This window comes from Canis lupus, chromosome X, assembly GCF_011100685.1.
Source record: "Canis lupus familiaris isolate Mischka breed German Shepherd chromosome X, alternate assembly UU_Cfam_GSD_1.0, whole genome shotgun sequence".
Classification (NCBI taxonomy): Eukaryota; Metazoa; Chordata; class Mammalia; order Carnivora; family Canidae; genus Canis; species Canis lupus.
Window position 1 is genome coordinate 118,725,508 of NC_049260.1, and position 72,089 is coordinate 118,797,596.

General features: G+C 47.8%; 1 long non-coding RNA gene across 1 annotated transcript; it reads left to right on the plus strand.

The window, feature by feature from the left end:
• Positions 1–7,376: 7,376 nt before the first annotated feature.
• On the plus strand, positions 7,377–55,326 carry LOC119878091. The gene is made up of 3 exons (XR_005386498.1): positions 7,377–7,957; positions 53,724–53,817; positions 53,979–55,326. It is a non-coding gene; the product is annotated as an uncharacterized LOC119878091 (long non-coding RNA).
• Positions 55,327–72,089: the final 16,763 nt, after the last annotated feature.

Genomic DNA, 72,089 nt, shown 5'->3' on the forward strand with positions numbered 1-72,089 from the left:
CCCTCCTATTGCTGTTGTAACAGATCACCACAAAGTTAGTGGTACAGCACAAATTCATTAATGGAACAACACAAATGTTGGAAGTCAGAAGCCCCAGAAGAGTCTCACTGGGCTAAAATCAAGCCATCAGCCGGGCTGTGATGCTTTGGGAAGTCTCCACGGAGAAATGTGTTTTCATGACTTTTCCAGCACCCAGAGGGTGACCACCATCTTTGGCTCAGAGACCCTTCCTCCATCTTCAACGCCAGCAATGGGCAGTTGAGTCTCTCACATGACCGTCTCCTTCCACATTTGGAGCATTGTATTTACATTGGGTCTACCTGGATTATCTTGAACAATCTCCCTATCTTCAGGTCAGGCAATTGGTAATTTCAATTCCATCTTCTGCGTTAATTCCACTTTGATGTGTAACTTAACATATTCCAGCTGTGAGCATTAGGATGCGGACATCTCTGGAAGGCCAGTGTTCTGCTTATATCTATGGCCTTGACATTTCTGAGGAGTACTGGTCCAGTTGTAGTAGAATGTCCCTCTGAGTGTGTCTGATGCCTTCTCACGAGAAGGCTGGCCTTTGGCATTATCAGGAAGGACAGCACCGACAGCAAGAGCCCTTCTCATTGCAAGTAAAGTATCTCCGATACCTCAAGATGCAGGAACAGTATGTGCAAAGGCAAGGAGCGCACCTGCATTCTGGAAATGGGGAGAAATCCTAGTGGTTGGAGTGTTTTGGGTTTGAAAGTAACCTTGCAAACCATCTTAGTTACCCTCCTTTCTTTTTTTTTTTTTTATTTTTTTTATTTTTTTTAGTTACCCTCCTTTCTACCTTCGCTAGGGAAGTCTTTTTATGGTCATATGTGAACATGGGTGTGCCCTCTGGAATCAATGGGCATGCGCTGTGTGAACTGGCTATCTGTAAAACCTTCTGTGGCCCAACCCAAACCCCAGGACACGTGAGTCCTTGACTGTAGCAACTTATAGATCGAAGCCAACAAGAAGGAAGAGCAGAGCATAAGGGTGAAGGCCATAGCTGCCTGCTGGCAGGAGAGAGTGTGCAGTCAGCCATAGTTGTTTGGAATCCTACTACGCTGACTTCTGCCAGAATACCAGGAGCACAAACCAGGGACTGGGGCTAGGGGTCTCCAGAGTCCCCGGTAAACTCAGTGGCTTACCTTGTCCATGAGCCAATAAGTAGAGCATGGACGGGAGCATTCAAACTTTGCCTGTTTGGATAGTTGTGGGGGTTAGAGATGCCAAGGGGGTTTAGGGACGAGAGGCTCCAAGGACCAGGACCTTGGAGCTGGCAGTTCTTTATTCATTCTCAACATGAGTAGTAAACATGTACCATGTGCCAGGCGCTGCTCAAAGCTCTAAGAATACAGCATTGAACAGATTCGTTGCCTCTGTAGTGCTCATAGCCTAGCATGTGTAGCGGTGTACACTGAAGTGAATCATGAAATGAAGTGAAAGGTGAAGTAGGCTGAGTAGTTTTCAATGCTATGGAAACAAATCGAATCCACAGAGCTGAATGCAGAGTGTTGGGGATGGGGTGGGAGGAGGGGTTGCAATTTAGGATTGGGTATTCATAGAAGGACTCATGGAAAAGGTGACATTGAGGGCGAGACCTGAGGATGTCCCAAGAGGACCACTAGCAGCGTGGCAAAAGCAAATGCCCGGGGAAGAACAACGGCATGCAGTAGCTCAGGGCCCTGCAACAGAGAGCAGGAGGCAGAGGTCTAGAGAGGCTAGTCTGGAGGGCCTGATCCTCCGAGCCTAGAGCAGCCTTGCGCCAAGATCAGTGGCACGGGTACAGTGAACTGGCTTGTCAGATCCAGGATTTTATCCTAGCTTTCTGACTTGACCTAGGGGATAGGGAGCAAATGCAGATCTAAGCATCCAGGGGCCATTCTCCCAGGATAAAGGGAAAGGCAGGCACCATTGGCTTGGAATAGGCAAGGCTGCTGGGCAGTGTTGTGGCATCACTGTGGTAGGCAGGGAAATGGTGCCTTTCTTGAGCAGACTGGATGCAAAACAAAGCAAACACGTTCCTGCAGATGCCCAGAGCTCTCGCCACAGAGCAGACCCTGTGCCTTCTTCTCCTGAAGAGAGCTGTATTTCCTGTCACTATATGTTCACCCCAGTTGGAGGCCAGAAGCAAGTTCAATTTTCTCGGGAGAACATTACTCCTCGGTGGTACTGTGGGCTTCTTAGTGCTTTCTAACAGAAGGCATGCCACTTCTGGCTCTTCCAGTGTGTGTGTGTGTTTTTTTTTTTTTAAAGATTTTATTCACTTATTTATGACATACAGAGAGAGAGACAGAGGCTGAGAAACAGGCAGAGGGAGAAGCAGGCTCCCCACAGAGATCCTGATACTGGACTCAATCCCAGGACCCCAGGATCACGACCTGGGCCGAAGGCAGACGCTTAACCACTGAGCCACTCAGGGGCCCCTACAGTCTTTGCTTTAAAATCTAGTCTGTCTGGGGGCACCTGGGTGGCTCAGTGGTTGAGCATCTGCCTTTGGCTCAGGTCTTGATTCCATTGTCCCGGGATCAAGCCCCACATCAGGCTCCCTGCAGGGAGCCTGCTTCTCCCTCTGCCTGTGTCTCTGCCTCTCTCTCTGTCTCTCCTTAATAAATAAATAAATAAAATCTTTAAAAAAATCTAGTCTGTCTGATATAAAGATTGCCAGCCCAGCTTTCATTTTATGTCCGTTAGCATGATAAATCTTTCTCCACCCCCTCACTTTAAATCTGGAGGTGTCTTTGGGCCTAAAATGAGTCTCTTGCAGGCAGCGTATCAATGGTCCTTACTTTTTTATCCAACCTGATACCCTATAACTTTTGATTGGGGCTTTTAAAAACGATTTTATTTATTTATTCATTAGACGCACATACAGAGAGAGAGAGGCAGAGACACAGGCAGACGGAGAAGCAGGCTCCATGCAGGGAGCCCCACATGGGACTCGATCCCGGGTTTTCCAGGATCACGCCCTGGGCTGAAGGCAGGCGCTAAACCGCTAGGCCACCCGGGCTGCCCTATGTCACTAATTCTATCTTCTGCCTCAATTATCCGAGCAGTCAGAGCCTCCATTTTTTTTTTTTGCGCCTCCATTTTTTAATGCTTCTCATTGATAGCCTTTTTGAAATTTCAACTTGATTAGATTTTAGTTCTTTTATTTCTCCAGAAAGGCTTTGTCTAGTGTCTTTGATGCTTTATTCAAGCCCCGATAGTATCTTTATAATCATTATTCTGAACTTTAGTTCTACCATGTTACTTATGTCCATACTCACTAGGTTCCTGGCATTCAGTACTGCCTTTGGTTCTCTTTTATGAGATGAGGTTTTTTCCATCTGTGCAGAGAAGAATCGATGAATGAGAGAACAAAATACTGAAATGGCAACAATGTCCCCAGAGAAATATACACTACACAAATCACAAGAGACCCAGAACTGAAAAGAAAAATTAAAAAGAGAGAATATAATCAGACAGGTGAAGAGAATAGAGTAATACACTGGATCCTGTGTGTATTTTGGTCCGTTTGTTAGAAAACTAAATCCCAAAATTGTAACAAAAGGAAAACTTTTATAGGTACTAAACAAATTGAATAGAATACAAGGAAAGGATAGAATGCAATTGTAAAAATGAAAATTAAAAGAGAAAAAAAGAAGAAATATCAACAGACAGGTGAAGAAAACAGAGCAATACACTATATTCTGAGTGTATTTCCTTCGGTTAGAGGAAACTACATCTCAAAATTGTGAAGAAGGGCAGCCCCGGCAGCTCAGCGGTCTTCTCCCTCTGCCTGGGTCTCTGCCTCCCTCTCTCTGTGTCTGTCATGAATAAATAAACAACAAAATTAAAAAAAAAAGATGGCTTCAAAATTGTAAAGAAAAAAAACCTTGCATATATATTATATATATTAAATACATTGACAGGATAGAATGTAACTGTAAAGATGAAAATTTAGAAAGACCTTATTTTTTTATTTTTTATAAATTTATTTTTTATTGGTGTTCAATTTGTCAACATATAGAATAACACCCAGTGCTCATCCCATCAAGTGCCCCCCTCAGTGCCCGTCACCCAGTCACCCCCACCCCCTGCCTACCTCCCCTTCCACCACCCCTAGTTCGTTTCCCAGAGTTAGGAGTCTTTGTCTCATTCATTTGGGGGATACAAAAAATAAGTGGGAAATATCAGAAAGGGAGACAGAACATAGAAAGAACTTAACAAGAAAGAAACAAAGAAGGAGAAAAAAGAAAAAAAAAAGCGATTTTGATGAGACAGGTGAAGAAAACAGAATCATATACCGTACACTACGTGTATTTTGGTCTGGTGGAAGAAACTGCACCGCAAGGGTGTAAAGAAAAAAAAAAAAACTTACACAAATAAAATTAAAAACAATGGAAGGATAGCATGTAACTGTAAGAATGAAAACTAAAAAATATTTCCTAAAAGTTTGATAAAATAAGAAATTGGTTGCAAAAGGAAAGCGAAAAAAAAAATAAATAAATAAAATGGAAAGACCAAAGAATCATGGGGGAAAACGCTATGAATTGTGTATGTTATATTCCCCTAGCGCTGGGGTTTTGCGGTTCTCAGTGTTCGGTAAAGTTGGTCTGGGCCGCACGCTCTTGCTGACTTTCTGGGGGAGGGACCTGTTGCGCTGATTCTCAGGGGTCTTTGCCCCGAGTGGGCGTGCACCGCCCTTGCCAGGGGGCCAGGCTAAGTAATCTGGTCCGGGTTGCTCTCTGTGGATTTTGTTCCGTGAAGGCCTTGCAGGCCTCTTTAGAGGCTGAGAGCGAAAGTGGTGGCCTCCTCATCCCCAGCCCCAGGGCCGAAAGCTCAGGGTCCCGCTCCTTAGCGCACCCCCAGTGAAAGGCAACCCATCACTCCTGTCTCCCTGGTACCGGACCGCACACTGTGCTCACCCAGCCTGTGACCAAGCATTTCCATCTCAGGCACGGACCCTGCTTCGCCTTCCAAACCCTGCAGATTCCTGCTGTGTGGACATGTGCGCTGCTCCTCCCCAGGGGGAGCAAGGGGGGGCTTGCCGGTTCTGCCGCCTGCTGGGCTCCTGCTCGGAGAGCCTTTGCGCTGAGGGTGCTGGGACCCACTGACCCTGCTGGGTTCCAGGGCTACGGCCACCACTGGCCAAGAGCCCGCTGCAGCCGGCTTCCCTGCTCCGATGTCTGGGAGCTCTGCTGCACTCAGGCACTGTCAGTGTTCCTGTGACCCCGGGGGATCCTGAGACCACGCTGTCCCACCTAGGATTCTGCACCCGCTTCACTGTCTGAGCACCGGGCAGGCAGGGCCGTCCCTCACCGGAGCGGACTTCTAAAGGTCCGGATTCTGCGCTCTCTGCTGCTCCATCACTCTCTGGTGGAGGCTGCTGGAGCTCGCCCCCTTTTGGCTCCCCCGTATCTTCCCATGTATCGCCTCCCTTTTGCCCCCCCCCCCCCCCCCCGCCCATCTTCCCATGTATCGCTTCCATTTCACTTCTCCACACCTCCTGTCTTGCAGAAACTGGATGCTTTTCTCTTTGTAGAGTTGCAGCTATTCTTTTTGTAGATCTCCGGTTCAGTTCTCAGGGGTTCAGAATGATTTAGTAGCTGTCTCGCTGAATTCCGGGGACCAGAGGAACTTAGGTCTCTCAACTCCTCGGCCACTTTGGACTCCCACCTCCCCCCCCCCCACCCCCACCCCACCGCCCTGTGGTCTCATTCGGCCAAATGGTTGGGGAGAAGTCATCATCTTAGCAAAACTCCTTCAAACTAAAGAAAAATATGGGCATTGTTTTCAATTAAATGTCCCACGCTAGTGCTCCTGGATGTAAATGCTAGAGGAGAAATCCACCTTGAAAGAACGCTTAAGCCAAAAGCACTCATATAGCAGCAAATATCCTGAATAAGTATATGCATATTCAAAATCGTAGTGAACGAAACGGACGAGAGGCGGTGCCCAGTGAACAGAAATCTGCCTTAACGTCAGAAAAATCTTTCAACTGTATTTGGGCAGCCCTGGTGGCGCAGCGGTTTGGCGCTGCCTGCAGTCTGGAGTGTGATCCTGGAGACCTGGGATCGGGTCCCACGTCGGGCTCCCAGCATGGAGCCTGCTTCTCCCTCTCCCTCTGCCTGTGTCTCTGCCTCTCTCTCTGTGTCTATGAGTAAATAAATAAAATCCTTAAAAAAAAAAAAAAAAAAGAAAAATCTTTCAACTGTATTTATCTACATTAACAAAATAATGGAACTAAAAACATCTGATCACGACTGGGTATAGAAGACTCCTTTGAAAGAAATTCAGCACTAGCTAATGGAAAAAGCTTCTATCAGAATACGATGAGGAAGGAATTTCCGTTTTCATTTCTGTGCAACTAAAACCTCACTTAAAAAAAAAAGGAAGTCTTGGGCAGATACTTGGTCCTGGAGAGCCTGGATCGAGTCCCGCATCGGGCTCCCTGCGTGGAGCCTGCTTCTCCTTCTGCCTGTGTTGCTGCCTCTCTGTCTCTCTCTGTGTGTCTCATGAGTAAAGAAATAAAACCTTAAAAAAAAAAAGAAAGAAAGAAAGAAAGAAATGAAAGTCTTGAAAAACACACACAGAATAAACAACGTCCGAACAATAAATGAGGAGAAAGCCTTGGGGGACCCTGAAGACTGCTGAGCTGGATATTGAGTCTGGGTTGGGGATGCAGGGAACATCAGGGATGTGGGGAGGGAATGCAGCCTGCATCAATGCAGATGACAGGATTGATAGGCGGAGCAATTTCCAACTTCTGCTTCTGCTTCCCAGCATAAATCTGAGGCAAGGCCTCAGAGTACACATGACATTAGCCCTGGGGTGCTAAGAGGACACGGGGAAAGACAGGATGATTGAGGCATTGGACTCTAGAGTCTATGCAAATAACCCCCTGAAATCATCTTAGTGGCAAGGAATGCCCCTTAAAAAAATCACTTAAGTAGAATATACAGAATCAACCTGAAATAGAGTAGGGAGTATCAAAGCAATTCACACAGTAAGAAAAGGTATTTTTGATAAAGTATATATATAGTCTACACCTATATAAATACATATACAAACGCATGTATAACGGGAACACACACGCACATACGTGTGTCGCTGTCCGTATTTAGGTGATATGTACGTACATTTGCATACCAGCACCTATAATCTGCACACCTTATACATACGCGTGCACTGGACACACGCTAGGTAGAGAGGGACGGTGTGTTTCTCCCGATGACGCAGCATGTCAGGGGAAAACTCCCTGCAGTGGGCCCCGCAATACGGGACACCCCTAGACACCCTTGCAGCTGCTCGGCCGCCCCCAGGAAACTAAACCTTTAACACGATGTCCCTAAAGTCTGGCTGCTGGCCAAGGGACCCCGTGGGAAGGGGCGCTTCCTCCCGGCCCCTGCCCCTGCCCTGCCCCGGGGCTATGGGCGCTGCGGCTGCACAGCAGGCCTGTGTCCTGATGAGGGCCTCCTGGGTGAGGACTGAGAGCCGACCTGTGCCAGGACGCTGGGGGCCGCCGAACCCTGCTGTGCCCCTGCCGGCAGCCCTGGGCCACCCCGGGACCTGCAGAGCCGGTGGGGCCCGAGCCGCAGCAACCACCCCTCGGGCGCTCAGGGACGACACGTCGGGGCCTGAGAGGCTCGGTGTAAGGGGCACCGACTGAGGTCTGCAGAGAGCCGAGGCCGCAGCCCGCCCGAGTCCGGGGAGGGAGGACCCGCGAGAGGACCCAGGGAGCCTCCCACAGGTGTCCTCCTACCCCCGCCACGCAGAGCCCATCTCCCGCGGACGTGCAACCAGCCCTTAGGGACCCCTGGCACGGGGTCCGGATGTGACGTGGGCCGACTTCCGCCTCGGAGGTCTGAGGGAGCGGAGGGCCTCGTGTGGGGGGCGCATTGGGGTCCCCTGGAAGGAGGCCAGGCCCGGGCCGGCGGCAGCCGGGCAGCAGGTAGCCCCGGGAGGGGGCTTCGAGGGCGGGGGAGGGGCCCCGGAGGGCGGCGGGGGGTGGGGGGGCCCTTTCTGAACCCTGAGAGACCACGCGGGGGAAGGCGGGGCCGCGGCGTCGAGCTGAGGCCTGGATGCCAGGGCCTGGGGCAGTGGCCTGAGAGGGGCAGGGACACAGGGAGTGCCGGTGGGGACGCGGTGACACGGCGGGGACCCAGGAGCCCAGGACAGAGGGGACCCGGCAGAGGTCAGGGCCCACGGTGAGCCCGGGAAGGCCACGAAGGAGCGGGATGAGGCCAGATGGAGGCGGCGGGTGCGGCAGGCCTGGCACATCCGGGTACCCGAGAGCCTGGGGCCTGGTGTGGCGGGAGCAGACGCTGAGGGCTGAGGGGAGGGTCCCGGGGCTAAGGGGAGGCGAGGGATGGACCCTAAGAGGGACAGGGGGGACCCGGCGGAGGGTAACAAGGGCTGTGAGGCCCCCTGGGATGGGGACTTGCCCTCACGTGGGAGTATTGGTGCTCAGACTTCCACATCCGGGCCTCCCGAGACAATGGGGGCCCCTGGCGTCAGGAGCAGGGCCTAGGACACGTGGGCAGAGGGGAGGGCCCCGGGTGCTGCTGGGAATCCCAGTGAGGATGCAGAAGAGGCCCGGGGGACCCCACACCCCAGCCCAGAGTTAGTCCGGGGAAGGTCGTGGGAGGTGGGATGGGAACACGTGGTGAGGCCCCACTTCCTCATCGGGGTCTCTGAGAGACTAGGTGTTAGGAGCAACTCTTAGGTGGTCAGACGCGATGGCTGAGGAGCTAAGGGAAGGCAAGATATGAATCCTGAGGGAGGACAGAGGAGACCCGGCGGAGATCAGGGCCCACGGTCAACCCGGGAAGGCCGCGGAGGAGCGCGATGGGGCTGGATGGTGGCGGCGGGTGCGGCAGGCCTGGCACATCCGGGTACCCGAGAGCCTGAGGCCTGGTGTGGCAGGAGCAGACGCTGAGGGGGGCGGAGGGAGGGTCCAGGGGCTAAGGGGAGGCGAAGGATGGACCCTGAGGGGGACAGAGGGGACCCGGCGGAGGTCAGGGCCCACGGTGAGCCCGGGAAGGCCGCGGAGGAGCGGGATGGGGCCGGATGGTGGCGGCGGGTGAGGCAGGCCTGGGACATCCGGGTACCCGAGAGCCTGAGGCCTGGTGTGGCGGGAGCAGACACTGAGGTGGGTGGAGGGAAGGTCCAGGGGCTAAGGGTTTGAGGGATGGACCATTGACAGGGACAAAGGAGACCCCGTCGGAGGGTCACAAGGGCTGTGAGGCCCCCCGGGGGATGGGGACCTGCTCTCCCGTGTGAGTATGGGTGCTCAGACTTCCACATCCGGGCCTCCCGAGACACTGGGGGCCCCTGGCGTCAGGAGCAGGGCCTAGGACATGTGGGCAGAGGGGAGGGCCCCGAGTGCAGCTGGGAATCCCGGGGAGGATGCGGAAGAAGCCCGGGGGACCCTGCACCCCAGCCCAGAGTCGGTCCCGGGAAGTTCGTGGTGGGGGTTGGGAACACGTGGTGAAGCCCCCCTCCGCATCCGGGCTCTGAGAGACCAGGGGGCTGGTGTTCAGAGCAGGGCCTCCCTGAGGGGGCAGAAGTTGGGCCCAGGTCCTGCTGGGTTCCTGGCGAGGATGTCCATGGAGGACGGAGGGACCCCGCACCCCAGTCCACAGTCAGTCCCGGGAGGCAGGCCGAGTGGAGCCAGGCAGAGGCCTAGGCGCCCAGGGAGCACTGCCAGCAGGGGGAGAAGAAGGGCCCAGGGAACCTATCCTCCGCCCCCCAGCTCAGCCCCCTCTGTGAGCTCTGGGAAGCCCCCAGGCTGGGTCCTGGTCCTGATGGAAAGGCGGTCACTCCTGTCCCCGTTGGGGTCCGGGTGGAGGTGAGGGCCTGGGTGAGTGGCCCAGCCTCGGGAGGCTGCCCGAGGGGCCCAGCGTCAGCTAGGGCTGGAAGCGAGGACCCCCGAGGGACTGAGACCCCCGAGGGAGTGGTTCCCCAGGGAGCTGCCAGCAACTCAGCCTCAGGAGGCTGCCGGGGGTGGGGGGGTGGACAAGCCCCGAGCTGCGTGGCGGCTGGTGCGACGGGGACTCCCACACTGTGGCCATTGGGCTGGAGCACTGCCTCCAGGGTGTGGGCAGCGGCGGGGTCAGGTGTGGTGGGAGGCAATGGCCCACGTGTGGCTCGTGGCCAAGGCCAGGACCGCAGGGGCACTGCAGCCCTAGCGATGAGACTATACTGTGTCCTGGGAGCCCCCGGGGCTCAATGACCCCCTGAGATGTGCCCTGGCTTGCCAGCCAAGTCTCCTAGAGCCTGGGGGCTTGGTGGAAAGAGCGGGGTTGGAGCCGCCCCAGGGCTGACCTGGGACGTGAGGGGATTGAACGTGAGGACCACACCGAGGACTGAGGGACCCTGGGCCCCAGCACGTGCAATCCAGGCAGGAAGGAGGATCCCGTGCAAGATGAGCCCGTGCTACGGTCCTGATGTCCACCTCTGAGTGTTAGGGCCTGAGGGCTTGTGCTTCAAAGGAGCAGGGCCTAGTGGTGGTTGGTGAGGGTGTGAGTGAAGGGCACACGGCCTGTGGGGAGTCAGGGTGAGGACCCTGGGGACGGCCTGGCTGGCCCCCCCGGCCCGTAAGCAAGGAAGCCAGTGCAGTGGAGGGGGGCCCTGTCCTGTGGGCAGCCCACTGAGGATGGGAAAGCACTGGCCCTCAGTGGCATGCTCACTTGTCCCTGGGGCGGGTGGGCGGCAGGAAGGTGGGCTGACCTGGGGTTGTTATGGTCTCGGTGTGAGGGGCAGGTGTCCTCTATGGGATGTTGGGGGCCCGGAGGAAGAGCAGGTCCTGGCAGGATAATGCTGGGGACACTCTCAGGAGCCTGAAGGCATCTGCACCCCAGGGCAGATGGGCCACTCTCCAGGGCAGCCCTTCCTGATATTGCTAGGGGACTGGGGGGGGCGGGGCTTTGCGGCTGTGACCTGCCTGGCAGGGGACACAGGACAGGACGGAGACATACGACATAACAGGGTACCTTCCCCTGCTCCTCTCCCAGTTCTCAGGGAGTTGAGGAGCCCCCTGGGAGAGGTCCTAGTCAGAGTGTAGGAGGAGGCCCACCTGGATGATAGATGCCCAGGAGTCCCGGGGCCTGCCAAGAGTCTGTGTGAGGAACCCCGCCCACCCCACATTGAAGGAATGAGTGGCTCCCAAGCCAGCCCTCAGGCCCAGGAGCAGAGGGTCCTGAAATCTGGGTGCCCTTCCCTGGCAGCCCTGGGAAGGGAACACGTGGTGCAGCCTGTTCCGTGGAGCCACTCCTCCTCTCCAGATCCCTGGGCTCAGGGAGGGGAGGGCCTGGGCCTAGTGTCTGGAATCAGGTCAGCAGAGAAGGCGGGTGCCCTGACATGGCCCTGGGGGGGTCGAGGTGAGAAATGGCTCAGGGAGAGGAGGGCCTGCGTCTCAGTGTCTGGAATCAGGTCAGCAGAGAAGGCGGGTGCCCTGACATGGCCCTGGGGGGGGGTTGAGGTGAGAAATGAGGGGATGCCTCCCACAGCAGGATCCCTAAGGACCATGTCTGGGCCATGGGGAGAGGCGGGATGGGTGGCCCAACTGATTTCTCGGAACTTTGGCTGGTGGGGGGTCGTGGCAGGGGTCCTTGCAAGGAAGGTGCAAAGAGGGTGGCCTCAGGGCTAGCCGGAGGGTCTTCCCAGGCCTTGTGTGGGGTCCAGGTGAAGACACAGAGGCACCCCATCCCAGCCCAGATGGAAGCCAGAGGTGGCCCTGAACTTTGGCAAGTGTGGCCTGGGCTGGGGCCCTGGCTTCCTCCTGTGGAGTGTCGGGGCCCTGTGTTCTTGCAGGGATTTTTGGCCTGGGAAGGACAGGGCCTGGGCAGGCCCTTGAGAGGCCCAGGGGTACCGTCCCAACTGGACTGCCAGGGACCTCTCAGAGTGCGAGCCAGCCCTCCTGTCCACACTGGGCCCCAGGGCTGGGCTGGTAGTCTGCACCCTGAGGACCCTCCTCCTTCCCTCCTGCAGGGACTTCAAGAACTGGCAGCGGCAAAAGCAGTCCTAAGGGGGAAATACATCGCAATACAAGCATCCATTCAAAAACTGGAAAGAACTCAAATACAAAAGCTAGCCTTACACATAAAGAAGCTAGAGAAAAAACAGCAAATAGATCCTACACCCAGCAGAAGAAGAGAGTTATTAAAGATTCGAGCAGAACTCAACGAAATCGAGACCAGAAGAACTGTGGAACAGATCAACAAAACCAGGAGTTGGTTCTTTGAAAGAATTAATAAGCTAGATAAACCATTAGCCAGCCTTATTAAAAAGAAGAGAGAGAAGAGTCAAATTAATAAAATCATGAATGAGAAAGGAGAGATCACTACCAACACCAAGGAAATACAAACGATTTTAAAAACATATTATGAACAGCTATACGCCAATAAATTAGGCAATGGACGCATTCCTGGAAAACCATAAACTACCAAAACTGGAACAGGAAGAAATAGAAAACCTGAACAGGCCAATAACCAGGGAGGAAATGGAAGCAGTCATCAAAAACCTCCCAAGACACAAGAGTCCAGGGCCACATGGCTTCCCAGGGTAATTCTATGAAACGTTTAAAGAAGAAACCTACCTATTCTAGTAAAGCTGTTTGGAAAGATAGAAAGAGATGGAGTACTTCCAAATTCGTTCTATGAGGACAGCATCACCTTACTTCCAAAACCAGACAAAGACCCCACCAAAAAGGAGAATTATAGACCAATATCCCTGATGAACATGGATGCATAAATTCTCAACAAGATACTAGCCAATAGGAACCAACAATACATTAAGAAAACTATTCACCATGACCAAGTAGGATTTATCCCCGGGACACAAGGCTGGTTCAACACTCGTAAAACAATCAATGTGATTCATCATATCAGCAAGAGAAAAAACAAGAACCATAGGATCCTCTCATTAGATGCAGAGAAAGCATTTGACAAAATACAGCATCCATTCCTGATCAAAACACTTCAGAGTGTAGGGATAGAGGGAACATTCCTTAGCATTTTAAAAGCCATCTACGAAAAGTCCACAGCAAATATCATTCTCAGTGGGGAAGCACTGGGAGCCTTTCCCTAAGATCAGGAACAAGACATGGATGTCCACTCTCACCACTGCTATTCAACATAGTACTGGAAGTCCTAGCCTCAGCAATCAGACAACAAAAAGACATTAAAGGCATTCAAATTGGCAAAGAAGTCAAACTCTCCCTCTTCGCCAATGACATGATACTCTACCTAGAAAACCCCAAAGCCTACACCCAAGATTGCTAGAACTCATACAGCCATTTGGTAGGGTGGCAGGATACAAAATCAATGCCCAGAAATCAGTGGCATTTCTATACACTACCAATGAGACTGAAGAAAGAGAAATTAAGGAGTCAATCCCATTTACAATTGCACCCAAAAGCATAAGATACCTAGGAATAAACCTAACCAAAGAGGTAAAGGATCTATACCCTAAAAACTATAGAACACTTCTGAAAGAAATTGAGGAGGACACAAAGAGATGGAAAAATAGTCCATGCTCATGGATTGGAAGAATTAATATTGTGAAAATGTCAATGTTACCCAGGGCAATTTACACGTTTAATGCAATCCCTATCAAAATACCATGGACTTTCTCCAGCGTCTCAAACTTGTTTTGGAGAAACAAATATAATATTAGTCTATATTATATTCAATATAAATGTTCAGTACTATTGGGGGGGTTGAGTTCTTTGTGTTATGAAATGCTGTTGACATGCAATGTTATATTATTTCGGGTGTACAACGTAGAGGTTTGACATTTCTGTGAGTCACTCAGTGCTCTCACCATGGTAAGTGTGGTCCCCTTCTGTTGCCATGGGTGGTTATTAGAGTATTATCGACTCTATTCCCTATCCTGCACTTTTCATCTCTGTGACTCATTTGTTTCATAACTAGAAAGTTGTACCTCTTCAACCCCTTCGCCCATTTCTACTGTCTCCTACATCCTTCCCCTCTGGTGGTCACCAGTTAGTCCTCTGTTTTTATGAGTCCATCTCGGTTTTCTCTTGGTTTATTCATTGGTTTTGTTCTTTAGATTCCTCATAAACGTGAATCCATACAGTTAGGTACTAGTATACTACCCGTCAAAATACTTCACTACTCTTTTCACCAGTATTCATGATACTTGACGTTTTTAAGAGATTGTTTTTGATATTATCTAAGCCCTAAATAGCTATACATTCTTCCAAAAAATAAACAAAATAAAAACCCATACAGCCCAGAAGTGAATGGAGGGATCATTCTAGCCCTATGCTCACTCTCCCAGAGGAGGTAATAGCCATGGTTAACCATTCGGTTCTTCTATGTTCTGCCTTTCTTTGCCACTGCCCACCCCCTTTCTCTCCCACATACAAGATGCTGTTACTTTTCTTCTTATTCAATGGGGTTCTACCTAGGATTTCAGGGAGCCAGGAAGGAATTCGGAAGCGGCATGAAAACCTCCCAAGGAAGCGCCAGAACCTGGTCTCCTCCCTTCCTGCGCCCCTGGGTGGGCATTGCTCACACAGGGATGTGGATAAAGAGTCTGTGAGGAAATGGTTTTGAGCTTCTTTTGTGAGACCCTCTGATGAAAGGTGCTATATGAAGTGTAAAGACTATTTTGAAGAGTCAGAAAGCACTGAGCATTTGCATAGAGGACAGAGGAGGAAAGAGGCCTGCATTTCTGGGGGCTTCCAAAATGGAACCTTTGCTTCCAATGAAGCACTTAGCTTCATTGCCCACTTCTTGGCTTCTGACTCTCTCTCAGGGTGGCAGCATGCAAGGCCCCTGTTGTCCTGATCCTTGGGGTCCTCGGGAGAGCAACACAGTCCCCGCACAGAAACACTGTTCATGTGGGCTGGTCTTTCACTGGAGACGTCTTCCCCTTACCTATGGAAAGTCCAAAGTCTATCTCAGTGGTCCTGTCAGGGCTTCTAGAAAGTTCCCCAGCGGGAGTGTGGAGGAGGGATTGCAAGAGCCTGAGAGAGGAGACCAGTTAGAAGGCAATAAATGATCAGGGCCTGAATGCAGACAGTGCCCAAGGGAGGAAGAGAGCTAGAGACGTTTTTGAGGTAGAATTGGTGGATCCTGATGATTGAGTGAGGTGGAGACACAGGGACTGAGGTGCATAGGGAAGAGGAGGGGGGACCAAAGCTAATACTGTACTGTCTAGCCTAGCAGTGTACGAGGCCCCTGGTGTCATTCAAACTCAGTGGGTGCCACTGGACAGACCTGGGCTTCCAGATGCCAGCATTACCAGGCTGCTGGCATTGCCACCTTGATTTCCCCTTCCTCCCATCCCACACCTTGACATGGGCAGATCTATCCAAGGGCCGGGCCCATGGGCAAAGCTCATAAAGTGGTAGCCTCTTTGTATCTCCTGCGCTTTCACCTGTAGGTTTGGTCTCCGTTGGGGCCACCTGGCTTCGTTCTCGTGTGTTGAGGACGTCCATGCTTGCCCGCCGACGGGGTCTGCACAACGTTTGTGGCATCCTGAATAGAAGACGGGTGGAAGTCTGCTCAGAGAGACAGAGCCCTGCCCAGCTCTCCAGGCCATAGCAGCCTCCCCCCGCCCACCCCTCCTGCAGTTTACAGAGCGGCACCCGAACACAGCACGAGCCCGTGTCCCAGCCTTGGGCTCTGAGGTGGACTATGCGCCTTTTCTTCCTTCCAACTCCACCTCAAGGATGAACTCATGCCTTGCAGTAGTCCACGGGTGGTCTGAGTCCCCGAAGCACGTGGGTCGGGGCAGAACCTCGGCCCGTCCACCCTGGTGCTCTTTGCTACAAAGTGGTGATCCGAGACTGGCCCCAACCACTGTCCGTCGGTGTGCCTTCCAGGAAGGTCCTTAGCAGGGTGGCTGATGGGGACCCCGCGTGTTGGGGGGGCGGCAGCGCTCCTGACACTGCACTCCAGAGCAATGGTCAGGTGCATCGCGTCAGCCTTCGGGAGACCCACGCTCTCCGTACTTGCCCTGAGCCGCGTGACAGGCATTACGCACATGGAGAAGCCGCATGGCTACCAATTCTGCTGCCCTGTCACGGATCGGAATCCCAGGCGAGCTGCAGCTGTCACACAGACAAGCAAACTCTCGAAGCAGAGGGGGGTGTATGGTTAAACATGAGGAGAGTATTCTGAAAGGAGACTGTCACCTCCTGGTCTCTGTCAGCATCATGTTTCCCTTCCTCAGTAACTTGTGAACCACTGGAGTAGGTAAGGCTCAGATTCAGGCACTGGACCACAGAAAAGTAGGAAGGCTGATCTCTCCTCCTCAGGACTCTAGGGGTTGGTTTAGTTTCCTAAGATCTTATTCATTCCTGAAAGACAGGAAGAGACACAGGCAGAGGGAGATGCAGTCCCCTCGCGGGGGGTGCCTGATGCAGGACTCAACCCCAGGACCCCGGGGTCATACCCCGAGTCAAAGGCACACACTCAACCGCTGAGCCCCCAGGCGCCCCTGGACTTTAGAGTGTTGTCAGTGCGGCAGAAGAGAAAGAGAGGGCAGGGGAGAAGGGTGGAGGTCAGAGGTTTAGCACCCCCGTGGTCTGGTGGGTGTAACCCGGTCTCTGGCAAGGACAGCGGACACGCTGGCTCCCTGGGACAGGACCCCCTTTGCACCCCATTTGACCCAGCCTCACTGTTGACTCCATTCCTTTCACTCCCTCAAGTCTCTGTGAGGCTTTAGAAATGTGGTCAGTGTTCCTCTGTCTGGGCTGGAAACAGAAAGTCTGTTCGCCCGTCGGGCCCTGGGAGCCCTTAGGGGCCTGGGATAGTTGTTTTCTGCATCCGTTATGATGGGGTGTAGCCGTGATTAGTTGGGGCTGCAGACAGCGGCTCACAGACCACGAGAGGTCATTTCTCTCTCAGGTGGAAGCCACAGGTAGATAGCTCAGGGCTGGTTTGCTGGTTCTGTTCGCCCACCGAGTGCTTTGGAATCCTGAGTCCTTTTGGCTTCTTGCTTTGTTTTCTTTTTAAGATTTCATCTATCCATGAGAGACAAATACACACACACACACACACACACACAGAGAGAGAGAGAGAGAGAGAGAGAGAGAGAGAGAGCCAGTGGGAGAGTGAGAGGCAGAGGAAGAGGCAGAGACACAGGCAGAGGGAGAAGCAGGCTCTATGCAGGGAGCCCAATGTGGGACTTGATCCCCGCTCTCCAGGATCACAACCTGGCCTGAAGGTGGCCCTAATTGCCTGAGCCACCCGGACTGCCTGGCTTCTTTCCTCCACCATACATCGCCAGGGTTCTCAAGGTTCCCTCATGGTCCCAGCTGCTGTTCCAGCTCCAGCCATCCTGTAAGTGTCCCAGCCAAGAGGAGTGAGGAGCAACTGAAGAAGCAGGTTATAGGGCACAGGCCACAGGCTCTTCCAGGAAGGCTGCCGCACATTTTCCCAAGACAATTTCATGACACCAGTGTCTCATTGGCCAGAGTTTAGTCCCATGGTGACATTTAACTTACAGGAAGCTGAAAGGGAAGGCTTGAGATTGTGGAAGAGGAGGAAAGTGGCTCCTGGGGCAGTGCAGAGTCTCTCCTTCATCTTAACACTTGCCCCCAAGCAATGATGAAGTTCTCCCTGATTCTGCTGCACTGTCTCTGCAAGACGAGGTTGTGGTGGCCGTGTCCAATTTGGAAATACTGTCACACTGCCCCTACAATGACTTTTTGCAGAGGTGGGGCTGGTAAAACATTGCTGCTCTTCGTTGCTTCTCTAGGATTTAGTAATACAATTTCTTTCTTTTTCCTTTTAAGATTTATTTATTTGGGAGAGAGAGAGAGAGAATGCGAGAACATGAGTGGGGGTAGGGGCAGAGGGAAAGGGAGAGAGAGAGTCCCAAGCAGGCTCCACACCCAGCACTGCAGCCTGACACAGGGGTTGATCCCACAACCCCAGAATCATGACCTGAGCCAAAATCAATACTCAGATGCTCAATCGACTGAGTCACCCAGGCGCCCCAGTAATGCAATTTCTTACAGCATCATTGTTTGGGGATCCCTGGGTGGCTCAGCAGTTCAGAGCCTGCCTTCGGCCCAGGGCATGAACCCAGAGTCCCGGGATTGAGTCCCGTATCTGCCTCCTTGCATGGGGCCTGCTTCTCTCTCTGTCTCTCTGTCTCTCTCTCTATCTCTCTCTCTGTGTCTCTGTCTCTGTCTCTCATTTAAATAAATAGAATCTTTAAAACTAAACGTATGATTTATGAATGTTTCCTCTTAGGGAACTTTGGAACTTCAGTCAGTCGATCATGGGCTCTTAGCTCCAAGCTTCCCTCCCTCATCCCAAGCCACCTTTCATCCGTCCTTCCTGTCTCAGAGAAGGGGCTGCCCTAAAGTGTTGGCAGTAATCCTGCCTCTGTGCCCTGGTTCAAAGCTCTGCCAACCTCCCGAGGGACCTTCATGACAAAATTTTTTTAATTTCATATCTTGAACCTTCTATTTCTGCTCACCTTTCTGCCAAATCACATATTTTTCCCTCTGGCCCATACGTGTTTTCTTTCTCCTCCATCTTCTGCTTTGTTCACAGCTTCTGCTGTATCACTGCTCCTCAGTCCATTGCATTTAATATTTCCACCATTTGTATATAATATATGTGAATTACCTGAAGAGAATAAATAATTGGGAACTATTGGAAAGGAATTAAGATGTGATGAGTTTGAATATTCATCACCTTTGTGTCCAGTGTATTTTATTTCATTATGACTGTCTCCACCAATTCTCATGGGGTCTTGGTCCAATTACTATTGGAGGACGTCACCGAGGGCATGGTTTCCAGTTCATTCGTGAGCTGGACTCTAGCGATGGGAGGGTCCTCACCTCCCCCCCTGTCTTTGGACTGTGCATTCTGCTTACCTTCCCTGCTCCTAGAAGCTGCCAAAGGACATAACCCCAAGTTACCACATGGTATTGTGACCATCTGGATGGTAGTCGTGACTGAACCCAGTTATGGCTTCTAGATAAACTCTTAGGATTCTGGTGGGCAGATGTAGAGATCAACTCATCTTGCAGCCACCCAAGACAAGCCTCATATATAAGTTCCCTTGTTTATTAAACCTGCTATCTCCCGATCTGGAGTGGCCTGCATCTTTCTTTGATCTCTCCCTGCCCTCCATATATGGGACCCAGTTTCAGATTATACCCAGGAATCTCCTGGAAAGGTTACAAACAAACAATTACCTAAACTCATGGTTCCTTAGTTTGCTCATCTCTTAGATTGGTCTAGTGACATTCCCAACCTCTTGGGTTTTCAGGGAGGACGCCTTTTTCAACTCCTGTTACCAAACTTGCTTCCCCCAAAGGCTGCTTTCTGGTCCTCCCTGACTCCTGGTTCCTAGGCCCTTCCCCAGGGCTAATTACTCTTTACCTATCTTTCAGCCTGCCACCCCAGCCTTCTGTCCTTTTATGTCCTGGATTTATGGATTCTGATCAGACCTCTCCACACTGCCATGCCCCAGCCTCTTGTAATAATAGGCAGCACAGACACTCACAGTGGCTTTTGCCTCTGTCTTGTTACCCCACTAATTTGTTCAGCCATTTAGTCAACAGACTTTTTATAATTATAGTTAATAGGAACCAAGCAGTCACTGTGTGCCAGGCACCATTCCAACTACTTTACCTGTTAATCGTCACAACATATGCAAGAGGAATATTAAAAGTTTAAAAAGCATACTTTCCTAGTGATGCCATGTGGTCCCGAGTGTTCTTTTTGTAGAAAAAGATTTGATTAAAAAAGAAAAAGGAAAAAAGAAAGAAAAACAAGGTGTCTGATCAGTAATTCAATTTTTTACTTGTTATATAAGTCTATTCCGACTTGCTTCTTGAGTCAGTGTTGGTTCTCTGTGTCTTCTAGGAAACTCTACATTTTATACATTCCATCTCCTTTCTCCGCATACAGTTATGCATAGTATTTCCATCTAATCCTTTTTATTTGTATATTGTCTACTCTTTCATTCTTGATTTGAATAATTTGAACCTTCTCTTTTCTTGAATGATCTGACTATAGGTTTGGCAAATGGGTACCATTGGATTATTAAGTCACTAGCTGGTCCTCGCTTTGAAAAGTGTGTGGCCTTGGCTACAACTCATTGCTTAGTCATTGACCAGGGGCCATCCTTAGAAGATTGTGACTTTGGCTATATCATAAAGATATATCCCATAGAAGCTAATAGGGACTATCAGCTAATCATAATATTTAAGGCAGGACACCAAGTTGTTTCTTGAATGGGGAATCTTTTTTTTTTTTTTTTTTTTGAATGGGGAATCTTATAGTCAATGACTGGATTCCCCCTATACCTTAGAAACTGTGGCTTAGCACTGTTGAAATGTGGGTAGGGTACCTGGGTGGCTCAATGGTTGAGCATCTGCCTTCGGCTCAGGTCGTGAACCCGGGGTCCTGGAATCGAGTCCCGCATCGGGCTCGCCATTCTGCAGGGAGTCTGCTTATCCCTCTACCTGTGTCACTGCCTCTCTCTGTATCTCTCATGAGTAAATAAATAAAATCTTTAAAACAAAAAAAGAAATGCGGCTATAACAGCATTGCTGTTCTTGCCTTTAAAGGCAACCCATCTACACACTCCCAAATGACATAAATTCAAGTTTTTGAGTAGGAGACAGCATCTCATTCTTAGACCCCAAGCAGGAGAACAAACTTCGTTTTTTATTAATAATATTTTTATTTAGGTATAATTCACATAACTAAATCCACCCCGTTAAAATATGTAATTTAGTGATTTTAGTATATTCATGGGATTGTAAAACCATCACCACTGTCTGACTCTAGAATATTTTCGTTACCCCAAAAAGAGTCATTCCCTTTTAAGGAATGACTTAAATGACTTCCATAGCCATTAGGAATCATTCCCCCTTTTCCCACAAACTCTGGCAGTAACTGATCTGCTTTCTACGTCTGTGGATTCCCCTGTTTTGGGGACTTTAACTTAGCACAATAATTGAAAGGTTGATCCATTGGAAGCAAGTATCAGTACCTCCTTCTTTTTTTTTAAGTGTTTAGTTCATTCCTTTTGAATGCATGAGTAGTAGGTCATTGTACGACTTAGTACGACATTTTCTTTACCGATCTGTTGATGTACACTTGGGTTGTTTCCGCATTAAGGGTATTATGAAACACTGCTGTGAATATTCAGGCACACGATTTTGTGTGGACGTGTGTTTTCAGTACTCTTGCGTATGTATGTAGGAATGGAATTGCTAGGTCATATGATAACTTTGTGTTTAACTTTCTTAGGATCTTTCTAAGTGTTTTTCAAAGTAGCTGCATCCTTTTACATTTACACGGGCTCAATCAAAAGCCAGAATCTAAGCCTATTGTGCCTTGTTGCTTGCTTTAGTAAATGAGATAATCTCCATGACCCTTTGTATAAGTTGAAAAGTTCTAGTAAGAGGTTGCTATTTTTATCGTGATGACAACAATATACGTATCCTGCAGTAAGTCGGTATGGTCATGGACAATCAAAATGCCCTGACTGCTTTAGGGCTCCAGTGAGAAAATGCCTGTGAACCCTGCACTGATGAACAGTGCCGTGTGATGATGGCAGAAGCCGCTCCAGACATGAAGGGATTTTATTAGAACTGGCCACTGGATGGTGGCAAAGGGCGATATTTGATAGATGTAATAGTGCCCTCTGGAGCGTTGGGGGATCTAAGGGAGGACTTCAGGGCCAGCCCCACGAATGACTATAACTACAATACCATGTGCTGCAGGAGGCCAAGGGCTTCAGTTTCACCAGAGCTCTATGAAGTACAAGTTTTACCCCCAATTTATGAACTCTCTGTGACTTGACTGACTTTATCCTGAGGCCATAACTGAGTGTCAAGTGAGGCTAGGATTTGCAACTTTAACGAGTACTCACTTGGCATTTACAATGTGCCAGGACTGTTGTATGTGCTCTACATAGATTACTTGACTTTGTCCTCCTGACGGCCCCATTAGGTAGGTACAACTGTTATGTATGGTTTATAGATAAGGGAACTGAGGCCCAGTGAGGTCAGGAGCTTCCTCAAGATCCCAAAGCTGGGAAGTGGCAGTCAGGATTCAAACCCCGACACCTGGGTCCAGAGCCCCTGCTCTCAGCCATGTACCTGGCTGTGTCCTTTATATCTGAGTCTGATTAAATAAACTATTCTCTCTCAGAAGTAAACACATTTGTAATTACAAATTGTTGAGAGGGGTGGGGCAAGATGGCAGAAGAGTAGGGTCCCCAAGTCGCCTGTCCCCACCAACTTACATAGATAACTTTCAAATCATACTGAAAACCTATGACATAGGCCTGAAATTCAAGAGAGAACAGTGGGAATGCTACAGAGAGATGAGTTTGCAATTCTAACGAAGTAAGAAAACGGAAAAAAAAAATTAGTGAATAAAAAGAAAAGAATCCATTGGGGGACTGGCCTCCTAAGGAGCTGGGCTAAGAGGGGCAGTGAAAGACCCTGGGACATGAAAGCCCAGTTCCAGAGAATCAGAACCTTTAACAATATTCCCTGATAGAAAGGCGCTCACAGTGAACACATGGAGGATCCCAGGAGGTGCAGTGGAGCCCCCAGGTTCCCGGGGTCACTAACTGAGGAAGTGTGCCTCAGGGAGAGACAGCTCCACACCCCGAAGGCCGAGCGGGTTAAAGGGCAGGAGTGTGCACTTGTTGGGGCCTCGGGAGCAGCTCAGGAGGTGGCTCTGGGCAGAGGGGGCTGCGCGGCACCGGGAGCAGGATTCCAGCAGTGCAGGCCCCGGAGCCCAGGGCAACAGGGGACACAGCCAGGATCCTGCACTACCCCTGGGACAGGCGGAGGCCGGGAGGGGCCAGGACAGCGGGGATGGTCCTACCCGCTGGTGCCCCCGAGCTGTGCTGGTCAGTGCCCCCAATCTCGGGAGCATCCAGGCCAGTGGGGATTGGGATTTGTGGTCATTACTGAGGAACTGACACCAGGTCTGGAGAGCTGGCCGCAGCCAGTGTGGTTGTTCCTCCTGGTGTCACCTGTGACTGGGAGGGTCGGATCGGCCAGTGGACAGAGTCCTCATTGGGTCAACAGATCCCACGGAGCCATGCTCCTGGCAGGGGGCACGGCAGCACCCCCAGGTACACACACCTGAGAATCAGCACAGCAGGCTCCTCAAAAGACCAGCTGGAGAGATAGGGGAAGAGCAAGTTCTCCACCGAGGAGCACTAGAAAGCTCCAGGGCAAGTCGAGGGATTTACAGTATACAGAACCACAGATACCCTGCCTTGTTTTTGTTTGTTTGTTTGCTTGTTTGTTTTGTTTCTTTGTTTTTTCTTTTTTTTCTCTTTTTTCTTCCTTTTTCCAACACAACTCATTTATACCCATTCTTCACTGCGCAAAATGACTAGAAAGAAGAACTCACCACAAAAGAAAGAATCAGAAACAGTACCCTCTTCCACAGAGTTACAGTATTTGGATTACAATTTGATGTCAGAAAGCCCATTCAGAAGCACAAATATAATAAAGCTGGTGGCTCTGGAAAAAGCATAAAGAATTCAAGAGACTTCATGACTGCAGAATTTAGATCTAATCAGGCCAAAATTAAAAATCAATTAAATGGGATGTAATCTAAACTGGAGGTCCTAATGACAAGGGTTATTGAGGTAGAAGAACGAGTGAGTGACATAGAAGACTAGTTGATGCATGGAAGGAAGCTGAGTAAAAAAGAGAAAAACAATTAAAAGATCATGAGGATAAAAAAAAAAGATCATGAGGATAGGTTAAGGGAAATAAAAGACAGTCTCAGAAGGAAAAATCTATGTTTAATTGGGGGTTCCAGAGGGCACTGAGAGGGACAGAGGACCAGAAAGTGTATTTAAACAAATCATAGCTGAGAACTTCCCTACCTTAGGGAGGGAAACAGGCATTCAAATCCAGGAGATAGAGACATCCCCCCTGAAAATCAATAAAAGCTGTTCAACACCTCCATATTTAATAGTGAAACTTGCAAATTCCAAAGATAAAGCAAAAATCCGTAAAGCAGCAAGAGACAAGATATTCCTAACATATATAGGGAGAAGTATGAGGTTAACAGCAGACCTCTCCACAGAGACCTGGCAGGCCAGAAAGGGCTGGCAGGATATATTTAGGGTCCTAAATGAGAAGAACCTGCAGCCAAGAATACTTTATCCAGCAAGGCTCTCATTCAGAATAGAAGGAGAGATAAATAGCTTCCAAGATAGGCAGAAACTGGAATATGTGACCACCAAATGAGTTCTGGAAGAATATTAAGGGGGACTATTTAAAAGAAAGAGGATGCCCAAAGAAACAGTCCACAAAACCTAGGACTGAATGAGTATTATGATGACACTAAATTCATATATTTCAATAGTGACCCTGAACGTGAATGGGCTTAGTGATCCCATCAAAGGTGTAAGGTTTCAGACTGGATAAAAAAGCAAGATCCATCTCTTTGCTCTCTACAGGAGACACATTTTATTTTATTTTATTTTATTTATTTTTTTTTTAGGAGACACATTTTAGACTGAAGGACACCTATCCTTAAAAGGAAAGGCTGGAGAACCATTTACCATTCAAATGGTCCTCAAAAGAAAGCAGGGTTAGCCATCCTCATATAGGATAAAGTTTATCTCAAAGACTGTAGTAAGAGATGAAGAGGGACACTATTTCATACTTAAAGGGTCTATCCAACAAGAGGACCTAACAATCCCAAATATTTATGCCTCTAATGTGGGAGCTGCCATGTATATCAATCAATTAATAACCAAAGTTAAAACATAATTAGATATTAAACATTTATCCTTGGAGACTTCAACCCGGTGCTTTCTGAAAATTCCAGTTCTTCATAGCACAATATCTCCAAAGAGACAAGAGCTTTAAATGATACACTGGACCAGATGGAATTCACAGATATTAAGAGAATTTTACATCCAAATGCAACTGAATACACATTCTTTTCAAGTGCACATGGAACCGTCTCCACAGTAGACCACATGCGGGGTCACAAATCAGGTCTTAACCGATACCAAAGATTGGGATCATCCCTTGCATATTTTCAGACCATAATGCTTTGAAACTAGAACTGAATCACAAGAAGAAGTTTGGAAGGATTTCAAACACGTGGATGTTAAAGACCATCCGGCTAAAAGAAGAAAGGGTCAACCAGGAAATTAGAGAAGAATTAAAAACATTCATGGAAACTAATGAGAATGAATATACAACCGTTCAAAATCTTTGGAATACACCAAAAGCAATCCCAAGAGGGAAATACATCACAATACAAGCATCCCTGAGAAAACTGGAAAAATCTCAAATACACAAGCTAACCTGGCACCTAAAGGAGTTGGAGAAAAAACAGCAAATGAATCCTACACCCAGCAGAAGAAGAGAGTTAATAAAGATTCGAGCAGAACTCAGTGAAATAGAGACCAGAAGAACTGTGAAACAGATCAACAAAACCAGCAGTTGGTTCTTTGAAAGAATTAATAAGATAGATAAACCATTAGCCAGCGTATTATGCTGAGTGAAGTAAGCCAGTCGGAGAAGGACAAACATTATATGTTCTCATTCATTTGGGGAATATAAATAATAGTGAAAGGGAATATAAGGGAAGGGGGAAGAAATGTGTGGGAAATATCAGAAAGGGAGACAGAACGTAAAGACTGCTAACTCTGGGAAACGAACTAGGGGTGGTAGAAGGGGAGGAGGGCGGGGGGTGGGAGTGAATGGGTGATGGGCACTGGGGGTTATTCTATATGTTAGTAAATTGAACACCAATAAAAAATAAATTAAAAAAAATAAAAACAAAAAAGACTCAAATTAGTAAAATCACGAATGAAATGTAGACCCACAACCAATACCAAGGAAATAAAAATGAATTCAAAAACATATTATTTGCTCTATACACCAAAAAATTAAGCAATCTAGAAGAAAAGGACGCATTTCTGGAAAACCACAAACTACCAAAACTGGAAAAGGAGGAAACGGAAAACTGGAACAGGCCAATGACCAGGGAGGAAATTGAAGCAGTCATCTTAAGCCTCCCAAGTCACAAAAGTCCACTGCCATATGGCTTCCCAGGGGAGTTCTATCAAATGTTTAAAGAAGAAACCATGCCTATTCTACTAAAGCTGTTCCGAAAGATACAAAGTGTTGGAGTACTTCCAAACTTGTTCTATGAGGCCAGCATCACCTTAACTCCAAAACCAGACAAAGACCGCACCAAATAGGAGAATTATACACTAATATCTTTGATGAACACAGAGGCAAAAATTCTCAACCAGATACTAGCCAATAGGATCCAACCGTACTTTAAGATTATTCACCATGAGCAAGTGGGATTTATCCCCGGGATGCAAGCCTGGTTCAACAGTCATAAAGCAATCATTGTGATAGATCATATCTACAAGAGAAAAAACAAGAGCCATATGATCCTCTCAATAGATGCAGAGAAATCAGTTGACAAAATACAGCATCCATTCCTGGATCAAAACTCTTCAGAGTGTAGGGATAGAGGGAACATTCCTCAGCATCTTAAAAGCCATCTATGAAAAGCCCACAGCAAATATTCTCAATGGGGAAACACTGGCATCCTTTCCCCTAAGATCAGGAACAAGACAGGGATGTCCACTCTCACCAATGCCATTCAACATAGTACTAGAAGTCCTAGCCTCAGCAATCAGGCAATGAAAATAAATAAAAGGCATTCAAATTGGCAAATAAGAAGTCAAACTCTCCCTCTTCACCGATGACATGATACTCTACCTAGAAAACCCAAAAGACTCCACCCCAAGATTGCTAGAACTCATACAGCAATTTGGCAGTGTGGCAGGATCCAAAATCAATGCCCAGAAGTCAGTGGCATTTCTATACACTAACAATGAGACTGAAGAAAGAGAAATTAAGGAGTCAATCCCATTTACAATTGCACCCAAAAGCATAAGATACCTAGGAATAAACCTAACCAAAGAGGTAAAGGATCAATACCCTAAGAACTACAGAATACTTATGAAAGAAATTGAGGAAGACACAAAGAGATGGAAAAATATTCCATGCTCATGGATTGGCAGAATTAATATTGTGAAAATGTCAATGTTACCCAGGGCAATTTACACGTTTAATGCAATCCCTATCAAAATACCATGGACTTTCTTCAGAGAGTTGGAACAAATTATTTTAAGATGTGTGTGGAATCAGAAAAGACGCTGAATAGCCAGGGGAATTTTAAAAAAGAAAACCATTGCTGCGGGCATCACAATGCCAGATTTCAGGTTGTACTACAAAGCCGTGGTCATCAAGACAGTGTGGTACTGGCACAAAAACAGACACATAGATCAATGGAACAGAATAGAGAATCCAGAAGTGGACCCTGAACTTTATGGTCAACTAATATTCGACAAAGGAGGAAAGACTATCCACTGGAAAAAAGACAGTCTCTTCAATAAATGGTGCTGGGAAAATTGGACATCCACATGCAGAAGAATGAAACTAGACCACTCTCTTGCACCATACACAAAGATAAACTCAAAATGGATGAAAGATCTAAATGTGAGACAAGATTCCATCAAAATCCTAAAGAAGAACACAGGCAACACCCTTTTTGAACTTGGCCACAGCAACTTCTTGCAAGATGCAAAGTCCATTAAAGATACAAGCCTTTAAAACTATTCTGTTTTCAGAGGCTGAATACAAACATGCCGCAGTCTGGATATGACCTAGAGGTGGCAGTTGGCCAACCTTTGCTTTGGACAGTTAATTATTTTTTAAGGTATATAAGTATAAGAATAAAATGTCTTTTATATTTACCCTCATTTTTTCAATTTCTGGTGCTTGTTGTTCTTTTGTATATATCCATATTTACACATATTATTGTATCCATCTGCACCAAGGATTCTCTTTAACATTTCTTACTGTGTATTTCTGGCAACGAATTTTCTCAACTTTTGTCTGTAAAATTTTTTTGAGGGACACATCATCTTTTTTTTAAAAAAAGACATTTCATTATTTTAGGGAGAGGGAGTGCACCTGCACAAGTGGGGGGAGGGGTAGAGGAAGAGAATCCTTCAAGCGGACTCCCTGCTGAGTGAGGAGCCCACTGTGGTGCTGGATACCAGGACCCACAAGATCATGAACTGAGCCGAAATGAAGAATTGGATGTTCAACTGATTGAGCCACCCAGGACACCACCCCCCATTGACTTTTGAGCAAAATTTTCACTAGATACAGGAATCTGGATTTAGAAGGTATGTTCCCTTCCTTTTAACACTTTAAAAATCACTCTTTTGCCTTCTGGATGGAAATCTACCATAATTCCCATTTTTCTCTGTATGTAATATTTTTTCCTTCTTGTGGCCCTTCTTTCCTTCATGGAAACTTCCCTTTCATTTCAGCAGTTTGGGTTTTGTGTGTCCTTTTTATCCTGGTTAGTGTTTCATGAGTTAATTGGATCTGTGTGTGTATTTTGTCTTTTGCTGACTTTAGAAAATTCTTGCCTATCAGCTCTTCAGCTATATAATCTACCCTGTTCTTTACCTCTTTCCAATTCTGGAACTCCAGAATAACAGACAAAGTACATAATTTCATATGATCGCACCACTTTTGGGCACTCTATTCTATTTTTCATTTATTGTTTTTCCTCCTTGTATTTCATTTGAATAATATCTAATTTAATTTTTTTTTTTAGTTTTACTAAAGTGATTTTTTGACAACTGTTCACACTATGAGGGTTTCTGGTAATATGGAAGGTCAAAATGTATAGATAGATATAGATATAGATATATATATATCTTTATATACTTATTTGTAAAATACGTATACATTCAAAAATTACCCCTACACACAAAAGGACAACCATGTCATATATATCCAATTTTTAAAAATCTGATAAGACTTTATAATAATCTGGTTCACAAGGAAATCCAGTTATTTCTATGGCACACAATGTTTTACTAATTAAAATTACATGTAGTGACATTATGTCAGGACACATTAAAACTTTAAGAATTTTACATAACTTTTAGACCCATCATAACATTTACCCACATACATAATATAACCTCATAAAATTAATCATTATTTGACAATACTTCCAATGTAACTTAACATACCAAATAAAGAAACCTAATTAGTCAAAATGATTATTTAGAATTTGAACTTTTAGGAAGTTTGTTAAGAACCTTAGAAGATTCTAAATGATATGCCTAAATAGGATCATAGTTCACTATAAAATTTAATACTTTATCATGTATTTAACCACGGTGACAGTAAAAGATCCCAAAGGCAAAAACAGAAGGTTACCTGATTGTTAGCAAAACAGCTTCTTTTTTCTATTTTATCTATCTATCATCTATCTATCTATCTATCTAATTTATTTTTTAATAATAAATTTATTTTTTATTGGTGTTCAATTTGCCAACATACAGAATAACACCCAGTGTTCTCCCGTCAAGTGCCCCCCTCAGTGCCCATCACCCATTCACCCTCACCCCCCGCCCTCCTCCCCTTCCACCATCCCTAGTTCGTTTCCCAGAGTTAGGAGTCTTCATGTTCTGTCTCCCTTTCTGATATTTCCTACCCATTTCTTCTCCCTTCCCTTCTATTCCCTTTCACTATTTTTTATATTCCCCAAATGAATGAGACCATATAATGTTTGTCCTTCTCCGATTGACTTATTTCACTCAGCATAATACCCTCCAGTTCCATCCACGTTGAAGGAAATGGTGGGTATTTGTCGTTTCTAATGGCTGAGTAATATTCCATTGTATACATAAACCACATCTTTATCCATTCATCTTTCGAAGGACACCGAGGCTCCTTCCACAGTTTGGCTATTGTGGACATTGTTGCTATAAACATAGTGGTGCAGGTGTCCCAGCGTTTCATTTAAATATTGAGAATATATAGTAATCAAACACCTAATAAAAACAGAGAAATCTTGTTTTTCTGGGCAGATAAAGTAGCTAGTTTATAATTTCTTATCGAGAACAGAGCAAGTATAAAAAGAAGCTTTTGTGTCTTTAACAAAGTTAAGCCAATTTCCAGAGAAAAAAACAAAGTCCAATTTTATATCAGCATATTTAAAAAATTCATATATTCCAATCATAGTAAGTCCAGATCATGCATACTCTTTCCCCAAGATTCCCGTTTATAACCTTCCTCCAATTTCCTTTTTAACTCAAATTATTTCATAAGCCTCACCTCTCTATAAAGAGCCAATCTCATTTTGGGAAAAAATGCAATCTTTCCCTCAACAAACATGCATTTTATTCCTCATACCTTTTTATACATTTCCTGTTTTCCAATATATAGTTACTTGCCTCATCATTTCCAGCAGTCTCAATTCCATTCATCAGAACTATTTTTCATTGAGCAATTGTAAATTTATTTTTTAAATTTTTTTATTGAAATTCAATTTGCCACCATTTAGCATAACACCCAGTGCTCATCCCACCAAGTGCTCCCCTCAGTGCCCATGACCCAGTCACCCTAATTCCCCGCTCACCTCCCCTTCCACTACCCTTGTTCATTTCCCAGAGTTAGGTGTCTCTCATGTTTTTTCACTCTCACTGATATTTTCACTCATTTTCTCTCTTTTTCTTTTGTTCCCTTTCACTAATTTTAAATTCCCCAAATGAATGAGACCATTCTCACTGGTGTGAGGTGGTATCTCATTGTGGTTTTGATTTGTATTTCCCTGATGGCAAGTGATGTGGAGCATTTCCTCATGTGCTTTTTGGCCATGTCTATGTCTTCCTCTGAGAGCTACAGTCCCTTTGACTTTGTGTAGGGAGATTTAAACACTGGCAGTCCCTTTGGGCAACTTCAACACATTCTCAAAATGTTTCCCCAAGTGGGTTTGTGAGTAGACTGATTGGCTGCATAATTGACTGGATCTTTGGACACAAACCTGACGTTAAAGAGAGGGTTTTGGAACCTCCCTGATATTTGCAGCAAAATTTTAAGGGGATGCCCTATTTGAAACTGGCTACTAAACACATATGCAGAGAAATGAACTTACCTAGGAGATCAAAACCCAGAGTTCCCCTCAAAAGTTGTATTGAGAGGACCATGGAAGTCAATGTGGGGCAAACATCTTTTAGGTTGAATGCTTTAAAATCCTCCTACGAGGTGAAAAATGGTGCCTTAGTGGACATGCTAGCTCAGATTAAAAGGGAAAAATAATCATCGTTCGCTGGCCTCTTCTCTACATACCAGCCCACAGGAAAGTCTTGGCTTGCAGTGTGCCTAATGACACTGGTGCAGGTGTTCAGGCAAGCTCAGTCATGTGGAGGGCAGCAGATACTCAAAGGTTAAGATGTGACTCATGGATCAAAAGGAAGGAGAAAATTCTGAGCCTACTGACATAGTTGCAAAGGGCAGCATAGAAAGGTACTATTGAGTAAAGAATAGCAAATCCACCCACTGATATTTACATGATCCTCTTAAAATTACATGATATTGTATTTGAAGGCATCTGTCATATAATCGGTGCTTAAAAATTTGGAGAGTATTCAAGGCAAACCCGGCTTTCTCAGAAAGTCCTGCAAGAAATGAAGAAGCTTGTGGAAGGGTCATGTGACTAGCTATTGTCACTGAGATATGAGCAGAAGCATTGTGTGTCCCATCTGAAGCCAGCATGCCATTTCTGTGCTTTCTCTTTTACTCAGCAGCCAACATGGTAATCTTTTTTTTTTTTTTCAAATATTTTATCTACTGGGGCACCTGGGTGGCTCAGTCAATTAAGCATCTGACTTTGGCTCAGGTCATGATCTCAGGGTCCTGGGATCAAGCCCTGTGTTGGACTCCCTGCTCAGAGGGAGTCTGCTTGTCCCTCTCTCTCTGCCTGTCTCCCCTGCTCATGCTCTCTTTCTTTGTCTGAAATAAATAAATAAAATCTTTAAAAAATATTTGATCTATTTATTTCCAGAGGGAGAATGAGAGCGTGAGAGAGCAGGGCTTGTGGGGTGGGAGTCGGAGTGAGAGGAAGAGAGAATCCCAAGCAGACTCCATGCTGAGCACAGAGCCTGACCAGGGGCTCAATCTCACGACCCTGACATCATAACCCGAGCTAAAATGAAGAGTCGGATGCTTGCCCAATCTACCCAGGTGCCCTCAAACATGACAAACTTGTGCTGAGATGATGGCACTTTAAAACAGTCTGGAAACTTGTGTTCCTTGAGAGTGGTGAGACCCTGCCAAACAGCATCAAAATTTAGGTGCACAAAAAACCAAACCTCTACTGCGTTAAGCCATTCAAAGTTCGGGTTTTGCCTATTGCATCAACTAGAATTTGCTTTAGCTGGCAAATACACAGCTACTTGTATAGAGAATGGCAAAAGCTCGCCACCCAGAAGGGGAAGGAGACAAGGGAACTCCCAGAGGATAGGGAAATCAGCGTGCTCTCACCCATCAGCACAATGTAAATTCTCCAGATCAGAGAACTGAGAAATGCAGCAGTGGCTTGGATGTCTGAAAGCCCTAGATTTACCTTATCTATGTCCAGCAGATGTTGGGCACAGTTTTCTAGAATACGCAAAGCAGGCAGGCTCTAAAAGGCTAAAAACTTATTTGGAATACATTTAAATAAACTAGATGTGTAAAAATTTGAGTTTGTTTGAGGATATTTTAGGAAAGGCCTTGGTTTCACACTTCTGGAGTCATCAGTAAACTAGCACACTCTGTCTCCTGACCCCCTCCCTGTGAGCTTAATTAGCCTTCCTATTATGCTTGGTTGGTCATTTCTTCCTCAATGGTAGAGCTCTCCCTCCAGCACTTGGAGGATACTGGTTCAGCTCGCTCTCTATGTGAGGAACTCTCTCCTGCCACCATTTTCTTCTTTCACAGCATTTTACTAATTTTCTTGAAAAATATGACTTTTAAGGTTACCCATAACGGAATGGTTCCATGTCCCGTTGAGTATGTAAGCATTAGGCACCTCTCCTATAGATGTTTAAGATATCTCATTTGACTTTATCCTTTTTGTGCTTATTTTTTTTATTTTTTTATTTATTTATGATAGTCACAGAGAGAGAGAGAGGCAGAGACACAGGCAGAGGGAGAAGCAGGCTCCATGCACCGGGAGCCCGATGCGGGATTCGATTCCGGGTCTCCAGGATCGCGCCCTAGGCCAAAGGCAGGCGCCAAACTGCTGCGCCACTCAGGGATCCCCTTTTTGTGCTTATATTTGTGTTGACATGTTATGTGTACTGGAGGCCAGATAAAGTTGATCCAACTTGATTGTGTAATTGTTGAATAAGATATTGTTTAAGAAACATTTCCTGATTTCCTATTGGGTGACAAAGCCCATGATGGGTGCCAGCAGTATGATGAGTCATGACATATGGCTCCTGTCTTCAGTGGCTCACCCTCTGATAGGGTGGTATGCCCACATAAAGTTCTTTCTCTCTGGTTCCAGAAGTGCTACAGCACATGGACAACAAACATTTTTTTTAAATTGGAGTTCAATTTGCCAACATAAAGCATAACACCCAGTGCTCATTGCATCAAGTGCCCCGTTCAGTGCCTGTCACAGTCAACCCAACCACCGGCCACCTCCTTTTCCATGACCCCTTGTTCATTTCCCAGAGTTAGGAGTCTCTCATGCTCTGTCACCCTTACTGATATTTATCACTCATTTTCTCTTTTCCCTTTATTCCCTTTCACTATTTTATACATTCCCAAAATGAATGAGAGCATATAATGTTTGTCCTTCTCCAATTGACTTACTTCACTCCACATAATACCGTCCGGTTCGTTCCATCCACGTTGAAGCAAATGGTGGGTATTTGTCCTTACTGATGGCTGAGGAATATTCCATTGTATACATAGACCACAACTTCTTTATACATTCATCTTTTGATGGATACCGAGGCTCCTTCCACAGTGTGGCTCTTGTGGACATTGCTGCTATAAACATTGGGGTGCAGGTGTCCCCGTGTTTCACTGCATCTGTATCTTTGGGGTAAATCCCCAGCAGCGCAATTGCTGGGTCGTAGGGCAGTTTTATTTTTAACTCTTTGAGGAACCTCCACACAGTTTTCCAGAGTGGCTGCACCAGTTCACATTCCACCAACAGCGCAAGAGGGTTCCCCTTTCTCCACATCCTCTCCAACATTTGTTGTTTCCTGTCTTGTTAATTTCCCCCATTCTCACTGGGGTGAGGTGATATCTCATTGTGGTGTTTATTTGTATTTCCCTGAATGCAAGGCATGTGGAGCATTTCCTCATGTGTTTTTTGGCCATGTCTATATCTTCACGAGTCAAATTTTTGCTCATGTCTTTTGTCCACTTCATGATTGGATTGTTGGTTTCTTTGCTGTTGAGTTTACTAAGTTCTTTATAGATCTTGGATACTAGCCCTTTATCTGATAGGTCATTTGCAAATATCTTCTCCCATTCTGTAGGTTGTCTTTAAGTTTTGGGGACTGTTTCTTTAGCTGTGCTGAAGCTTTTTATCTTGATTAGGTCCCAATAATTCATTTCTGCTTTTGTTTCCCTTGCCTTAATAGATGTATCTTGCAAGAAGGTTCTATAGCCAATACAAAAAGGGAGGTGCCTGTGTTCTCCTCTAGGATTTTGATGGATTCTCGTCTCACATTTAGATCTTTTATCTTTTTTAATTTTTTTAATTTTTAATTTTTAATTTTTTTAAATAAATTTATTTTTTATTGGTGTTCAATTTGCCAACATACAGAGTAATACCCAGGGCTCATCCCATCAAGTGCCCACCTCTCTCTCTCTTTCTCTCTGTGTCTCTCATAAATAAATAAAATCTTTAAAAAAAAGTCTCTGTCTCTTGAATGTACCAGGGGATACTTTAGGCAAAGGCTTGATTTTCTACTTCTAGAGCCCATTGGAATATTGTAACCTCCCCCTCCAAACCTACTTTGACTTCCTATTGTGCCATTTCTTACTAAATTGGTCATTTCTTCCTAAACGGTAGAGCTGTCTCTCCAACACTTGGAGGACATTGGCTCAGCTTGCTAACTCTACAAGGACTCCCCTTTTGCCATCATTTTATTCTTTCACGGCATTTTTAAACATATTTTGTTTATTTATTCATGAGAGATGCAGAGAGAAAGGCAGAGACACCGGCAGAGGGAGAAGCAGGCTCCCTGTAGGAAGCCCGATGTGGGATTCGATCCCCGGACCCTGGGATCATGACCTGAGCCAAAGGCAGATGCTCAACCACTGAGCCATTCGGGCGCCCCTATGCTTTATTTTTGACGTTCTGGTGGTTCTGAAGATATCCTTCTGAAAAAATGTAAAACTGAAATCAGTTCTTGAATAGCTGTGGTACTATCACTTTACGCAATTTCATTGAGGATAACTTTGAGTAGTTTCTGGTATTTGTAGAATTCTACAGTTTCATTTAAGTTCTTGACCGTATGTACATTGATTTGTCTTAGTATTTTTCTTTTTATTCTCTAATGTCTAGTGTGGGGCTCGTGATCTTGCAATGAAACCCACTTTAATTTCTGATATTGATAATGTACGTCTTCTCAACTTTTTACTTTGTCTGGATAGAGTTTTAAAACTTATGGAATGCAGCAAATCATTGTTATGAGGGGAAATTATAGCATTTAATGCTTAGATTAAGAAAGATATCAAATCAATAATCTGTTTCCACCATAACTTAGAAAAAGAAGAAACAACCCAAAGCAGTAAGAAGGAAAGAAAGAAATAAAGAGATAAAACAACGGAAGACAAAGAAATAAAACTGAAATCAGTCTTTTCTTTGCCCTAGGGATGATTTTAGAGTATGCTGTTTAATTTCCAAATGTTTTGAGGCTTTTCTTGTTCTTCCACTACTGTTTGATTTCTACTTTGATTCCTTTATTATCAGAAATATCCTCTAGATCATTCAAATATATATTTTAAAAGATTTTATTTATTTATTCATGAGAGACACATACAGAGAGAGACAGAGACATAGACAGAGGGAGAAGCAGGCTCCCTGTGGGGAGCCCAATACAGGACTCAAACCCAGGACCCTGGTATCATGACCTGTGACGAAGGCAGACACTCAACTGCTGAGCCACCAGGTGCCCCTGGATCATTTAATTTTAAAAAAACATTTTAATGACACAGGATGTAGTTGATCCTGGGTTATGCTCCGTATGTGCTTGAAATAAACGTGCATTTTGCTGTGATGGAGCAGTGATATTTGGATTCATAGTGTTTCTGACTAACCCAGGGCCAAACTGAGCTCTGGCTGATGGTTCCCTTCTCCAAGCTTTTGGCATCCTTGTGGTGAGATTCCACCATGAGCAACTCAGGTAAAATCAGGGCATCCTAGGGAACTTGATCCCTCGCTTGTATTTACCCCATTCATCATTCCCCCCTCTCCTGGCTACCGGGACATTCCTTTCCTTGTCCTCTAACTAGGAGGGGATCCATAGTCTCCCCACTCTGTTAAGCACTCCCTTGAATGGATTGGCTTTGGTGGCCAAGAGGTGGGATAATTGAGAGAAAAATAGCAAAGTAGTTACCTCCCACTTTTTGGTACCAAAGCTTTTCTTTACAGAGAAACACGTTACCTTCCCTCCCCATTTAAGGTATCTGCCCTGCTGTTGCTGAGGCTCTGCCACAGGGTTTCAGCTTTGGGCTGGGGGCTTTCCTTCGACCTACATGATAAATCCCTCCGTACATTCATGCGCATTTGCTCTATACCGTGGTTGACATATATTTCCCATAAAAGGCTAGACTATAAAAATTTTTGGCATTGTAGACCAAACCTTCCCTAACATAGGTTTTATATTTTATTTTCATATGATATGCATATTCATATCGATTTGATGTTTCAGGTGTATTTCTATTTAACATTTATAGTTAATCCAATCATTTAATTATTAATTTATTTAATATTTATATTAATATTTTTTATATTTTATATTTTATTTTTACCTAATGTCCTTTTCCAGATACAAGATCCTGTCCAGTAAACCACATTGCATGTAACTATCATATTTCCTTAAGATCCCCTTTGCAGTGACAGTTTCTCTGTCTTTCCATTCTTTTTGATGCTGACAATTTTGAGTACTAGTTAGGCATACTTTATTTTTTTTTTAATTTTTATTTATTTATGATAGTCACAGAGAGAGAGAGAGGCAGAGACACAGGCAGAGGGAGAAGCAGGCTCCATGCACCGGGAGCCCGACGTGGGATTCGATCCCGGGTCTCCAGGATCGCGCCCTGGGCCAAAGGCAGGCGCCAAACCGCTGCGCCACCCAGGGATCCCAGTTAGGCATACTTTAGAATATCCCTCTATTTGAATTTGTCTGGTGTCTTTCTCATAAATCGACTGTTGTTATGAGTTTGGTGGAGGAAGCCTTGAAAGGTCAAGTGCTCTTCTCATCACATCCTATCAAGGGTACATTCTATCAATATGACTCATCCCTGATGATGGTGATCTTGATCATCTGGCTGAGATGGTGTTGGTTAGGCTTCTCCACCAAATGTTTTTTTCTTTCTCTTTCCGCCATTATCTGGAAGGAAGTGACTATGTGCTGGCCACAGTTAGAGAGGAAGGATTAGGTTTCATCTCCTTGAGTGGGAGACTATCTACATTAATAAGGATTTGGAATTCTTTGGCATAAGAAATTTGTCCTCACGGATATTTATATTATGCTTTGGGTTATAATGCAGTAAAATTTTATTTGCTCAAATTTTCCAGATTTGGCCACTGGGGGCTCTTTTCATTGACTTCTGTGGCCCTTTGACATATCCTCATGATATGTTTGGGTTTTGTGTGTCCTTTTTATCCTGGCTCTTGTTTCATGGGCTAATTGGATCTGTTTGTGTATTTTGTCTTTTGCTGACGTTAGAAAATCCTTGCCTATCAGCTCTTCAGATATATGGTCTCCCCTGTTCTTTTCCTCTTTCTCATTCTGGAACTCCAGAATAACATACGAACTACATCATTTCATATTATCTCACCACTTTTGGACACTCTATTCTATTTTTCAGTTATTGTCTTTCCTCTTTCTATTTCATTTGAATAATTTCTAATTTAATTTTTTTAGTTTTACTAAAGTGATTTCTTTTGACAATAGTTCACACTATGAGTGTATATATATCTTTAGATAATTTATTTGTAAAATATGTATATACTCAAAAATTACCCCCTACACACAAAATGATGAAAACTATGTCATATATATCGAATTGTTTTTAATTCTGATAAGACTTTATTATAATGTGGTTAACACAGAAATCCAATTATTTCTGTGGCACACAATGTTTTACTAATTAGAATTACATGTAATGACATTATGTCAGGACAAATTAAAAGTTTAAGAATTTTACATAACTTTTAGAACCATCATAACATTTACCCACATAATATAACCTCATAAAATTAATCATTATTTACAATACTTCCAAAATTAATTTAGCAAATAAAGAAACCTAATTAGTCAAAATGATTATTTAGAATTTGAATTTTTAGGAAGTTTGTTATGAATCTCAGAAGATTCTAAATGATATGCCTAAATAGGATCATAGGTCACTGAAAAGTTTAATACTTTATCATGTATTTAACCAAGGTGACAATAAAAGATCCCAAAGGCAAAAACAGAGGGTTTCTTGGTTGTTAGCAAAACAGCTTCTTTAAATATTGATGAGATTTAGTAATCAAACCTTATCAAACAAGAGAAATCTTCTGGAAATATCTGTGAAATCCGTCTGGTACAGTGTATCATTTAAACCTCTTATTTCTTTGGAGATGTTGTGCTTAGAATATCTATCAATTGTAGAAAGTCTGTGTTCAAGTCTCTAAGTAGAAGTGTATTATTATCTAAGAAATTCTTAACTTTGGTTTTTAATTGTTTCATATACTTGGCAGCTCCCACATTCGAAGCATAAATATTCATGATTGTTAGGTCCTCTTGTCGGATAGATCCTTTCAGTATGATATAGTGTCCCTTTTCATCTCTTACTACAGTCTTCAGGATAAACTTTAGTTTATCTCATATAAGGATTTTAGGGAGGAGATCTCTCCATCTCCTGGATCAGAATGTCTGTTTCCCTTCCCAAGTTAGGGAAGTTCTCACCTATGATTTGTTCAAATACACTTTTGGGTCCTCTGTCCCTCTTGGCACCCTCTAGAACTCCAAATAAATGTAGATTTTTCATTCTGAGGCTGTCTTTTATTTCCCTTAACCTATCCTCATGATCTTTTAATTGTTTTCCTCTTTATTCCTTAGCTTCCTTCCTTGCCATCAACTTGTCTTCTACGTCACTCACTATACCTCGTTAAACCTCGTCGTTATGTCCTCCAGTTTGGATTGCATCTCATTTAATTGATTTTTAATTTCAGCCTGATTAGATCTAAATTCTGCATTCATGAAGTCTCTTGAATCCTTTATGCTGTTTTCTAGAGCCACCAGTAGCTTTATCATTGTGCTTCTGAATTGGCTTTCTGACATTGAATTGTAATCTATTTTTTTAATTTATTTTTTATTGGTGTTCAATTTACTAACATACAGAATAACACCCAGTGCCCGTCACCCATTCACTCCCACCCCCCGCCCTCCTCCCCTTCTACCACCCCTAGTTCGTTTCCTATGGTTAGCAGTCTTTACGTTCTGTCTCTCTTTCTGATATTTCCCACACATTTCTTCTCCCTTCCCTTCTATTCCCTTTCACTATTATTTATATTCCCCAAATGAATGAGAACAATTTGTAACACTGTGGGAGAGATTACTATTTCTGATACTTTCTTTTGTGGTGAATTTTTCATTCTAGTCATTTTGCTCAGTGAAGAGTGGCTCAAAACAAGTTGTACTGGAAAAAGGAGAAAAAGAGCGAGAAAAAAGATGGCGTGGGGGAAACAAACAAACAAAAAAGGAGGGGTATCCTTTGGTCCTATATACTGTAAATCTGTCAACTACCCCTGGTACTTTCTAGCGCTGCTTGGTCAAGGACTTGCTCTTCCCCTGTTCTTCCAGCTGGTTTTCTGGGGGAGGGGCCTGCGGTGCTGATTCTCAGGTGTGTGAACCAGGGGGAGGTGCCCAGGCCCTCCCAGGTGCACGGCTCATTGGTAGCTGTTTATCCTTTGAGGCCCCTTCCCCCCGGTGGCCCTGCTCAGTTCCAGGCTCAAGGTGACACCAGGAGCAACAGACAGTGGCGGCAGCCAGCTCTCCATCTCTGGAGTCAGCTCCAGCAGTAACTATGGCAGTCTCCCAGTCTGTAGGGGTCTGGATGCCTCGGAGGCGGGTGGCATGGACCTGCACAGCTCGGGGCTGCCCGTTGGCAGGAGCGTCCTTGCTTCCCTGTGTCCTCCAAGCCTGCACTTGTCCCTGGGGGGAGCATCGGATCTTGGGCTGTGTCCCCTGGTGCCCTGGGCTCTGGGACCTGTCCTGGCCTAGCTGTTCCCGGGGCCCTACCTGGCACACAGTCCTGCCCTATAGGGAACTCGGCCCAAGGTGTGTGGCATGCTCTCCCCTGGGGCGCAGTTCCTCTATTAGTGACCCGGGAGCCTGAGGGCATTCCCGCCCCTCCTGGGATCCTGCCCGATTTCCCAGTGAGCACCTTTCCCTCCAGGAAGATTGGTAAAGCTCCAGCTTCTCAGAGACTGGTCTTTCCTTTCCTGGGGGCTCTCGATGCCTGGCCTCAGGCCAGCCCCTTGCGGGAGCCCCTCCCTCTTGGATTCTCTTTTATTTCTTTTTTTTTTCCGTCTTCTTACCTTGATAGAAGCGCGAACTCTTCTCAGCGTAGCATTCCAGCTGTTCTCTCTTTAAATCTCAGGCCGAATTCCTAGGTTTTCAGGATGATTTGAAATTTATTTAGATGAGTTGGTGAGGACAGGTGACTTGGGGACCCGACTCTTCCACGATCTTGCCTCACCCGCATTTCTAATTTACTTATGTCAAGTTGATTCTGTCTTTCCTCTACCATGTTCCATCGGTTTTTAATCCTTTCAGCAGATATTGTTTTTCAATTCTAGGGTTTCCATTTGATTGTCTTATTGCTTATATCTGTATTAAAATTACCAATCTCTTCATGCACGTAATTCATCTGTTCTTCTAGATTATTTAGCATGTTAATCATAGATGACTTACAGTTTCTTCCTGGGGCACCTGGGTGGCTCAGTGATTGGGTGTCTGCCATCGCTCAGGTTGTGGTCCACGAGGTCCTGGGATGAAGGCCCACATGAGGCTCCCTGCAGGGAGCCAGGTTCTCCTTCTGCCTGTGTCTCTGCCTGTCTCTGTGTCTTGTGAATAAGTAAATAAAATCATAAAACAATAAAACAAAAATTTCTACCTAATATAGCTTAAATATAGATCACCTTGGAGTACAGTTCTTTTATTGTTTTTTTCTATTGGCAGTGGGTTGACTGTTCTCAATTTTGGAGTGTTGGTTTTTTGTAATATTTTTTATTGATTTGCAGCCAGACATCATCTGTAGGAGTACAGCAGGGACTGAGGTGAATAGCATTTATGACTGGGAATTGGCATGCCTCTTCTTCTCTGGGCTGTTAGTGTGTGGGGAGTAGCACATCTACTCCGTAATTTAGCTGGGTCCAAGGTTTGTTGTTGCTACAAGTTTCAAAATCTTCCACTGGTGAGCTGCCTTTCCCGGTTGTAAGTATAGGGCCTGTGATGTCAGGGTTTTCCCCGAGTCCCCAATGTCTTAGCTGCCAGCAGTCTCAGCAGGCTGCACCACCCAGGGCCTCTCCATCTGTGCTCTTTCCCTCTCCTCTCCTGTTTTCACTTTCTTATTCTTTATTGAGATTTCATTCACATGCCATCTAATTTACCATTTTAAAGTATACAATTCAGGGGCACCTTGGTGGCTCAGTTAGTTAAGCGTCTGCTTTCGGCTCAGGTCATGATCCGGGTGTCCTGGGATCGAGTCCTGCATCGGGCTCCCTGTTCAGTGGGAGATGAGGGGGTGTCTGCTTCTCCCTCTTCCTCTGCCCCTTACCCTGCCTGTGTCTTCTCTCTCTTATTCTCTCCATCTCAAATAAATAAACAAAACCTTTTTAAAAGATGAAAATAAAGTGTACAATTCAGTGGTTTTTACTATATTCACTAGATTGTGGACCATCACCACTATCTAACTCCAGAGCACTTTCATCACTGGAAAAGGCTCTCAACTTTCAGAGTGACTTCCCATTACCCTTTCCCCTAGCCCTAGGCAAGCATTACTCTACTATTTGTGTCTAGTGACATGCATTGCCTGGATATTTCATACGAATACAATAATAAAATATGTGGTCTTTTGTGTCTAGTTTTTCTGCCTAAGCATGCAGTATTCAAGGTTCACCCATATTATACCATGTATCAGCGTTTCATCTATTCGTACTGGCAAATAATATTACACTAAGTAGAAAGGCCATACTTTTTCTGTATTCATCAGTTGATGGATGTTGAATTGTTTCCTGATTTGGGTTATTATGTGTAAGGAAAGGTGCAATGAGCATTTATCGATAGGGTTTTTGTGTGGGCATATATTTTCATTTCTCTTGGATATGTACTTGGGAGTGGTATCAATGGGTAATACGGTTATACTGTATGTTTAACTTTTGCAGGAACTGCTGACTGCTTTGCACAGTGACTGCACCATTTTATGTTCCCACTAGCAATATATGAAGATTTCAATTTCTTCACATCATCACCAATAGTTGTTACTTTTTGTCTTCTAATTTTAGCCAGCAAGTTTGAAGTCTTTACTCATTGTGGCTTTGATTTGCATTTCCCTAAGGATCCTGTTGAGTATCTCTTCATGTGCTTATTGGTTATTTATACACCTTATTTGCAGAAACGTCTTTTCAAATATTTTGGTCCTCTTAGAATTGGTTGATTTTTCTTTTCTCTGTTGAGTTTTAACTGTTCATTTTTTAAAAGATTTTATTTATTTATTTATTGATGAGAGACACACACAGGCTGAGACATAGGCAGAGGGAGAAGCAGGCTCCATGCAGGGAGTCCCATATGGGACTTGATCCCAGGACCCCCAGGATCACACCCGGGGCCAAAAGCAAGACTCTAAACTGCTGAGCCCCCCAGGAATCCCTGTAACAGTTCTTATATATTCTGTATACTACACTTTTATAAATGATGAACAAGTATTTTCTCCCAATCTGTGGGTGGTATATTTTAAATTATGTCCTTTGAAGCAGAAGCATTTTTAACTTTTATGAAATTTCATTTATCTATATTTTTGTCATTTGGGTGCTGATATCTGCTATGGACTGATCTGTGTCCCTACCCACAAATTCAGGTTAAAGCCACTCATGCGATGGTATTTGGAGATAGGCCTTTGGGAGATAGAATTAGACGACTTTATGGTGGTGGAATCCCCATGATGGGATTAGTGTGCTTACACTATCTTTCTGTGTGTAAGCACAGACAAAAGGACATAGGAGGATGCAGAACAAAAGTGCCCATCTGCAAGACAAGAGAGGGATTCAGACTGGAATTTGAATCCTGCCAGACCTTGGTCTTGGACTTCCGGTCTCCAGAACCTTGAGAAATAAATTACTGTTGTGTGAGCCACCCAGTCTATATTGTTTTGTTATGGTAGCTCAAGCAGCTTGAGATTGTGTCATATCTAAAAAAATTATCGCCTAACATGACTTCATGAAGCTTTACGCCAATGCTTTTCAGTAACTATTATTCACAACCAACCATCTAGCATACCTACATATACTTGAGACTAATTTTAGGTTGAGTAACACTAATGAAACTGGCCTGGGAAGAGATAGGCAGAAACGGAAGAATGAAGCATTCCAAAGCGAGTGCCTCTCTGGGTAAGAGAAGAGAGCATTCATTCCATGAAGTCCTTCCTGAACCCAGCAGGAGATGCTAGGAAGAGTTTTCACGTCTGTGGCTGGCTGGCTGTGTGTGGGATGTGTCTGGTAGTTTGAGAGTGAAGCTGACAACCAAAGCTGGAAAGAAACACAGAAATAGCCATTGCTTGTTTTCTTGAAATAGAGGATGCTTCCATTGTTTCCAGAATCCAATCATATGTTCAAGCCCCCCACAATACACACATATCTAGAGTGCCATACAGTTTCAAACTCCACTAGGCTGCAGTAGCCATGAGTCCTTTATCCCTCGATAACACACTTTACATTTGTGTTCCGTACACTCAAGACATTTTTGATTCTCCACCCAGTGTGTGTGTGTGTGTGTGTGTGTGTGTGTGTGTGTGTCTATAAAAACCTGTTTGGGTACTATGGTCTTTTTTTGTGAAGGAAGAGTGGGAAAGACCCAGAGTCCAGTTGGTGAAAGGTGTGAGGATTAGGGTGGTCCTTTTCTTGGATTCTGTGAGCTTGGGCTTTGCTCTTCATTCAGGGATTGCAAGGGATTTCAAAAGAAGAAAGAGTCTGCCAATTTAAAGAATCCAACTTAAAACACTTACACAACCTGTGAAGGACCATAACCTGCAGACTACTTTCCAGAGTATCATATGAGATGCTGTAGTGGAGATAGAAGGGACACAGTAACTCTTTAGGGATGTTTTAGGATTTTGCTCACACTTGTGCTTCTTACTGAGATCTGGGGGTGGCATCTGGGTGAATGAAGCCAAAACCGCAGTTAGGTTTGCTAAACTAAAGGAGAAGCCTCGCTGGCAAGGAGGATGGAGTTCAAGCAAAAATGTAGTCTCCGATTACATGGCTCCAGGAGTGAAGAGGAAGTGAAGCTTGTGGGCAGTGGTTGGCTGCTGGAAAAGTGTCCTCTCTGAGGAAAGCAGTGAAGGGCTCGTGAGTACATTCTGTGTCTCTGTCCTCTCCACCCCCAGTCCATGTCTTAGTCATGCTCTCAGCAGCTCACACCTGGACAGGTGATAGATTTTCTTTTTGCTGATAGGTCTTGTCACCACCAGCCATTCTCTGCCATCTGCCCTGTAGTAGAGAGAGTGCCTTGGAATGTCCGGCTGGACAAGACTCAGCCACACTTGAAAAATCTTTACTGGTCTCTAAGTAAGTTTGTTTCACTAGCCTGTGCCCAGCTGTCCATCTTTCCCGTCCGCATGGCCAGCAGCCCGAATTAGATCCTCTCACCAGTATCCTCTGATCCCCTTGCTCCTTAAATTCATCTGTCACCCAGTTAACAGAAGCTCCAGGTCAATGCCAATGTGCCTGTGATATGGACTCATCCGATCCTGTGTATATTTCTTGTAAGAACAGCCAAACCGCATTGAAGGGGACACGAGTTTTGTACCCCAATTAGTATATCTGTGTTTCACAGGAGTAGGACTTAGCAATTCTCTAATCGCTCATCTGTTTGCGAGGTGGGAATGAACAGTGAACGTAGTTGAGATAGTGAGGACCCGGTTGTTCAATGTCAGAGAAAACAGTTCCATGTACGGAAAGAGAAAGGCCACAGTGTGGTGGAAGGCAGAAGACGAGGCCAGATGCAGAGGCTCGGGCTAGATCTTTCACCCAGCATGTTAGGCCGCAGAGCTTGAACCTAGGTTGAGGGCAAAGGGCAATTAGGAAATGGAAGGTATTCCTTGGTTTCCAGCAGATTCATGTTTTCTTGTTTCACAGCATTTATCAATATTTATTTATTTATTTATTTATTTATTTATTTATTTATTTAATTTAATTTAAGGTAAATACACATAACATAAAGTCATTCTATAGTGTCCAATTCAGTGCCATTTCGTACATTTGTGGTGTACGACATTGGCCTCTGTCTGGTTTCAAAGAACTTGTATCACCCCAAAAGCATACCTTGCATCCGCTCAGTGGTCACTGCCCATTCCCTACTCACTCAAACCCTGTCAACTGCTACTCTGCTTTCTCTATGAATATACCCGTTCTGTGCATTGCATATAAACGGAATTTGCAATATGATATCTTTGTGTCTGGCTTCTTGCACTCAGCAGCTTTCAGGTGCATCCACAGTAAAGCCTCTATAGGGACTTCATTCTTTTCTATGGCTGAATATTTCTTTATAGCCCGATACATCCTGCTGATTCATTCACAAATTGAAGGACATTTGGGTCGTTTCATTCTTTTGCTACTGTGAATTTTGGTGAACATTTGTACACAGGTATTTGTTTGAATACCTCTTTTCCATTTTTTGAGCATATACATAGGAGTGGAATTGATAGTCATATAATTTAAATAAAAGTAAATAATATAAATATAAATTTTAAAAAGTTTAACTTTTTGACAAACTGATAGACTTTTACCACTGGCAAACATCTTTCACAACAGCTGCACCATTTTTTCATTCCTACCACCAATGTGCCAGACAGTATATATATATTCTTTATCCATTCATCTATTGATGGACATCTCGGTTCTTTTCTACAAGGTATTTACCCAAAGGGTACCAAGAGAATTATCCAAAGGGGCATCTGCCCTCCATAGACTATTTACTTATTTATTTATTTATTAGATATTATTTATTTATTCATGAGAGATACAGAGAGAGAGGTAGAGACATCAGCAGAGGGAGAAGCAGACTCCCTGTGGTACTCGATCCCAGGACCTTGGGATCACCGCCTCCAAAGGCAGATGCTCAACACCTGAGCCAACCAAGCGTCCCTCCATATACACTTTGGAGTCAGCTTTTCTGTTTCTTCAAGCAGGATTTTTTTTCTGGATTTCTTATTGGAATTGTATTGAATCTGCAAACTGCTTTAGTACAACTGCTATCTTAACAAAATTAAGTCCTCAGCTCCATGAATGCAATATATCTTTCCAAATACTGAAAACTGCTTGAAATTCTTTGAACAATATGTTGTAAGTTGTAGTATACATGTCTTATATTTCCTTGGATAAACTTATTTTTAAGTATTTGATTCTGCTTTTACTCCTTTTTTTTCCTTTTCCTATTATGATTATTTATTTATTATTTGTTAAAATATATTTTTTTGCCTAATCACTCTGGCTAGCACTTCCAGTATATTAAAAATAAAGGTAGCAAATGCAGGCATTTTCGGCTTTTAAAAGAATGTTATTTATTATTTATTTTAGAGAGAGAGGGAGGGGGAGAGGGAGAGGAAGAGGGAGAGAGAGAATCTCAGGCAGACGCCCCTGAGCATGGAGCCCAGTGCAGGGCCTGATCTCACAATCCTGAGACCATGACCTGAGTAGAAATCAAGAGCCAGCTGCTTAACTGACAGAGCCACCTAGGCGGCCCTTGGCTTCTTTCTTATTTCTTGGCTTAATGGAAAAAATTGGGTCTTTGACCATTCAGTATGCTAGATGTGGATTTTTCATCAATGCCTTTTATCATGTTAAAATTTTATTTCTAGTTTCTTGAATTTTTTTATTATCATGAGAGAGTGTTAGTTTACTTTTTTTTTTAATGTCTTTGTCAGGCTTTACTACCTCAGTACTACTGACCTCACAGAACGAGATAGGAAGTATTCCCTCCTCTTCCATAGTGTGGGAAGAAATTGAGGATTTGTATAAGTTCTTCTTTCAAGTATTTGTCGAATTCATGAGTGAAGTCACCTGGTCTTGGGATGTTCATTCTTGTGAGATTTTTGAACGCAGATTCATTCTCCTTACCTGTTAGATCTGTTTGAATAATCGTTTCTTCTTGAGTTACTTTTCGTTGTTTATGTTTTTTTAAAATGTATCCAGTTCATTTAGGTTATATAATTTCTTGGAGTGTAATTGTTCAGAGTACTCTCTTACAATCCTTTTTGTTTCCTTAAGACCAATAATACTGGGGCGCCTGGGTGGCTCAGGGCTTCAGCATCTGCCTGTGGCTCAGGGCGTGATCCCGGTTCCTGTCCCACATCAGGCTCCCCACAGGGAGCCTGCTTCTCCCTCTGCCTATGTCTCTGCCTCTCTCTAAATAAATAAATAAATAAATAAATAAATAAATAAATAAATAAATAAATAAATAAAATCCTCTTTAAATAAAAGATCTGTAATATTACCCTGACTTCTATTTTTTATTTCAGTAGTTGAGTCTTCTTTTTTCTGTCTTACTAAATGTTTGTCAATATTTTTTATCTTTTCAAAAAACCAGCTTTGCTTAGTTGTCACCTAGTGATTTGGTGGAAGTTTCCTTCAATGTATGGAATCAAAATTAAAATCCCAGTCTTTACAGGTGTTCTTTTAGTTTGTGTTAGGCCATACCACACTACGCCAGATCACAGAAGGTGACCTAGTATACTGTCTTCATTTCCAGCCAATTTGAGAGTTTTTGTGATTACAGCAATACCTTCATATTCTTCAAGTATTAATATGGAAAACTTTACACAATATGGAAAAATTTACAGAATAATCTCATTGTTTATAATATCAATTATATCATTGATGTTATAATTATGTATTTATATTTATTATTAACTTATATATAATTTCCATTATAATTGTATATTATAATTATGTATCATATTATAATTATATTATTTATATTATTATATAAATAATAAATATTATTTTCATAATATTTTACAGTAATAATAAAACTTTACACAATAATAATAGTATGGAAAACTTTGCACAATATTAATATGTCACACTTTGCACAATAGCAGAGTTTGAAATAGGCAATTTTATGCTATTTATTTAAGGAATGCTTGAGAGTATCATTATTATTGATTGATCATAATCAATCAAAGTATCAACTCATGATTTCCCATGATGTATTACCTTTAATCTGAAAACTTGGGCACATTTCACAATTTCTAATTAGGCTTTCCAACACTCAGTGGAGAATTTGTATTATTATATAAGTTACTTTTAAGGATGAGTAACATATACAGGTTTGTCGGCTGTCGAATCTGAGGGGTGTCTGTTTTTCATCCAGCTATCCTGACCTTCCTCTGGGTAGAGTCTAATTCCCAGCCTCGAGGAGCTTCCCAGTGACTATTCAAATACAGAATAGAGAAAAAGCACTGAGGCGCCAAAAGCTCATATAACATGCCCTGAGTCATAAAGCTAAATAAAGGTGAGGAAACAAAAGTCTCATCTTGGGGTCCAGCTTACCCTGTAGCTCATGCTCTTGTAAGAAAGACAGACTTTCCAGACAGATAAGGAAGACCAAAGTTAGTTACAGGTGATCTCAACTCCCAAAAGCATCAAAAGTAGAATTGTTCATTAGTTCAGACACTCAAATAACGGGTACTCTTGACCTTTCAAGAGTTCCATAGACAGGAGCCAGGTAGCCTTATCAGAGTCCAGAGGCTAGAGGGCAGGCATAACTTTGATGAGGTTCCAGGGAGTTTTTGAACTGAAGTGCTGCTTTACACATCCACGAATTCTGTTTCAGCAGCTCCTTCAGAGATTACCAAGCCCTGGGGGCTACCCAGCAGAGACAACAGGACACTGACATATAAACAACTTCCAAATCTCAAGGTTTTTCACTGTAGAGGAGGAAGCTATAGTGATGTATATGGTGGTGGATTAGAGCCAGAAACATTAGTAAAAACTCTTATGTAGCTTAATACAGATACAGATGATTACATCAACAAATTTGTATACATATGTGAATACACACAAGGTAGTGAACACACGTATAATGTCTTCCACTGTCCGCCAAGGAGCCGTAGGAGCAATGATCACAGATGCAATGTGTGTACGTAGTGCACAGACCTAGGTTTCTCATACTATTCTACAGTAAATGGAACAAGGGCTCCATGGAAAAATTGTTGATTCTAGAAATGGGACAGGGAAATATGCAAGATGAGCCTGAAGCAACTTGTAGTGCCTGAAAATAAAGAAATGCTAAAAAAAACCCAATTACATAAAAACAAACCAATGAAAACTTTTCCGGGGGAATGAAGAAGGTATACAAAGAGGGAGCTAACAGGAAGAGCGTCCAGTGGCCAAACCTGGAACAAGTTAAACAAAACAAATATATAGAATGGTGTTGGATTTTAACCCAGTGTAATAGAAGTGCCCATGTGTCTGCACTGAGAAAAGAATTTGACTTATTAAACACATAAATATGGGAAAATAGGCAGATCTCGCGAGTCCACGGAGGACCCGCGAGAGGACCCAGGGAACCTCCCACACGGGTCCTCCTACCCCCGCCACGCGGGGCCGTCTCCCGCGGACGTGCAATCAGCCCTTAGGGATCCCTGGCACGGGGTCCGGATGTGACGTGGGCCGACTTCCGCCTCGGAGGTCTGAGAGAGCGGAGGGCCTCGTGTGGGGGGTCACAGTGGGGTCCCCTGGAAGGAGGCCAGGCCCGGGCGGGGGCTCGGAGGGCGGGGGAGGGGCCCCGGAGGGCGGCGGGGGGTGGGGGGACCCTTTCAGAACCCTGAGAGACCACGCGGGGGAAGGCGGGGCCGCGGCGTCGAGCCGAGGCCTGGATGCTGGGGCTGGGGCAGTGGCCTCGGTCCCCGGAGGCAGGACGGGCCCGGGCCCTCCCCGGAGCAGGGTGAGGAGCTGAGGGAGAACTGCGGGGGTCCCCCGGGGTCCCCCACCCCACCACCTTGCGTCCACCTGCGGCCCACCCTCCCTGAGAGAGAGAGGCACTGGGCCCCCACCTCGGGCCTAGGGGGTGGCTCTGGGGAGGCCGGACACACGCGGCCACCCGGGATATGCGCCTAGGGGGTTGGGGGTCAGGACCTGAGCCCAGGGAGCTCAGGAGCATGGTCTGAAGGGAGGTTTGCCAGGTCTGAGGGGGGAGGGGCACAGGGAGTGCCTGTGGGGGCGGGGTGGGTGGGCGGGGGCACAGGTGCCCAGGACAGAGGGGACCCGGCGGAGGTCAGGGCCCACGGTGAGCCCGGGAAGGCCATGGAGGAGCGGGACGGGGCCATATGGTGGCGGCGGGCGCGGCAGGCCTGGCACATCCGGGTACCCGAGAGCCTGGGGCCTGGTGTGGCGGGAGCAGACGCTGAGGGCGGAGGGGAGGGTCCCGGGGCTAAGGGGAGGCGAGGGATGGACCCTGAGGGGGACAGAGGGGACCCGGCGGAGGTCAGGGCCCACGGTGAGCCCGGGAAGGCCGCGGGGGAGCGGGATGGGGCCGGATGGTGGCGGCGGGTGCGGCAGGCCTGGCACATCCGGGTACCCGAGAGCCTGGGGCCTGGTGTGGCGGGAGCAGACGCTGAGGGGGGCGGAGGGAGGGTCCAGGGGCTAAGGGGACTGAGGGATGGACCATTGACAGGGACAAAAAGGATCCTGTCGGAGGGTCACAAGGGCTGTGAAGCCCCCCCGGGAGATGGGGACTTGCCCTCACGTGGGAGTATGGGTGCTCAGACCTCCATATCCCGATCTCCTGAGACACTGGGGACCCTCACGTCAGGAGCAGGGCCTAGGACACGTGGGCAGAGGGGAGGGCCCCGGGTGCTGCTGGGAATCCCGGTGAGGATGTGGAGGAGCCCCGGGGACCCCGCACCTCAGCCCAGAGTCGGTCCCGGGAAGGTCATGGGGGGTGGGCAGATAGGAACACATGGTGAGGCCCCCCTCCGCATCCGGGCTCTGAGAGACCAGGGGGCTGGTGTTCAGAGCAGGGCCTCCCTGAGGGGGCAGAGAGTGGGCCCAGGTCCTGCTGGGTTCCTGGCGAGGATGTCCATGAAGGACGGAGGGACCCCGCACCCCAGTCCACAGTCAGTCCCGGCAGGCAGGCCGAGTGGAGCCAGGCAGAGGCCCAGGCGCCCAGGGGGTCCCACCAGCAGGAGTAGGGAAGAAGGGCCCAGGGAGCCTGTCCCCCGCCCCCCCCGGCTCAGCCCCCTCTGTGAGCCCTGGGAAGCCCCCAGACTGGTTCACGATCCTGATGGACAGACGGTCACTCCCTGTCCCCGTTGAGGTCCGGGCGGAGGAGAGGGCCTTGGTGTGAGCGGCCTGGCCTCTGGACAGCTGCCCGAGATGCCCGGGGTCAATTATGGGTGGAGGCAAGGACCCCCGAGAGACAGACCCCCGAGGGAGTGGGTCCCCAGGGAGCCCCCAGCACCATGGCCCTGTCCCTGCTTCAGCCTCGTGAGGCTGCGGGGGCGGGTAGACAAGTCCCGAGCTGCGTGGTCGTGGGCGGCAGTGGGGTCAGATGGGGTGGGGGACAATGGCCCACGTGTGACTGGCAGCCAAGTGCAGGACCACAGGGGCACTGCAGCCCTAGATACGCAGACTAGACTGGGTCCTGGGGTTCCCCGGGGCCTGATGACCACTTGGGGCATGCTCTGGCTTGCCAGCCAAGTCTCCTAGAGCCTGGGGGCTTGGTGGAAGGAGGGGGATTGGAGCCCGCCCAGGGCTGACCTGGGGCCTGAGGGGATTGAAGGTGAGGACCAGATGGGGGACTGAGGGACCCTGGGCCCCAGCACGTGCAGTCCAGGGAGGAAGGAGTCCCCCGTGCAAGATGAGCCCATGCTGCCGTCCTGATGTCCACGTCTGGGTTTTAGGGCCTGAGGGCTTTTGCTGCAAAGGAACAGGGCCTCTGGGGTGGTTGGAGAGGGTGTGTTTGGAGGGCACACAGCCTGCGGGGAGTCAGGGTGAGGACCTTGAGGATGGCCTGGCTGGCCCCACCTGGCCCATGAGCAAAGAAGCCAGTGCAGTGGAGTGGGGCCCTGCCCTGTCGGCAGCCCTCAGAGGATGGGAGAGAGGTGGCCTTCAGTGGCATGCTCGCTTGTCCCTGGGGCGGGTGGGGGCAGGAAGGTGGGCTGGCCTGGGGTTGGTATGGTCTTGGTGTGAGGGGCACATGTCCTCTATGGGAGGTTGGGGGCCCGGAGGAAGAGCAGGCCCTGGCAGGATAATGCTGAGGACACTCTCGGTAGCCTGAGGGCATGAACCCCCAGGACACAGGGGCCAGGCAACAGACCAGCCCTTCTTGATCTTCCTTGGAGACTTGGGGGGAGGGGTTGTGTCTGTGACCTGCCTGGATGGGGACACAGGACATGACAGGGTACCTCCTCCTGTTCCTCTCCCAATTCTCAAGGAGGTGAGGACCCCACTGGGAGAAGTCCCAGTCAGAGCTTGTGAGCAAGCCCACCTGGGGGGTAGATGCCCAGGACTCTCAGGGCCTGCCAGGTGTCAGTGTGGGGACCCCCGCCCACCCCACATTGAAGTGGTGAGTGGCTCCTAAGCCAGCCCTCAGGCCCAGGAAGCGATGGTCCAGAAATATGGGTACCCTCCCTGGTAGCCCTGGGAAAGGAAACCGGGGTTGGGCCTGTCCCAAGGACCCCCCCCTCCGCTTCAGATTCCTGGGCTCAGGGAGGGGAGGGCCAGGGCCTGAGGGTCTAGACTCAGGTCAGCAGAGGAAGCGGGTGCCCTGTCCTGGCCCTGGACCAGGCCCTGGCGAGGGTCGAGGTGAGAAATGAGGGGATGCCTCCCACAGCAGGATCCCTAGGGACCAGGCCGCCCCGACCACTTGTGTGGGCCATGGGGAGAGGTGGGACAGGTGGGCCGACTGATTTCTCTAGACTTTGGCTGGTGGGGGGTCGTGTCAGGGGGCCTTGCAAGGAAGGTGCAAGGAGGGTGGCCTCAGGGATAGCTAGGGAGTCTTCCCAGGGTTACATGGGGTTCGAGGTGAAGAGCGAGACGTGCCCCATCCCAGCCCAGATGGAAGCAGGAGCTGGGCCATCCCTTGTGCATGATCCAAGAGGAGTCCTGGAGACTTTGGCAGGTGTGGCCAAGGCTGGGCCCCTGGCTTCCTCCTGTGCAGGGTCGGGGCCCTGTGTTCTTGCAGGGATATTTGGCCTGAGAAGGACAGGGCCGGGGCAGACCCTTGAGCGGCCGATGGGGGGGGACCGTCCCACCTGGACTGCAGGGGACATCCCAGAGCGAGCCAGCCCTCCTGTCCACACTGGGCCCCAGGGCTGGGCTCACAGTCTACACCCTGAGGTGCCTCCTCCTTCCCTCGTGCAGGGACTTCAAGAACTGGCAGCGGAGGCCTCGGTCTGAGGTGGGCGTCCCTCAGGACACAGAGCTGAGGAGGTGTGGGCCAGAGCCACTTGTCGAGGTGAGGTACACGCTCTCTCTGAGCCTGATGTCAGGGGTTCTCCCAGCCCAACACAGGGGAGCCCTGTGCAGGGGAGCCCAGCATGGCCTCTGTCAGCCCTGGCACCTCGGGGTGTCTTGGCCGGGCTGCCCCCTGACAAGCTCTCCCTCCTCTCTCTTCAGGTTCAGCCCGAATCTGACACCATGCCCCTAGGGAAGAGCAGCAAGCTTTGGAAGCAGGGAGAAGACCTAGAGGAGGCCCAGGGCCTGGTGGATGCCCAGCTGTCTGGGGCTGAGGAGGAGGAGGAGGAAGGGGAGGAGGAGACTCCACCTCCCCCCTCTACCCCATCTCCCCCGTACCACCTATCTCATCTCTCTCTATCCTCTTCCTCCTCCTCCTCCTCCTGCTCCTCCTTGTCTTCCCCTCCCTTGTCCTTCTCTGCCATGGTCTTTGGCCCCCCAGAGGAGGAGTCTGTTGCTCCCAGGGCCCTGAGTGCTCCCCAGGGCTCTCAAAGTGCCTACCCCTCCCCCAGTGGTGGGGCAGCTGGTGGCCTTGGCCAGCCCGAGCCTCCTGCCCCAGCGGCCCAGGGGAGGCGGGAGATGAGGAGCCCTTGGTGGAGGGCAGTTTCCACATGAAGACGGCTGCCCTGGTGGTATTCCTGCTCCTCAAGTATTGCACCAAGGAGCCCACCAGCAAGGCAGAGATGCTGGAGGTCTTCACCCCAGAATACCAGGATGACTTCCCCACCATCTTGAGCCAAGCGTCCATCTGCTTGCGGCTGGCATTTGGCCTAGACGTGATTGAAGTGGATCCCAGGGAGCACTCCTACGTCCTCAACCCCATCCTGGGCCTCACCTGGGATGGGATGCTGAGCGGTCAGTGGGGTCTCCCCAAGACCGGCCTCCTGGGGCTGGTCCTGGGGTTGATCCTCCTGCAGGACGGATGTTTCCCTGATGTGGGAGGCTCTCGGATTCATGGGGGTGTACGGTGGCCAAGAACACATCGTCTATGGGGAGCCCAGGGATCTCCTCACCAACGTCTGGGTGCAGGAAGGCTACCTGGAGCGCCGGCAGGTGGCGGGCAGTGACCCTGCCCGCAATGAGTTTCTGTGGGGGCCCAGGGCCTCCGAGGAAACCAGCAAGTTGCAGGTCATGAACTACATGCTCCAGATCGGTAGCAACAACCTGGGGTCCTCCCTGGTCCTATGAGAACAGATTCTGAGATATGGAAGAGGGGGGTCGCAGCTCCAGGGCCAGCCAGGCCCTTTCTAAAGTTTTGTGGGGCCGGCAAAAAGGGAGGCCTTAGGATGCTTCCTCTCAGTGTTGTCCTGTTGGGTGTGTAAAGAGAAAGACCTGGCAATCTCAGGAGTTAAGGATCAGGGAAGGTTGGGGTAAAGCAGGGCCAAGAGCCTCTCTGGGGGCCTGGGCTCTGCGATGACCCCGACATCCAGAGCTTGGTTTCCTTGAGGAAGCTCTCCATGTTTGTTCCTTGGGATAGAAGGTTCCCGCAGTCCAGTGTGTGAGTGTCACGCACCCCCTTGCGTTCGTGCTTAACTCAGTTCAAGAGTTAACAGTTTTTGTCATGTCCTGGATACAAGTTGGGAGACCTTCCCTCCTTGTTTGGGTTCTGGATGAAATCACAGGGCAATGGCATTGGAATTTGTTGGAAAGGCCAAGAGTGCAGCAGGCAAGTGCTGGAGGGTGGAAATAGGAAAAGAAACCTTGTTCACTTTTGCTTCTTCTCCATGCCATATGCCATTTTTCCAAAGTAACGTCAATGTGCACTCCTGCATTCACTTGGTTTTGCGGGAGCGGAAGAGAAGGGTCCTGTCTGAGGCCAGGGGAGCCCTGCTGGCGGCTCCCTCACATCCACAGAGCAGCTGAGCTCTGCTCCCTGCAAGGCCCTGTGTGTGAGCAGTGGGGATACGAGTGGCCCGGGGTAACCCCGCCTTTTGGCGACTGTGTCTAGCGGCCGCTGTCACACAGGAAGGCAGGGAGGAGTGCCCTGAGACCTGCGCCAGCCTGCCAGCCCCGAGCTTTTCCTGGAATTTTGGGAGATGTCAATTGCCCCCAGCGGGCAAGAAGCCTGCCCCATCGTCTTGGCGATTGAATCCTATGTGGTCTGGGAGGGTCGTGTGCAGACAGCTCATTCTGCTCAGTTTTTTTTTTGGTTCCCCTTGCTCTCCCATCCTGGGATATGTCACGAGAACAGGAAATTCTTAGGGCAGGGGGTGTGGTGGTGGACGTTGCAATAAGGCTGGACCTTCTCCCAACCACAAACGGGCCTCAGTTGCCAGTAGTCCCGTGAGTCCCATGTGCGGGTCTCTCCAGAAATGGGATAATAGCAGGGCCAGGCAGGTGGCAGTGCATCTTGGGAAGAGCACACTGTCATCTCGTGGAGATATTTGAGGTTCCTGCCACGGGACTGGCAGCAGGGTGCTAGGAGTGAGGAGGGATCCCTCCCCGGAACCACCACAGCCCCTTGAGTGTGCAAAGTAGTGACAATCAGATGTGATCCTACTTTGGAAGCACCTGCCCCACAGCCGGTGGGCGCTTGGGGGCATTCTGTAGACGAGTATCTGTGCCTGGCAGAGAGGGCCAGTGGGCAGTCCTTCCTGCCACCTTACCCTGGAGTCACTTGGACAAGGCCATAAATCCCCTCAGGCCCTGCATGAGGTGCCTTCAGGAGGTGGGCAGCCCGCTGCCCAGTGGCCAGGCCGGGATCAGGGTCATTCTGCTCCTGAGGCCTAGCCGGCAGCCCCATGGCACCTGCTGCCCACCCTGCTCTGTCTCTCCTGACCGTAGCCTCAGCCTACAGACCTTCGGGCTGGTCCTGTCTCTCCAGTGCCAACTGCTCCCTGCCCAGTGCTGCTGCTCACTGGCGCTCATATTGCTGTGGGGGACCCCAAATGGGGATCCCTTGTCTGCCTACCTGTGATCCCGGGGTTGCTGAACGGGCCGCGCTGGCTGTTGGTGCCCTAGGGGCCGCCAAATGATATTCATAGATTGGTGACCATGCGAGGCTGTGCCCCAGGGGTTCTTGTCAGAGAACTCCTGGGTCATAGCCACCGGTCCGTGAAGTTGGTGTCCTCGTGAAGACCACTGCGAGGTTGGCTTTCTGAGGCTGAGCCAGAGACGGGGTGTGGAGCTATCAGCCATCCCCAGAGCCGCCAGGACTCTACAGTCCCGAAACGGGCACTTTGAGCAGAGGAAAGTGTAGTGGGTGATGGCGGTGGTCACTGGGATGCTCCCCCACAGGCTCACATGAGGATTTTGTGTGGAGCCGGGCAGGAGGGCCTTTGGTTCCCCAGGAGGCAGGCTGTGCAGAAGGTTGGCCGCCCCATGAGAGGTGGGAGGAGGAGCACCTGGTATCCTGAGGCTGGTGGCCTTGGCACAAGTCCCAGGAGCAGGCCCTGTGGGACAGTCGCAGCTAGATGTGGGGGACCCTGCATGCTGTCCTGGGAGGGAAGTGTGACTGCTCGGGCCAGGGGTTTGATCAGGCCACCATGGACTGCTGGCGCACAGCACTCGGGGCGCCGAGAACCAGCATAAGGGTCCTCGGGGAGGCATCTCTGGTGTGCCAGGTCCTGTCCTGCAATGTCTGTGTTCACACACAGCGGCCAAGTGTCTGGCAGTTGTCACCAGGCCATGGCAGATTATGCAGGAAGTCCCCTGTCCTCAGCAGCAAGTCCTGATATTATGTAATGCCCTGAGCCAGTGCCTCAGCTGCGGTCCTGCTCCTCAGAAGCCCCCATTGTCCCGCGATAGCCAAGCCTGCTCTGAATGCACCCCTTGGGCGGGGCTCTGACCTGCTGTCTGGCCTCCACCTGCCTGCCCTGTGTGACAAATACTGCTGGTACTGCTCTGGGGTCATTCCTGGGCCTGTCCTGGGCCTCCCAGCCTGTCCTCAGGCCCGGAGCTGGCCAAGCCATGCTGGCCCCACCCTTACAGAGAGCCAAGGGTCCCCGGGACTGTCCCCCTGTGGGGATGCAGTGTGGGTCCTTCGACCCCCTGGGTGGGGTTTTGACCTGCTGGCCTGCTGGGTGTCTGATGTGCGGCCTGCCCAGGGCAGTGAGCCTACAGGATGACGTGGGGCCCCAATCTGCTGGGAGACAAGGGGAGAAGACCTGGCCGGGGCCACGCCTGAACCTCAGGGTGGCTCTCGAGGGTCCATAGCTCCTCCAGCCCCGGGCGCGTGCGATCTTCTTCCTCCTCACACACTCCGTCATGCCCCCATGTGGCCCCGGGGCCTGGCATCCAAGTAGGAATGACAGTGACCCCGAGGCACTGCTAAGAGGCCGTGTGGGCGGGGACTCATGTCAGGCTGCTGGTGGCATCAGTGCCTGGTACTCCCACGGTCCCCCAATTATGGGTCATGGAGTGTTGGCACAACGTTCCCCTCGGAGGACAGCTGGACCCCTACTGATGGCAGGGAAGATCTTGAGGCCTAAGCCCAGGCTTTGCCCCTGGAGGGCGCTCAACTGGACAGGGTGTTGTACCGCTCCCCCTGCCTCCGATGGATGCTCCACGAGGTTGACGCTGTGCACAGCTCACACAGCTCATAAGATCACACGGGTGACATGGGCATAGTCTCCCTGCAAGGTCAAGCATTGCTGTACTTTGGCAGGGTGACGCCCTGACGTACAAGGCCCGGTCCACATCGGCATCCACAGACACCATGGTCATTAGTGTGTGTCTTGGGCCTGCTTTCCTCGGATGTGGAGATTGGGAACCGGGCAACACTCATCTTCTGATCCCCGGGCCCAGGGAGGAGGGAGGTCGTTCTGTCCCTCTGAGGATGTGTTACCCAGGCTCAAGCAATCAATAATCAATCATGGCAACACGAGGAAGCCTCCATGAAATCCCAATATTAATGGGATGTGGGGGCCTTCCTGGAGGGTGAACACCTCCACATTCCAGGAGAGTGGTGCCACCCAAATCTTTGGGCACAGGTGGCCCTGTGCACAGGATCCTCCCAGACCTCCCCCACGGGTTGTCTTCACCTGGCCGCTCTTGCCCTCTACTCGAGGGGGTAAATGTGTTCCCCTGAGTTCCTTGACCTGTTCTAGCAAAAGGTCAGCTCCACGGTGGGAGGGCCGAGGGAACCTCCGATTTATAGCCCTCTCAGGCAGAGTCGTGGGGAAACCTGGGGACCTGCTCCCTGGGACTGGCATCGACGGTGGGAAGTGGTCTTGTGGGCCTGAGTCCCTGACCCGTGGGGTGTGGTGCTGTCTCCGGGTAGAGAGTGTGGGAAGCGAATCACTAATGGAATCGGGACACCCAGCTGGTGCTGCAGGGAATCGCTTGTGCGAGGGGTGGGGGAGGGAAAGCCCACAGAAGTGTTAGATTGTGTTTGGGGTGTGGCCAGGGTGTGGGAATAGAGGACAAGAACGTGGGGGGATTGACTTATTTCACTCAGCATAATACCCTCCAGTTCCATCCATGTCAAAGCAAATGGTGGGTATTTGTCATTTCTAATGGCTGAGTAATATTCCATTGTATACAGAGACCACATCTTCTTTATCCATTCATCTTTCTATGGACACCGAGGCTCCTTCCACAGTGTGGCTATTGTGGACATTGCTGCTATAAACATGAGAGACACCTAACTCTGGGAAATGAACAGGGCATAGTGGAAAGGTAGGTGAGCGGGGGGTTGTGGTGACTGCAGGATGAGCACTGAGGTAGGCACTTGGCGGGATGAGCACTGGGTGTTATGCTAAATGCTGGCAAATTGCACTCCAATAAAAAAATTTAAAAAAAAAGGAACGTGGGGGAACTGTGACGATCTGTTAGTCACTCATGTTCTGTATCTCCTGCCCGAGTCCGGAATCATCCTGATGTCTGAGGGCCTTGCTCCTTTCCTCCATGAATGGCTTTAGAAGCCAAGATGTGCCTGCTGGGTGTGCTTCCTTGCGACTGGGGTGTTACTAGTTCTTGGCCGTGTCTGCTGACAGAGCGGGGAAACCTATACACGGACCTCAGCCCTGTGTGTGTCCCCCACACATTTTCCTGTGCTTTGATCTACTGTTTCTACAGGAAGCTTCCCTTGGCCTCTTGCTGACCAACCCCACTCACATCCAGTTCCAGCTGGATCCTTGTAGGCTCCTGCCCTGGTTGATAAGTAAACATCCCTTTCAACAGTGAGAAACCCGGTTCCCCCCAGTGGCCACCATTTGCATACTTGTCCATTCGGGTGTTTTTTGTTTGGTCAGCATCAGCAGTGTTCACCTGTGTGCACCATCTCGGGGAGCAGCTCCATGGACTGGAACACTGTGCTTATGTCATCCCCTGGGGCTTTATTCCCGCAGAGTCCCCTGCCTCCAATCCCCTTAGGTCAGCACCTCCCCAGCCCCTCCCCCAAGGATGAGTCACAGGTTTGTGATACTCGTGCCAGGATTGGGATCCTGGAACAGGCTGCGTACCTCCCTGGGATTGCACCGACGGCCACCGTGGTCTTGTGGGCGTGTGCACTGCGCGTCCCTAAGGTACGATCTTATGCTGTGCGCTCTCTGGGTTTAAGACAAGCACATGACACTGTAGAGGCCACAGGGACAGGATGGCACCAAATGGTTTCAGTGGTCCTAATATATCCCCCAGCCTTCCGCTATCAGGTCAGTCCTTTCCCTTTGCCAAATCCCACAGCACTAGCCAATTCTTTTTCAATTTGATTTGTCATTCAGCCTTTTCCAGATGCCACCAACTGGGATCTACAGGGTGAGCAAACTTTAAGACTGATTGGGAGTAATTCAAATGCACCATGGTGGTCCCCCCCACTCCCCCAAGGCTTGGGATTTGATCAAAACCCCCACCTCCTGCCCCCGCCACATTCGGCCCCTCCTCCTGCTTAAGGATCCACCTGAGGGATGGTTACAAAGAGCAGGGAACAGCACAGGAGTGCAGGAAAGGATGTGTGTGCAAAGTGGGCAGGGTGTGGAAGTGGGGGTGGGGCTAGCCTTGCAACCTCCCTGATAGGTTTTGTACTCGAAGTGCTGGAGACAGGAGGGGGGATCGTCCTTTTAGGGAACCTCTGGGGTAAACAAGGGACACCCTACCCTTCTTTGCAGCACTCGGGTCCTCAAGGAGATGCCGAACCCACTCTGGAGGTGCCCCACCAGTGCCCTGCCAGTCCTCTTTCGGCCCTTAGCTCCTTTAATTACGACTGGCCCACCCTCCCAGAGGGTCCTCTGCTAGGGGAAAACGGAGACTTCTGTGTGCCCTAGCCTACACTGGCCAAGCCTTTGGCCCAGGGCCTTGGGGTGCTGCGCAGGCGCTGCTGCTGCCAGGAACAGCAGCTGGGCAAGTTTCCTCCCCCACCAGGACTCCTTGCCTGTGCAGGTGCAGGTGGCATCTATCAGCGACTGCTCTGTTCCTGGTCCCTCCTTCAGGGCCCCCCCGCGGCACCCATCCTTGGAGGGACCAGCAGACCTGGTCTCCCCCGTTACCAAGGCCATCTTCGTGGCTCTATTCCTCTTCACGATCCTGCTCATCCTCTATGTGATCCTGTGGTACACTTGCCGGGAAGTGGACAAGGACTACATCTGAAGCAGGTGAAGTGCTGGCTCAGTCCCCTAAGGTCCCACCCCTGCGACTCCTGCTCCTCAGAATCTGAGTCCCTCCCCAGGACCCCAAGCTTTCTCCTCTGGACACTGTGTTCCTTCCTTTCCGGGGTCCTTAATCCCCGTCCCAATTCCACGTCCCTCCCCACGCTCTGTGTATGCCCTGCTTTGACACTGCGCTCCTTCGCTAGACCCCTTTCCTTCCCTGGATCCTGGGTGCTGTCCCAATGCCAAGCCCTGTCTCTCACCCCGTGCTCCTGCCCCAAGCCCCAAGCCCCTCCCCAGGACCCCCTGCCCTTCTGCAGGCTGTTCCTGGATCACATCGCCCTCCCCACCTCCCTCCCAGGTCCTTTCCAAATCCCCAGGACCTTGTGCCCCGCCCAAGTCTCTGCTGTTGTCTCCTGGTCCTGTGCCCTTTCCCCAGATCCTGTTCCCCTCCGGGGAACCCTCTCCCCCACCTCTCTCCCAGAAATCTGCTCACTGCACTTTACCCTGCACCCCTCCATCCCACCTCCTCTTCTGACCTCAGACCCTGCAGCTTTCTCCAGACACAGGAGTGCCCCGCTGCCCTACCCTATTCGCAGCCCCTCCTCAGACTGAGCGCAATTCTCCCCAGACCCTGTGTCCTCTCAGGATCCTTGGCCTTCTCCCGAGCTCACACTCGTCTGCTGATCCTGTGCTCTTCTCCAGGACCCCAAACCCAACCCCGTCCCCCAGTACCCCTCTCTAGCTCCTGGCAGGTGCCAGTGGCCAGGCTCACTGCACTGCTCGTGTCCCCACTCGCCCATTGGGTTTTGTGTCTGAGCAGTGGGTGACAGAAGGGCAGTGCAGGGACTTTCGATGGCGTCAGGTCTCCTGCAGCCCAGCGCCTGCTGAGTCCCTGCTGCCCTTACCTGTCCTAGCACAGAGGTGTTTTCCTCCCTCCCACAGGTAGGACACCTGGCTGGCTTGAGCCTACAAACCAGCAAGCAAATAATAATTTGACATGTCACTCCTGTTCCCTGAGTTTCCTGGAACGATGTTTGGGCCCACAAAAGGCAACTGGAGTTGGGATGCCCAGCTGCCCTGGAGATGGGAGAGCACACCATAGAGCCCAGCCTATGGATGTGGAGGGAATACAGGCCAGGCCTTGCTAGGTGGACCCAACTGCTTCTGGTTTTCATTTAGATGAGGCTGGTCCATCTGGGGGCAGGTGGTTAGTCAGGACTTGACCAGGCGGACACCTGCAGCATTAGCCACCAAGGCTGCTTTGGGACAGGGTGGTGGAAGTGTGGGCAGGGAGTGTAAGTTTACTGCCTTTGGACGTGAAGGTGAACCCTGAATACACAGTTGTAATGAATTCACCACAGATTCTCCCCAGAGGCCAAGGGCGTCAGCAGCAAACACAGCCCCGAGGGATGGAGTGCACCATCTCACGTGGGCCATGTTGATGGGCATTTAGAGGGTGGTTCAGGGCAGGATGTCACACGGTCGTGAACTAAAATTCCGGATCAGCTGCTTAGCAGGCACATGGGTGGGCAAATTCCATCTCTGAGCATCTGTTCTTTCATCTGTAAAATGGTGTTGATGACGCTATCAAGCTCACCATGAAATACTGTATGGAAGCTGATAAACAGGCTTATACTCCAGAAATCCTCAATTAGAAGTGGTAGTTGCTCGTGAACAATTAACCTCCTGGTGGTACTTACTGTTTTACTAATTTTTGGAGACGTAATTGAGAGACATTTGACTATCACAATTTTTTATTGTACAGTTCTGACTTTTGACATTAAACCATGTAACTATCATCACAAACAGGATATAAGAACCTTTTACTGATAACATATCATTAAAAATCTTTTCCTTTCAATATCTTTCAGTTTGAGACGCACAGTATCTCACACTTGTTTTGGAGAAACAAATATAATATTGATCTATATTATATTCGATGTAAATATTCAGCACTATCTCGGGGGTTTGAGTTTTTTTAAGGTTATGAAATACCGTTGACATGCAACGTTATATTATTTCGGGTGTACAACGTAGAGCTTCGACATTTCTGTGAGTCACTCAGTGCTCTCACCATGATAAGTGTGGTCCCTGTCTGTCGCCATGGGTGGTTATTAGAGTATTATCGACTCTATTCCCTATCCTGCACTTTTCATCTCTGTGACTCATTTGTTTCGTGACTAGAAAGTTGTACCTCTTCAACCCCTCCGCCCATTTCATCCGGCTCCTACCCCCTTCCCCTCTGGTGACCACCAGTTTGTCCCCTGTTTTTATGAGTCCATCCCGGATTTTTCTTGGTTTATTCATTGGTTTTGTTCTTTAGATTCCTCAAAAACGTGAGGCCATACAGTTCGGTGCTAATATATTACCTGTCGAAATACTTCACTTCTCTTTTCACCAGTATTCATGATACTTGACGTTATTAAGAGATTGCTTTCTGATATTACCCAAGCTCTAAATAGCTATACCTTCTTGCAAAAAGATATACACAACAAAAACCCGTGGAACCCAGAAGTGAATGGAGGGATCATTCTAGCCCCTGCCCACTCTCCCAGGGGAGGTAGTAGCCATGGATAACCATTCGGTTCTTCTACATTCTGCCTTTCTTTGCCACCCCCACCCCGTTTCTCTCCCACATACAAGATGCTGTTTCTTTTCCTCTTATTAAATGGGGTTCTACCTGGGATTTCAGGGAGCCAGGTAGAAATTCAGAAGCAGCATGAAAACCTCCCAAGGAAGCCCTAGAACCGGGTCTCCTTCCTTCCTGCGCCCCTGGGTGCCCATTGCTCAGAGAGGGATGCGGCTCAAGAGTCTGTGAGGAGACGGTTTTGAGCTCCTTTTGTGAGATCCTCTGATGAAAGGTGCTATGTGAAGTGCAAAGACTATTTTTAAGAGTCGGAAAGCACTGAGCATTTGCATACAGGACAGAGGAGGAAAGAGGCCCGCATTTCTGGGTTTCCCACTTAGCTTCAGTGCACACTTCTTGGCTTCCGACTCCCTCTCAGGATGGCAAACTGCAAGGTGCCTGTTGTCGTGACCCGTGGGGTCCTCTGGAGAGCGGCAGAGTCCCCGCACAGAAGCACGGTTCATGTGGGCTGGTGTTCAACTGTAGACATCTTCCTTTACTTATGGAAGGTCCAAAGCCTATCTCAGTGGTCCTGTTACTACTTCTTGAGGTTCCCCAGCAGCAGTGTGGAGGAGGGATTGCAAGAGCCTGAGAAAGGAGACCAGTCAGAAGGCAAGAAATGATCAGGCCTGAATGCAGACAGTGCCCAAGGGAGGAAGAGAGCTAGAGACGTTTTTGAGGTAGAATTGGTGGACCCTGATGACTGAATGAGGTGGAGACACAGGGACTGAGGCGGATAGGGAAGAGGAGGGGGGACCAAAGCTAATACTGTACTGTCTAGCCTAGCAGTGTACGAGGCTCCTGGTGTCATTCAAACTCAGTGGGTGCCACTGGACAGACCTGGGCTCCCGGATGCCAGTATTACCAGGCTGCTGGCATTGCCACCTCGATTTCCCCTTCCTCCAATCCCGCACCTTGACATGGGCAGATCTATCCAAGGGCCCGGCCCTTGGGCAAAGCTCATAAAGTGGTAGCCTCTTTGTATCTCCTGCGCTTTCACCTGTAGGTTTGGTCTCCGTTGGGGCCACCTGGCTTTGTTCTCGTGTGTTGAGGACGTCCGTGCTCTCCCGCCAACGGGGTCTGCACAACGTTTGTGGCATCCTGATTAGAAGGCAGGTAGAAGTCTGGTCAGAGAGACAGATCCCTGCCCAGCTCTCCAGGCCATAGCTGCCTCCCCTGCCCACCCCTTCTGCAGTTTACAGAGTGGTGCCTGAACACAGCATGAGCCTGTGTTCCAGCCTTGGGCTCTGAGGTGGACTATGCACCTTCTGTTCCTTCCCATTCCTCCTCAAGGGCGAACTCATGCATTGCAGTAGTCCATGCGTGGTCTGAGTCCCCGAAGCAGGTGGACCTTGGCCTGCCCGCCCCGGTGCTCTTTGCCACAACCTGGTGATTCAAGACTGGCCCCAACCACTGTCCTTTGGTGTGCCTTCCAGGAAGGTCACCAGCACGATGGCTGATTGGGACCCCGTGTGTTGGGGGAGCGGCGGCGCTCCTGACACCACACTGCTGAGCAATGGGCAGGTGTGTCACGGCGACCTTCGGGAGACCTGTGCTCTCCATACTTCCCCTGAGCTGCCTGGCAGGCATATGCACATGGAGAAGCCGCGTGGCAACCAATTCTGTCGTCCTGTCAGGGATAGGAATCCCAGGCGAGCTGCAGCTGTCGCACACACAGGCAAACTCCCGAAGCACAGGGGTGAGTAGGTTAAACATAAGGAGGAGTATTCTGAAAGGAGACTGTCACCTACATGGTTGGAATCCTCCTGGTCTCTGTCAGCATCATGTTTCCCTTCCTCAGTAACTTGTGAGCCGCTGGGGGAGGTAAGGCTCAGAGTCAGGCACCAGGTACAGAAAAGTGGGAAGGCTGATCTCTCCTCCTCAGGACTCTAGGGGTTGGTTTAGTTTCCTAAGATCTTATTCATTCCTGAAAGACAGGAGGAGACACAGGCAGAGGGAGACACAGGCTCCTCTCGGGGGGGCGTGATGCAGGACTCAGCTCTAAGACCCCGGGGTCATGCCCTGAGCCAAAGGCACACACTCAACCGCTGAGCCCCCAGGCGCCCCAGGACTTTAGAGTGTTGTCAGTGCGGCAGAAGAGAAAGAGAGGGCAGGGGAGAAGAGCGGAGGTCAGAGGCTTAGCACCCCCGTGGTCTGGTGGGTGTAACACGGTCTCTGGCAAGGGCAGCGGACACCCTGGTCTCCCTGGGACAGGATCCCCTTTGCGCCCCGTTTGACCCAGCCTCACTGTTGACTCCATTCCCTTCACTCCTTCAAGTCACTGCGAGGCTTTAGAAATGTGGTCAGTGTTCCTCTGTCTGGGCTGGAAACAGAAAGTCTGTTAGCCCGTCGGGCCCCTGGGAGCCCTTAGGGGCCTGGGATAGTTGTTTCCTGGGTCCCCTAAGATGGGCTGTAGCTGTGATTAGCGGGGGCCGCAGACAGAGGCTCACAAACCAGGAAGGGTCATTTCTCTCTCAGGTGGAAGCCACAGGTAGATAGCTCAGGGCTGGTTTGCTGGTTCTGTTCGTCCACCGAGTGCTTTGGAATCCTGAGTCCTTCTGACTTCTTGCCTTGTTTTCTCTTTAAGATTTCATCCATCTATTCAAGAGAGAAACACACACAAACACAGAGGCAGAGGGATAGGAGAGGCAGAGACACAGGCAGAGGGAGAAGCAGGCTCCATGCAGGGAGCCCGACGTGAGACTCGATCCCGGCTCTCCAGGATAATAACCTGGCCTGAAGGTGGCCCTAAAACCTGAGCCACCCGGGCTGCCCGGCTTTTCCTCCGCTGTACATAGGCAGGGTTCCCAAGGTTCCCTCAGGGTCCAAGCTGCTGTTCCTGTAAGCGTCTCAGCCAAGAGGAGTGAGGAGCAACTGAAGAAGCAGGTTATAGGGCACAGGCCACAGGCTCTTCCAGGAAGGCTGCCGCACATTTTCCCGAGACACTTTCATGACACCAGTGTCTCCTTGGCCAGAGCTTAGTCCCATGGCGACATTTAACTTACAGGAAGCTGAAAGGGAAGGCTCGAGATTATGGAAGAGGAGGAAAGTGGCTCTTGGGGCAGTGCAGAGTCTCTCCTTCATCTTAAAACTTGCCCCCAAGCAATGATGAAGTTCTCCCTGATTCTGCTGCACTGTCTCTGCAAGACGAGGTTGTGGTGGCCGTGTCCAATTTGGAAATAGTGTCACACTGCCCCTACAATGACTTTTTGCAGAGGTGGGGCTGGTAAACCATTGCTGTTCTTGGTTGCTTCTCTAGGATTTAGTAATACAATTTCTTTCTTTTTCCCTTTAAGATTTATTTATTTATTTGAGAAAGAGAGAGAGACACACACACACACACACACACACACACAGAGAGAGAATGTGAGGACATGAGTGGGGGTAGGGGCAGAGGGAAAATGAGAGAGAGAATCCCAAGCAGGCTCCACAGGGCTTGGTCCCACAACCACAGAATCATTACCTGAGCCAAAATCAATACTCAGACGCTCAATCGACTGAGTCACCCAGAAGCCCTAGTAATGCAATTCCTTACAGCATCATTGATTATACTTTAAATGTATGATTTTGGGATCCCTGGGTGCCTCAGCGGTTTAGAGCCTGCCTTCGGCCCAGGGTGTGATCCCAGAGTCCCGGGATGGAGTCCCACATCAGCCTCCTTGCATGGAGCCTGCTTCTCCCTCTGCCTGTGTCTCTCCGTCTCTCTCTCTATTTCTTTCTCTCTGTATGTGTGCGTGTGTCTCTCATTTAAATAAATAGAATCTTTAAAAAATAAAGGTATGATTTTAAATATTTCCTCTTAGGGGTCTTTGGAACTTCAGTCATTCGATTATGGGCTCTTAGCTCCAAGCTTCCTTCCCCCATCCCAAGCCACCTTTCATCCTACCTGCCTGTCTCAGAGAAGGGGCTGCCCCTACTCTGATGGCGCTAATCCTGCCTCTGTGCCCTGGTTTAAAATTCTGCCAACCTCTCGACGGACCTTCATGACAATTTTTTTTATCTCATATCTTGAACCTTCTTCTATTTCCGCTCACCTTTCTGCTTAATCAGATATTCCCCCCCCGTATGTATTTTCTTTTTCCTCCCTCTTCTGCTTTGTTCACAGCTTCTGCTGCATCACTGCTCCTCAGTCCATTGCATTTAATATTTCCACCATTTGTATATAATACATGTGAATTACTTGAAGAGAATAGATAATTGGAAACTTAGAAACGAATTAAGAAGTGATGAGTTTTGAGTATTCATCACCTTTGTTTTCAGTGTATTTTATTTCATTATGACTGTCTCCACCAATAATCATGGAGTCTTGGTCCAATTACTATTGGAGGAGGTCACCGAGGGCATGACTTCCAGTTGGCTTCTGAGCTGGACCCCAGCAATGGGAGGTTCCTCACCTCCTCCCCCGTCCTTGGACTGTGCATTCTGCTTACCTTCCCTGCTCCCAGAAGCTGCCATAGGATGTAGCCTCCAGTTACAGCGTGTGTGGTCAGCATCTGGATAGTAGATGTGACTGAGGCCACTAGATAATGACTTAGGATTCTGGTGGGTGGATGTAGAGATTGACTCATCCTGCAGCCACGCAAGACAAGCCTCATATATAAGTTCCCTTGTTTATTAAACCTGCCACCTCCCGATCTGGAGTGGCCTGCATCTTCTTTGATCTCCCCCTGGCCTCCATATATGGGACCCAGTTTCAGATTATACCCAGGAATCTCCCGGAAAGGTTACAAACAAACAATTACCTAAACTCATGGTTCCTTAGTTTGCTCATCTCTTAGATGGGTCTAGTGATATTACCAACCTCTTGGGTTTTCAGGGAGGACGCCTGCTTTCAACTCCTGTTACCAAACTTGCTTTCCCCAAAGGCTGCTTTCTGGGCCTCCCTGACTCCTGGTTCCTAGGCCCTTTCCCAGGGCTAACTACTCTTTGCCTTTCCTTCAGCCTGCCACCCCAGCCTTCTGTCCTTTTATGTCCTGGTTCTTTGGATTCTGATCAGACCTCTCCACACTGCCATGCCCCAGCCTCTTGTAATAATAGGCAGCACAGACACTCACAGTGGCTTTTGCTTCCGTCTTGTCACCCCATTAATTTGTTAGCCATTTAGTCAACAGACTTTTTATAATTATAGTTAATATGAACCAAGCAGTCACTGTGTGCCAGGCACCATTCCAACTACTTTACCTGTTAATCGTCACAACACACCCAAGAGGAATTTTAAAAGTTTAAAAAGCATAATTTACTAGTGAAGCCATCCGGTCCCGAGTCTTCTTTTTGTAGAAAGGTCTTTGATTTAAAAAGAAAAAGAAAAAAGAAAAAAAAGCAAGGTGTTTGATCTGTAATTCAGTTTTTTACTTGTTATATAGGTCTATTCCGACTTGCTTCTTGAGTCAGTGTTGTTTCTCTGTGTCTTCTAGGAAACTCTACATTTTATACATGCCATCTCTTTTCTCAGCATACAGTTATTCATAGTATTTCCATCTAATCCTTTTTATTTTATTTTATTTTATTTATTTTATTTTATTTTATTTATCTTTCTTCTTTCTTGATTCTCTTTTATTTTTTTAAATAAATTAATTTTTTACTGGTGTTCAATTTACCAACATACAGAATAACACCCAGTGCTCATCCTTTCAAGTGCCCCTCTCAGTGCCCGTCATCCATTCACCCCCACCCACCGCCCTCCTCCCCTTCCACCACCCCTAGTTCGTTTCCCTGAGTTAGGAGTCTTTTTTTCTCCCTTCCTTTCTATTCCTTTCACTGTTATTTATATTCCCCAAATGAATGAGAACATATAATGTTTGTCCTTCTGATTGACTTACTTCACTCAGCATAATACCCTCCAGTTCCATCCACGTTGAAGCAAATGGTGGGTATTTGTCGTTTCTAAGCTGAGTAATATTCCATTGTATACATAAACCACATCTTCTTTATACATTCATCTTTCGATGGACAGAGGCTCCTTCCACAGTTTGGCTATGTGGCCATTGCTGCTAGAAACATCAGGGTGCAGGTGTCCCGGCGTTTCATTGCATTGAATCTTTGGGGTAAATCCCCAACAGTGCAATTGCTGGGTCGTAGGGGGTCTATTTTTAACTCTTTGAGGAACCTCCACACAGTTTTCCAGAGTGGCTGCACCAGTTCACATTCCCACCAACAGTGTAAGAGGGTTCCCTTTTCTCCACATCCTCTCCAACATTTGTTGTTTCCTGCCTTGTTAATTTTCCCCATTCTCACTGGTGTGAGGTGGTATCTCATTGTGGTTTTGATTTGTATTTCCCTGATGGCAAGTGATGCAGAGCATTTTCTCATGTGCATGGGCCATGTCTATCTTCCTCTGTGAGATTTCTCTTCATCTTTTGCCCATTTCATGATTGGATTGTTTGTTTCTTTGGTGTTGAGTTTAATAAGTTCTTTATAGATCTTGGAAACTAGCCCTTTATCTGATATGTCATTTGCAAATATCTTCTCCCATTCTGTAGGTTGTCTTTGAGTTTTGTTGACTGTATCCTTTGCTGTGCAAAAGTATCTTGATGAAGTCCCAATAGTTCATTTTTGCTTTTGTTTCTTTTGCCTTCGTGGATGTATCTTGCAAGAAGTTACTGGCCGAGTTCAAAAAGGGTGTTGCCTGTGTTCTTCTCTAGGATTTTGATGGAATCTTGTCTCACATTTAGATCTTTCATCCATTTTGAGTTTATCTTTGTGTATGGTGAAAGAGAGTGGTCTAGTTTCATTCTTCTGCATGTGGATGTCCAATTTTCCCAGCACCATTTATTGAAGAGACTGTTTCTTCCAATGGATAGTCTTTCCTCCTTTATCGAATATTAGTTGCCCATAAAGTTCAGGGTCCACTTCTGGATTCTCTATTCTGTTCCACTGATCTATGTGTCTGTTTTTGTGCCAGTACCACACTGTCTTGATGACCACAGCTTTGTAGTACAACCTGAAATCTGGCATTGTGATGCCCCCAGATATGGTTTTCTTTTTTAAAATTCCCCTGGCTATTCGGGGTCTTTTCTGATTCCACACAAATCTTAAAATAATTTGTTCTAACTCTCTGAAGAAAGTCCATGGTATTTTGATAGGGATTGCATTAAACGTGTAATTGCCCTGGGTAACATTGACATTTTCACAATATTAATTCTGCCAATCCATGAGCATGGAATATTTTTCCATCTCTTTGTGTCTTCCTCAATTTCTTTCAGAAGTGTTCTATAGTTTTGAGGGTATAGATCCTTTACATCTTTGGTAGGTTTATTCCTAGGTATCTTATGCTTTTGGGTGCAATTGTAAATGGGATTGACTCCTTAATTTCTCTTTCTTCAGTCTCATTGTTAGTGTATAGAAATGCCACTGACTTCTGGGCATTGATTTTGTATCCTGCCACGCTACCGAATTGCTGTATGAGTTCTAGCAATCTTGGGGTGGAGACTTTTGGGTTTTCTATGTAGAGTATCATGTCATCGGCGAAGAGGGAGAGTTTGACTTCTTCTTTGCCAATTTGAATGCCTTTAATGTCTTTTTGTTGTCTGATTGCTGAGGCTAGGACTTCCAGTACTATGTTGAATAGCAGTGGTGAGAGTGGACATCCCTGTCTTGTTCCTGATCTTAGGGGAAAGGCTCCCAGTGCTTCCCCATTGAGAATGATATTTGCTGTGGGCTTTTCATAGATGGCTTTTAAGATGTCGAGGAATGTTCCCTCTATCCCTACACTCTGAAGAGTTTTGATCAGGAATGGATGCTGTATTTTGTCAAATGCTTTCTCTGCATCCAATGAGAGGATCATATGGTTCTTGGTTTTTCTCTTGCTGATATGATGAATCATTGATTGTTTTACGGGTGTTGAACCAGCCTTGTGTCCCAGGGATAAATCCTACTTGGTCATGGTGAATAATTTTCTTAATGTACTGTTGGATCCTATTGGCCAGTATCTTGTTGAGAATTTTTGCATCCATGTTCATCAGGGATATTGGTCTGTAATTCTCCTTTTTGGTGGGGTCTTTGTCTGGTTTTGGAATTAAGGTGATGCTGGCTCATAGAACGAATTTGGAAGTACTCCATCTCTTTCTATCTTTCCAAACAGCTTTAGGAGAATAGGTATGATTTCTTCTTTAAACGTTTGAT